We start from the raw sequence: 72,089 nt of genomic DNA on the forward strand, positions 1-72,089 counted from the left end.
CCCCACAGTTGACAAACTAGAGCAGGGGCATTATGTTTGAAATGAGTAGTAGATTATGCCCTTTACTTGTCTTCACAGATAACTGGCAGTTGGAGAGACCCAGCAACGAGTACATTCTTGGAGATAATATTAACTTTGAAGCTTCTGTCGTCCAGTTCTACCATGTGCCCCTCCGAGTCTTTGTGGACCGCTGTGTAGCCACAGTCATCCCAAACATCAACACTGTCCCAAGATATGCCTTCATCGAGAACCATGGGTGAGTGTCCTTTGTAAGGTACTTGATCTAGTTCAAGGACTAATCATTTGCTTTAATCTATTGCTAAGGAAGGCATTTCCCATTCCCTCCACCTGCCCACACTTCAGATCAACGTCCATTTTGAATGGCATCCCTCCAGAGGTTCAACAGTGTAGGTAGCCTAATTTTTGTTTTTTTGTGCCCTTCAGTTGTCTGGTCGACACCAAGCTGACAGGCTCCAGGTCCCAGTTCATACCTCGCACCATGGATGACAAGCTCCGGTTCCAGATAGAAGCCTTTAGGTTTCAGGTTGTGAACACTGGATCGGTGAGTAGTCAATCCTGAGGTCTTCTGCAAATTAGCTTGGCTATCCCAATTTATAGAACTGGCAGTTGATGAGCTTCAATCAAAAATTAAGAATAGTATTCCCAATATGGCTGTTGTACCCACCATGACGTAGCTTTGAGTGTCACATCTACTAATTACGTGGTACCAATTCCGAGGCTTCAACAAATGTAATTTCAACAGCTATACATTACCTGCCTCCTGAAAGCCACAACAGCTTCAGCGCGTATTGATCATGAGAACAAGGCCTGTTCCTTCTTGAATGGGTAAGTCTGGGTATATATGCAGGTTGTGCACTTTAAATAATGTCATTTAGCAGATGCTTTTATCCAAAGCGACTTAGTCATTTGCGCATACATTTTTACGTATGGGTGGTCCCGGGGATCGAACCCACTACCCTGGCGTTACAAGCGCCATGCTCTACCAATTGAGCTACAGAGGACCACACTTTACTTGCACCGACTGTGTACAACATGCAACACTCTGTTTTCCATAGATGGCATGAGGCCAATGGGAAAGACCAGGCATGTGGCTGTTGTGACACAGACTGTGGCATGAAAAGGGAACCAGATCCAGGTACATGTGCACTTCAGTCCAATGTTTCTCAATCATTCCTGGATGACTCTCTGGGGTGCACATTTTTGTCTTACTCCAATACCTACGTAGTTGATTCACCTAAGCCTTTGGCTAAATTGGCGGTCAGTGCTGGGGTGGAACAAAAAAGTGCACCCACTGAGTCACCCAGGAATTGACTGAGAAACAATGCTTTTGTCAAGTTTGTTTCTTAGTTCTCCCTATGTAGACATGGTCTTCTGCTCTTAGGTTTCCAGTGGGCGCAAGAAGCTTCTGTTGGTCCTCTCAACATAAAGGAAAAGCTTCTTCACTGATGGCCTACTCATCTGGACTGACTTTCCTGCTAAAAATGCATTCTGGATAAAATAAAATCTATCTAGATTACGTTTGTTGTGCATTTTGTTCATTGACTAGCATGAGCTTTTGTAATATGTATCCCAGGTCTAAAATGAAGTTCCTCAACTCCCTGATTCTGTAGTTTTTGTTATATCTTAACTTGATTGCTGACATGTATAATGTTTTGATACTATATCAACAATGTACTAATGAAACTAATACCCAACGTTTTTGGGTGGAGTTTTCCTTTTAACCGGTGAACTTCAGCAGGTAAAAATGTCAGGTCTTAAAACTGCCCTGTATCGTGACTTAAACCTTGCTAAAACAATTTAAATGCACAATTCTGGTGAGGCTATTACCGCTCACAGGAAACATTTTTTTACTACCAAAATGTGACTTGCACAATTTCCCATGAACCTTCTGGGGGAGGGCCTGGAAGTGGTATATTCCAGTGTACTGTATCTAGCCCATCAATGTGAATCTCTGAACTGCAACAATGCAAGTTCGATTTTCGATCGTTGTGCAACCAATAGTAAAAGTAGTAGTCTCTACCACACATTACATTAGTCTTGTTTAGTTACAGGGTGTATTCTGACTAATGGAGGGGGAACGGGTCCTCCATTAAAGGTGAATACAGGGCAATGAGAAGTAGTGTAACTCTTATAGTTCAGGAACAGTGGGTTTGATTTAGAAAGGACTTTATACTTTTAAGAGTGGGCATAGACAGAAGCTACATGACCCTTCGGTGTTGATTAGAGTATCTATACTGTAGAAGAAAAAAAACTCACTTCTATGTAATGGTATTGATTTACAAAACTCTGAAATGGGGCTTTGTAGCGGGGAATGCATTGTATTACAAACTCAAACAATTGCTGGTATTTTCAGAAAGTGCTTGAAAGGATATGGTTTGTTTGGACAATTTGTCAATAGTGCTGAAGCTATTGGATGTTGAGGATTTACATTCTGTCTGGGTTTTTAGTTTGTCAATGTTGCCAGTATGCCAATTCTGTTTCAAATCCTCTTCGCTCTATTTGATGCATGTCACGAAACAACTCTTATCCCTCCACACATTCATAAAAATCCATTCATATTATTTATCCACCATAATTGAAGTGGAAAGGGTCCAATGGATTTGCACACTTCCATTCTTCTGGAGTTCTCCAGCTTAAAAAAAACAAGGACAATTAAATAAATTATGAAAAATATTCAACATCAAGGAATGGTGTAAACTTGAAGAGAAAAGAAAATGCAATACTTTAACTTTTAGATGTTCAGTAAAAACTGTGAAGGACTTCGAAGAGGTTATAAAATAATTACATCCAACTTTTGTTTGGTATGTTTATTTCAATGCAAAAGCTTTAAAATGTATGAGATTCCTTTAACCTTTCATAACTGAGCAATGGGTGTAGGGAGTTAAACTAGTCAGTCTCTAGGCAACCCTAAACCCTTTATTATCCTTAAGGCTTTGCCTTTTGCAGTGCTAGACAAATATTACAACATTACAATAGAAGCTTTATCAAAATTATTCAATAGAAAATGTAATGAGGTAAACCAATAACTTGATAGTGTTAAGTGTATGCTAACAAAGATTCTCAGAAGTTTTTTGACGCTTTTGAGTAATATTTTGAACTTTTTGATGGCTCTAATTTGCACCTCTGGATTTTTACGTCTGTCATTGTGTTTATCGCTCTCTGACAAAGACACTCGCTCTCTGTGAAATTATTTGAATGGTGAAAGCTGACCTGAGAGCAGCGCTGCCTTTCAATCTGTATCAGTATCGACACATGCTCCAACGATGCACGTAGCGACCATTCTCTCTGCGTGGTGTTTTTGGGAAACGCTTGTTACAGCTTCCGGCCGTTGTAGGAAAGATGCATCGTCAAAACACTCGTAAGCCTCAGTTCCATTGCTATCGGGAAAGAGGGCCCAGGTCTACTGAAAGCTGAGTGTACCATCTCTAAACACTGTTTTCTCTCATTGTTTCAAACGTTCCTGGATTTGCATTTTCAGTTTGTTTATTCTTTTATTGTGCTATTATTCAGACTTATCTGATAATTAGTATGGAAACGGGGCCTCTTTGTGGGAAGAAAAGGCCACCCTGCAGAGAAATTATTCATGCAGTTTATTTTTCTCTATTGATGCACATAAAATAATGAAAAGCATTCATAAAATACTTTGGAGGCACATTACTTTATGGAGATTGCCAGGTTTTCGCCCATAATAACATGCTAATAATTTGAACTTTCTGGTTGCTATATATGGAAGTCTAATCAGTAACAATGGGTAAAAAGTTGTCAATATCCTGCCAAGCAGGTCAAATAACCGCTCTAACAATGGAAATACAACTCCTCAAAGATGGACGGCAGGCAGGAGCTGAGATCAGATGCGACCACTCTAGCCAATGAGAGGGCAGATACGTGGCTCTTCCTCTCTGTTACGGTTCAAAAACCCTAGTTGCCTCGCTGGCTGAAGAGACAATGAGATTTAGAAGTGAAGTAAATAGCCTAAACATTGATAAAACAAATAAAATACACAAACAGCCCCCAACTTCCCCTTTAACAGGTTAATTTGGATTATTTAGCATTTATGCATTCAATGTTTTATTTGAATAGGCCTACATGATGACTTGTGTTTAATAAAAAGCACTGTATAAATGTCTAGTAGATAGCTATTGCCTTACCTATGTGTCGTAAAAGCCAATCTAATGACTTGTTAGGCTATAGGGCAAGTATAGTGCAACTTTTGATTCCTAATGATGTCTCACATTTAATTATTTGCAAACAGGTACAGTTTCATTGCAAACAAGACACACTGATTTCGCATTGAAGAAATATGATAAGATGAACACATACACTATATATGCAGAAGTATGTGGACACCCCTTCAAATTAATGGCTTCGGCTATTTCAGCCACACCCGTTGCTGACAGGTGTATAAAATTGAGCACACAGCCATGCAATCTCCATAGACAAACATTGGCAGTAGAATGGCCTTACTGAAGAGCTCAGCGACTTTCAACGTTTCACCGTCATAGGATGCCACCTTTCCAACAAGTCAGTTCGTCAAACTTCTGCCCTGCTAGAGCTGCCCCGGTCAACTGTGAGTGCTGTTATTGTGAAGTGGAAACGTCTAGGAGCAACAACGGCTCAGCCGTGAAGTAGGTAGGCCACACAAGCTCACAGAACGGGACCGCTGAGTGCTGAAGTGCTTAAAAATCGTCTGTCCTCGGTTGCAACACTCACTACCGAGTTCCAAACTGCCTCTGGAAGCAAAGTCAGCACAATAACTATTCATCGGGAGTTTCATGAAATGGGTTTCCATGGCCGAGCAGCCACACACAAGCCTAAGATCACCATGCGCAATACCAAGTGTTGGCTGGAGGGGTGGAAAGCTCGCCGCCATTGGACTCTGGAGCAGCGGAAAAGCGTTCTATGGAGTGATGAATCACGCTTCACCATCTGGCAGTTCGACGGACTAATCTGAGTTTGGCGGATGTCAGGAGAACGCTACCTGCCCCAATGCATAGGGCCAACTGTAGAGTTTGGTGGAGGAGGAATAATGGCCTGGGGCTGTTTGTCATGGTTCGGGCTAGGTCCCTTAGTTCCAGTGAAGGAAAGTCTTAACGCTACAGCATACAATGACATTCTAGACGATTCTGTGCTCCCAACTTTGTGGCAACAGTTTGGGGAAGGCCCTTTCCTGTTTTAGCATGACAATGCCCCCATGCACAAAGCGAGGTCCATACAGAAATGGTTTGTCGAGATCGATGTGGAAGAACTTTATTGGCCTGCACAGAGCCCTGACCTCAACCCCATCGAACACCTTTGGGATGAATTGGAACGCCGACTGCGAGGCAGGCCTAACCGCCCAACATCAGTGCCGGACCTCACTAATGCTCTTGTGGTTGAATGAAAGCAAGTCCTTGCAGCAATGTTCCAACATCTAGTGGAAAGCCTTCCCAGAAGAGTGAAGGCTGTTATAGCAGCAAAGGGGGGACCAACTCCATATTAATGCCCATGATTTTGGAATGAGATGTTCGACGAGCAGGTGTCCACATACTTTTGGTCATGTTGTGTGTATATATTATTTTATTGTGGTCCTCTGTAGCTCAGCTGGTAGAGCACGGCGCTTGTAACGCCAAGGTAGTGGGTTCGATCCCCGGGACCACCCATACACAAAAATGTATGCACGCACGACTGTAAGTCGCTTTGGATAAAAGCGTCTGCTAAATGGCATATTATTATTTATATTTATATATTATATTATTTATTTATTATATTATATTATATTTATTTTTTTGACCCCTCCACCCAATAAAATATGGTCTGGTCCTTCTGGCATTTGCCAGAATTGCCAGAAGGCCAATCCGCCAATGTCTCCAACTCTGTTCATGGAGTGCGACAGTCCTGTAGGTTGTTGCTCCAGCCCTAATGTAGAGCACCTGATTCTAATAATTAGCTGGTTGATAAATTGAATCAGGTTAGTTACAACTGGGGTTGGATTGAAAACCTACAGGAGGGTAGGGTAGCGCTCCAGGAACAGGGTTGGAGATCCCTGGGCCCAGTTTCTCAAAAGCAACTTAAGGCAAAGTGTATTGTTAGAACCTTCGTAGGAGCATCCCAAAACCAAAATTATTAAGGTGCACTTAAACTCTCGTAAACTAACACCTACCTCAGAACATCTGTGTCCTTAGATGCTTTTTTGCCCTCCCGTGTCACTTTATACAAACAATATCTCCGCTAAACATAATCACATGGTTTATCTTATCTCTATGACTGCAGAAAACTTCAGAACAAAGTTGACTACAAAATAAATTTGCCTATGTCTTTGCAATTGATACAAACATGACGTATAAAAAATATGCTTCAAATGAAAACCGCATCCACAGAAACTAGTCCCGCTGCATTAAAATAAACAGTGGGCTATAGGACTATTTAAATACATTTCATGTTCTGTTTTGCTATTTGTAGACTAATTGTAGACTATTTTGTAATTTGCCTATATATATATTTCATGTTGTGTAGCCTAACGTGCGCAATGTGCCAAATCAGCGATTTAATGCATTTTTATTTGGTAAGCATTATAATAACCTGCCTTAACATTTGCAGCCATAAGGTGGTAATATCTCTCTAGGAACTAATCCATCATCAGTATTGTGAAATAATTCTAACGTTAAGGCAAATTTTGAATGGAGAAAGCTGTTCTCGCTTTCTTTCGATCCCATCAGTATCGACACATACTCCAACAACGCACTTAGCGACCGTTCTCTCTGCTTGGTGTTTTGGGAAAAGTGTGTTACATTTTCGGCCGTTGTGGGAAAGATGTATCATTAAAACACTCATAAGGCTAAATTCCATCACTATCAGGAAACCGGTCCCAGGACATTATAAATCAGGGATGGGCAACTCAGTGGCCAGAGTAATGTCACACTTCTTCCCCATCCCTAGCAAACACAGCTGATTAAACTAATTGCATTTTAAACTGAAGATTAGTTGATTATTGGAGTCAGGTGTGTTAGCTGGGGCTTGCGCAAAAGTGTGACATCAATCAGGCCCCAGAGGACTGGAGTTGACCATCCCTGTTATAAATGAAGATACTTTAAAGTATTGAGATACATCCAGTTCAGATTGTAGTCTGTGTGCAGCTGCATAACACTTCTGGAAGATCATTAGATAAATCAAACAAGGGGTGGAGTCAAACTAAGACAAAGGGATACAAAATGGCTGTTCAGAAACAGTGTTGCTATTGCAAATGTCAAAGAATTCCAATAAATATATAATATAGAGACTAGATAGAATAATGGCGTTTTGTATTAAAATCATCTTACTTCTTACCTTTGGCTGTTTAGCTACAGTTCAGCAGATTTATCAGGCAGAGGAATCCCGGCGCCAAGTGGCACATGCCCCTGGGAGATTTGTTCCACAGTATAGGCCTGCTCAAGAACCAGCTAGATTTCAACCAAGACCTGTGCAATGGCCCGCCAGGGTCCAGACACCGAAGCAAGTTCAAAACCCTTTCCTCCAGTCAAAGCAGACATTCAATGAGCCTTTGACCTGGAGATTTCCTGAAGATCCAATCAAAGAGGTGCAGTTGGCTATTGATGAGCAGAGCCCGCTGCCTGTGCCTGCCAATAGCGTTGCAGTTCAATGTGGGGAGACTGCTGCTCGTGTGGAAGTCAAGCGAGATCTGCTTGGTATAGGCCAACTTATTCACGCAGCGGATCTCACCTTGGGAGGCTGTGCGGTCACCGGGGAGGATGCTTCCGCTCAAGTGCTGATCTTTGACACAGAGCTGCACGGATGTGGCAGCACTCTGACGGTAACATTGCGCTTTAGCACCGTTATAATTTTGCAAGGTTGACAACCATTGATTTTCTTACAATGCCACTTGCTGCTATGATTCCAGATGACTGATGATTCACTGGTCTACGTCTTCACACTCCGTTATACACCAGCCACTCTGGGCAGCAGCCCCGTTGTTCGGACAAGAGAAGTGGAGCTCTGGGTTGAGTGTCACTATCAAAGGTGAGTTGATTACACCTGCATTGTGGTGTTTTTGTAAGTTCAATCGACTTTGGATGCACTTCCTTGGACTTTTGGTCTCACATTAAAGAGACTCTTTTACAGAAAGCATGATGTGAGCAGTGATTCTGTGAAGCCCACCTGGAATCCCTATGCCTCCACTAAGGTTGCAGAGGAGTTCCTGTACTTCTCCCTGAGGCTAATGACTGGTGAGTAAGGGCTTGTCCTTGCCATATTGTCATTGATCTTGACAGGTACTGACTTAAGTGATGTCTCTGCACTTGTTTGTAAACTGTGGGGGTGGGTCTTGCCAACTGGCAAATGTAACTGCCACTGAGTTATTGGAATGAGGTGGTGACCCCAGAAAACAAAATGACAGCAGTTATTTTTGCCAATATCCAACCCCACAGTTGACAAACTAGAGCAGGGGCATTATGTTTGAAATGAGTAGTAGATTATGCCCTTTACTTGTCTTCACAGATAACTGGCAGTTGGAGAGACCCAGCAACGAGTACATTCTTGGAGATAATATTAACTTTGAAGCTTCTGTCGTCCAGTTCTACCATGTGCCCCTCCGAGTCTTTGTGGACCGCTGTGTAGCCACAGTCATCCCAAACATCAACACTGTCCCAAGATATGCCTTCATCGAGAACCATGGGTGAGTGTCCTTTGTAAGGTACTTGATCTAGTTCAAGGACTAATCATTTGCTTTAATCTATTGCTAAGGAAGGCATTTCCCATTCCCTCCACCTGCCCACACTTCAGATCAACGTCCATTTTGAATGGCATCCTCCAGAGGTTCAACAGTGTAGGTAGCCTAATTTTTGTTTTTTTGTGCCCTTCAGTTGTCTGGTCGACACCAAGCTGACAGGCTCCAGGTCCCAGTTCATACCTCGCACCATGGATGACAAGCTCCGGTTCCAGATAGAAGCCTTTAGGTTTCAGGTTGTGAACACTGGATCGGTGAGTAGTCAATCCTGAGGTCTTCTGCAAATTAGCTTGGCTATCCCAATTTATAGAACTGGCAGTTGATGAGCTTCAATCAAAAATTAAGAATAGTATTCCCAATATGGCTGTTGTACCCACCATGACGTAGCTTTGAGTGTCACATCTACTAATTACGTGGTACCAATTCCGAGGCTTCAACAAATGTAATTTCAACAGCTATACATTACCTGCCTCCTGAAAGCCACAACAGCTTCAGCGCGTATTGATCATGAGAACAAGGCCTGTTCCTTCTTGAATGGGTAAGTCTGGGTATATATGCAGGTTGTGCACTTTAAATAATGTCATTTAGCAGATGCTTTTATCCAAAGCGACTTAGTCATTTGCGCATACATTTTTACGTATGGGTGGTCCCGGGATCGAACCCACTACCCTGGCGTTACAAGCGCCATGCTCTACCAATTGAGCTACAGAGGACCACACTTTACTTGCACCGACTGTGTACAACATGCAACACTCTGTTTTCCATAGATGGCATGAGGCCAATGGGAAAGACCAGGCATGTGGCTGTTGTGACACAGACTGTGGCATGAAAAGGGAACCAGATCCAGGTACATGTGCACTTCAGTCCAATGTTTCTCAATCATTCCTGGATGACTCTCTGGGGTGCACATTTTTGTCTTACTCCAATACCTACGTAGTTGATTCACCTAAGCCTTTGGCTAAATTGGCGGTCAGTGCTGGGGTGGAACAAAAAAGTGCACCCACTGAGTCACCCAGGAATTGACTGAGAAACAATGCTTTTGTCAAGTTTGTTTCTTAGTTCTCCCTATGTAGACATGGTCTTCTGCTCTTAGGTTTCCAGTGGGCGCAAGAAGCTTCTGTTGGTCCTCTCAACATAAAGGAAAAGCTTCTTCACTGATGGCCTACTCATCTGGACTGACTTTCCTGCTAAAAAATGCATTCTGGATAAAATAAAATCTATCTAGATTACGTTTGTTGTGCATTTTGTTCATTGACTAGCATGAGCTTTTGTAATATGTATCCCAGGTCTAAAATGAAGTTCCTCAACTCCCTGATTCTGTAGTTTTTGTTATATCTTAACTTGATTGCTGACATGTATAATGTTTTGATACTATATCAACAATGTACTAATGAAACTAATACCCAACGTTTTTGGGTGGAGTTTTCCTTTTAACCGGTGAACTTCAGCAGGTAAAAATGTCAGGTCTTAAAACTGCCCTGTATCGTGACTTAAACCTTGCTAAAACAATTTAAATGCACAATTCTGGTGAGGCTATTACCGCTCACAGGAAACATTTTTTTTACTACCAAAATGTGACTTGCACAATTTCCCATGAACCTTCTGGGGGGAGGGCCTGGAAGTGGTATATTCCAGTGTACTGTATCTAGCCCATCAATGTGAATCTCTGAACTGCAACAATGCAAGTTCGATTTTCGATCGTTGTGCAACCAATAGTAAAAGTAGTAGTCTCTACCACACATTACATTAGTCTTGTTTAGTTACAGGGTGTATTCCTGACTAATGGAGGGGGAACGGGTCCTCCATTAAAGGTGAATACAGGGCAATGAGAAGTAGTGTAACTCTTATAGTTCAGGAACAGTGGGTTTGATTTAGAAAGGACTTTATACTTTTAAGAGTGGGCATAGACAGAAGCTACATGACCCTTCGGTGTTGATTAGAGTATCTATACTGTAGAAGAAAAAAAACTCACTTCTATGTAATGGTATTGATTTACAAAACTCTGAAATGGGGCTTTGTAGCGGGGAATGCATTGTATTACAAACTCAAACAATTGCTGGTATTTTCAGAAAGTGCTTGAAAGGATATGGTTTGTTTGGACAATTTGTCAATAGTGCTGAAGCTATTGGATGTTGAGGATTTACATTCTGTCTAGGTTTTTAGTTTGTCAATGTTGCCAGTATGCCAATTCTGTTTCAAATCCTCTTCGCTCTATTTGATGCATGTCACGCAACTCCACGAAACAACTCTTATCCCTCCACACATTCATAAAAATCCATTCATATTATTTATCCACCATAATTGAAGTGGAAAGGGTCCAATGGATTTGCACACTTCCATTCTTCTGGAGTTCTCCAGCTGTAAAAAAAACAAGGACAATTAAATAAATTATGAAAAATATTCAACATCAAGGAATGGTGTAAACTTGTAGAGAAAAGAAAATGCAATACTTTAACTTTTAGATTTTCAGTAAATACTGTGAAGGACTTCGAAGAGGTTATAAAATAATTACATCCAACTTTTGTTTGGTATGTTTATTTCAATGCAAAAGCTTTAAAATGTATGAGATTCCTTTAACCTTTCATAACTGAGCAATGGGTGTAGGGAGTTAAACTAGTCAGTCTCTAGGCAACCCTAAACCCTTTATTATCCTTAAGGCTTTGCCTTTTGCAGTGCTAGACAAATATTACAACATTACAATAGAAGCTTTATCAAAATTATTCAATAGAAAATGTAATGAGGTAAACCAATAACTTGATTCTCAGAAGTTTTTTGACGCTTTTGAGTAATATTTTGAACTTTTTGATGGCTCTAATTTGCACCTCTGGATTGTTACGTCTGTCATTGTGTTTATCGCTCTCTGACAAAGACACTCAGCTCTCTGTGAAATTATTTGAATGGTGAAAGCTGACCTGAGAGCAGCGCTGCCTTTCAATCTGTATCAGTATCGACACATGCTCCAACGATGCACGTAGCGACCATTCTCTCTGCGTGGTGTTTTTGGGAAACGCTTGTTACAGCTTCCGGCCGTTGTAGGAAAGATGCATCGTCAAAACACTCGTAAGCCTCAGTTCCATTGCTATTTTTCTCTATTGATGCACATAAAATAATGAAAAGCATTCATAAAATACTTTGAAGGCACATTACTTTATGGAGATTGCCAGGTTTTCGCCCATAATAACATGCTAATAATTTGAACTTTCTGGTTGCTATATATGGAAGTCTAATCAGTAACAATGGGTAAAAAGTTGTGATGAAATATCAACCAAAATGTTGTTTGTAACACTTTGCTTGTGACCCTTTTCTTGTGTTTCTTGGCAGTCATCCACATCGTTTTTATTCACTAATTACCAGGAAAATCGGGTATGCAACGTATTCCCACTGTAGTTCGCATTAAATGAAAAGTAGGCTGTAAGTTGTTTTTAAGGGTGGCACTTTAATAAAAATTTTAATGTATTTATCAACGGCGGAGGGAAATGAATGTCAGATTAAATGCCCCAATACACACAGCTCTTGGTGATCCATTGCTAAGGGCCATGCAAATCTCTGTTTCTTTAAAGGCCTGGTGAGATGGCAAAATGTTTCATTTAATTTAATCTCCTACCTAATTGGGGCCTGTTAGACTTAGATTTTCTCAAATGGCATAGTAATACTGTAGATACCAACCACACGCAGGGACTCTGACAGACGGCTGCCTTCTGTCTGTATGTCTGTCTGTTTGTATGTAATTGCATGGTGCCCTAAACATCCATTACTGTCCTTTCTAAAATAGTGTCTCCCTCTGTGTTATGTCACTTAGCGTTGACTTAACAAGAACAGTGCTTACTGTATTCCCTTTCCATAGAGCACTAATTTGTCAAGACAGATGTTCTTTCCTGCCTTGAAATGTCATGTCCAAAGAAGTGGCAAACTTTCTGAAGCCAGAACATAGATATAACTGAAGGGCCCATCCTGTTTCAGTACATGTATGGTCAAACTGTATGATAGCTATTTTCTAAACAGAGACTTTCCCATCAGAACTAGATGTTCAAGTCCCAGACCAACTTCATTCATGCGACACATTTCTGTCATAGTCCCAAGTACAGCCAAGTGTAGAACACTGTGTGACCGAGTCGTTGTGAGACTGGAGGAGGAGAAGGGGACAGAATGGGAGCGTAATCATGGGATGGATGGCCGGGAGCAGAGGTGACTGGAGAAGTGTGTGGCTCAGCAGATTCTGCGGGACTGCTCGCTTGTCTTCCGCTGACCCCTGACCTTGTCTGTCCAAACCTCCTCTCCCATGGCCTCCAGAGTGTCCCCGAAAACTCTTACACCCAGTTTTCTGCGCCAACCCTGTGCTGTGGTTAACACTTTCCAAGGCTCTTGTTCCTCAACTTCTTAAGTTAATGGGCTTTTCTCCTACTAACTGTGTTGCAGGCAACATGAATTTAGTCTATTTTCTGTGGTAAAGCAGAATGTCTCAGCATCTGTCCTTGTGAGCAGGTGTGTTCCAGTCCTCACGTAATTATGTTAAATTGGTCAATTAATTGACTAATGGTGTGGATATCAGACCACTTGAAGACGGTTAACTAAGGGTTAGGAAAATACACAGGACTTCCAGGACAGACTTGGAAACCCATATTTTTAGACGGAGAGATGGATCAGGAAAGCTAAGCCTACAGGGATGACCGAGTAAGAGGGAGAGGGAGAAAGACAGATGTTCAGAATACAGTCATTTCTGACAGCCTCTCAAGGGTCCTCATATATGCAGGCTGTTAATTATTTAGATGCGGTTGTGTTTTTCCTCTCCTCTTCGATTAGTCCCGGCTGAGTGACTGTGCGTCTTTTAGGGTCCCCCAGGGAAGCCTATTCCAATGCAAGGTCGTAGGGTGACGAGTCTCAACATAACAGCGGACATTGTTTTATGTAGGTCTTAAAGACATAATTCCACATTTCCTGGGGCCAAACATACACACACAAAAACACTAAAGTGTTCGCACCAAGTTTGCTTGTGCTTTTTTTCCAGAGGAAATATAACGTTAAAAGCATCTGCTAAATGGCCATATTTTTTAAGAACTCTTGCCCAAAACTTAGACAAGGATTGGCTAATCACTGAAGAAGAGTAGGATGTGGAAGAGAGGGGGCGTGCTTGCTCTACACACCGCCACACCAGAAGAGGTCCGTTAGAAGGGGTCTGTTGTGTCCCAAAATCCAATCCAATCCCTCATCCACTTCCAGGAGCATGTTCGTGTTCCTCTGGTGGCCTCGTTTAAGCTGTCATAGCTATATCAATAACATGTACTAGTTGATTTAAAACCTACAGTACACTGCAAAATTGGAAAGTGTTAACAAGTGTTCATTTTCTTAGTGTTACATTTTTAGTGTTATGAGGTGTTGATTTAAGTTGTTTTTACACCCTCTGTGCTACTATAACTCCCAGGTGAGAGGTTTGGCGGTGGCACTGAGCAGTGTTGATTGAGATTCCGGTTTTAACTTGAAACGTCCATTTCATCTAATTGCCGACGGTGCAAGGACAGTTGGAATTGCGCAGCATCGAAAGGTAAGTAATTTGGTGTTAGCTGGTGGCCAAACGTGTTATATCGGCTGTGAATGGTCGAGATCTTTGTTTGTAGATATAGCTACATCTACGAAGTTTAGATTTAGAAGGTTGCTAGCTAGCTAACGTGGTTAGTTAACGTTAGTGCTAGATTAATTAGCTATCTAGATAAATGTTAGCGGGAACTTTGTCTCAACTTCATTAGTTCGCTAAAATTAGCAAACTATACTGTTTGAGAAAATGAATCGAAATCCAAAAGGATCAGAGTTAGGCTGGGCCGTTAGGTGATTTCAAACATGTGTTTGTTGAGTTCACGAGGCCAACTAAAATTAGTGGTGCAGCAGGTGGATGGTGTTAATTGGAGTGTGACCTAGTGTGATCAATTTGAGCCTCGTTTGGTGCAGCATGTAGCTAGCCAGGAAGTGAAGGTAACAACATGGCTAATATTCTTCAAAACGCATATAACTAAGAATGTTTGTCTGGCCAAAAATTGTTAGATAGCTAGCTCGCTACAACACCGACCTCAACATCTTGTAACTTAATGCTAACATTAGCTAGCTAGCACACATGGCCAGACGTGATAGGGTTGTGTCATTTAGATTAACATGTTTATGGTGTGTGCTTGTTGTTAATCACAGATCAGACATTGTGTTCAAGCCAATACGGCTTCAAATGTATTGGCCAGTTTCTTTCCTATAGATTTGAGTGGTGGTGGTAACTGTTTGTAGCTAGTTAGATAGCTAGCTAGTTTGGTTGGTTGATTTCACTGGAATATTGCCTTGTCAAGCCGCAGATCCGCAGGAAGGCACACACTAGTTACATAGTTAAAGTGGCATTTGGAACAAATGGTTGATCCACTGCAGGGAAGACAAAGGGGAGAGGGTATAAGGGGCATTTTGTGTGATTGTTTCTATATGTACATCTACACCATAAAATGTTTGCAACATAATGCAACTTAAATATGACATTGTGTGTAATTGCATTTTGTGGGAGTGCAGAGTGACATGTTGGTGAAGGTCCAATACCAAAAATGCAAGAAGTTCATGAAGTTGCATCCTGGGTTCTCTTATGGAGATTTCATCAATCAAGGTGAATATATGAACAGTCTGATGTATGTTCTTAGTTGAACCCTTGGGCTTGATTTGGGTCAGACCCATTCTGTTGCCCCCTAGGTGGCTTATCTCCCTTTACTCTGATTATTCTCTCATTTTTGTAGTCAAAAATAGGTTTGGACTGCCCTCTGCAGCACAAATACACATTTTTGATGATTCCCAAACTGAGGTGGAGGAGGATGTCCTGCTGGACCTGATTGAGGCCAATCCAGACCTGTGCCTCACAATCAAAGATCTAGAATCTAGATGAAGGTATCTTTCTACAGTCTCACATAATGATATCAAATAACATGGATGTATAGATTGATTGCTTTCATCCATTGTTTGTGCTCAGACTTTTCTTCTGCAGGCTGTTCGACACCTAGTTCATGCACAGACACATTATCCCTCTCGTCAAGTGATTTAGACCTGAGATCTCCAGAAAGACCATCTAAAAAGGCCAACGCAACCTTATGAAATGAGGCCATCGACTCCGCAGCAGTAAAATAGGTATAATGATAACTGATATTGGATGTTGATAATCCCATTTCTGTGTTTGCTCATCATGGAGATTCAGACAGCATAAACCAACCCTAAAAACGTTTCTCTTGTCTTAATAGATGGTCCGAGATGCCCTGACTAGTAGACCTGGTGGGCAAGACTTATTTAGAAGAGGACCAGACAACCAAAACATTGGACCACAGAACCAGGAGAGAGATGATTGCCATCTTAGTCAGCCACATGAAAGAGATGCATGGGTTAGCTTCTCATTAGCCAATATGGCCACAAACAATGGATCAAAACAATCAAACTACACATTAATGTTATTTGGCATCATTATGAGACTAGAAAGATACAGTACCTTCATCAACAAAACTTTGGTTAAACATATTTGGAGTGTGTATGCTTTACTGTTTTTGAGCAGGAGGCTTCCCACTTGTCAACAGAGAGAACGTTATGCTCTTGGAATTGTGACCCTCTTTCCTTCGTTGAGAGATCATTTTTCCGCCAAAGGCTATGTAAGTGCTGGTAGAGCATGCTTGCTTTAATATTTTGACACTTGTTCTGTGGACTGAAAGGGGCATCAAACCATCATAGAATCAAGTCTAAAAATGATAACTATTTGACTACCATGTTGGTCACCTTTCCCCACATCTAAGGAACACTTCTATGATCCTGACACAAATCAAATCAAATCAAATGTTATTGGTCACATGCGCCGAATACAACAGGTGCAGACATTACAGTGAAATGCTTACTTACAGCCCTTAACCAACAGTGCATTTATTTTTAACAAAAAAAATAAAAAAACAAAAAAAGTGTTGAGAAAAAAAAGAGCAGAAGTAAAGTAACAGTAGGGAGGCTATATATACAGGGGGGGTACCGTTGCAGAGTCAATGTGCGGGGGCACCGGCTAGTTGAGGTAATATGTACATGTGGGTAGAGTTAAAGTGACTATGCATAAATAATTAACAGAGTAGCAGCAGCGTAAAAAGGATGGGGTGGGGGGGCAGTGCAAATAGTCTGGGTAGCCATGATTAGCTGTTCAGGAGTCTTATGGCTTGGGGGTAGAAGCTGTTGAGAAGTCTTTTGGACCTAGACTTGGCACTCCGGTACCGCTTGCCATGCGGTAGCAGAGAGAACAGTCTATGACTAGGGTGGCTGGAGTCTTTGACAATTTTGAGGGCCTTCCTCTGACACCGCCTGGTATAGAGGTCCTGGATGGCAGGAAGCTTGGCCCCAGTGATGTACTGGGCCGTACGCACTACCCTCTGTTGTGCCTTGCGGTCGGAGGCCAAGCAGTTGCCATACCAGGCGGTGATGCAACCAGTCAGGATGCTCTCGATGGTGCAGCTGTAGAATTTTTTGAGGATCTGAGGACCCATGCCAAATCTTTTCAGTCTCCTGAGGGGGAATAGGCTTTGTCGTGCCCTCTTCACGACTGTCATGGTGTGTTTGGACCATGATAGTTCGTTGGTGATGTGGACACCAAGGAACTTGAAGCTCTCAACCTGTTCCACTACAGCCCCGTCGATGAGAATGGGGGCGTGCTCAGTCCTCTTTTTTTTCCTGTAGTCCACAATCATTTCCTTTGTCTTGGTCACGTTGAGGGAGAGGTTGTTGTCCTGGCACCACACGGCCAGGTCTCTGACCTCCTCCCTATAGGCTGTCTCATCGTTGTCGGTGATCAGGCCTACCACTGTTGTCATCGGCAAACTTAATGATGGTGTTGGAGTCGTGCCTGGCCATGCAGTCATGGGTGAACAGAGAGTACAGGAGGGGACTGAGCACGCACCCCTGAGGGGCCCCCGTGTTGAGGATCAGTGTGGCAGATGTGTTGTTACCTACCCTTACCACCTGGGGGCGGCCCGTCAGGAAGTCCAGGATCCAGTTGCAGAGGGAGGTGTTTAGTCCCAGGATCCTTAGCTTAGTGATGAGCTTAGAGGGCACTATGGTGTTGAATGCTGAGCTGTAGTCAATGAATAGCATTCTCACGTAGGTGTTCCTCTTGTCCAGGTGGGAAAGGACAGTGTGGAGTGCAATAGAGATTGCATCATCTGTGGATCTGTTGGGGCGGTATGCAAATTGGAGTGGGTCTAGGGTTTCTGGGATAATGCTGTTGATGTGAGCCATGACCAGCCTTTCAAAGCACTTCATGGCTACAGACGTCAGTGCTACGGGTCGGTAGTCATTTAGGCAGGTTTACTTAGAGTCCTTGGGCACGGGGACTATGGTGGTCTGCTTGAAACATGTTGGTATTACAGACTCAGTCAGGGACATGTTGAAAATGTCAGTGAAGACACTTGCCAGTTGGTCAGCACATGCTCGGAGTACACGTCCTGGTAATCCGTCTGGCCCTGCGGCCTTGTGAATGTTGACCAGGCAAAGGATATCTGAATTATCGCCTGAAGACGGTATCAAGGAAGACCTCACGTCGACCTATCAAGAAGAGTATTTAACTCCAGTCGGGAGGCCCAACCCATAGGAGGAAGACTGACCTGGACCACCAGCTTGTTGGTGATGCTTGCAAGAAGGCCATATTATTCCTTGTCCACTCGGCCAATGAAAAATAAATCTATCAGAAGATGAAAGAGGTGTTCCACTATCGCCAGGAGCTAGTTTGTAGTCCAGACAGAAGCACAGATGTCCTCACAGTCTTTCCCAGGTTTCTGGACATCAAAGCATTGGTGAGTGATGTAGTATGTCTTGGAATCAGAACTACAGGATATCTGTCTGATTGAGAACATGATTTTGTATTGGTCATGAAGTTGAGTTGATCCACTTTGTTTTATGTGAATCAGGACTTGCTGATTTTCGACGATGAAACATGCTCTAAGCTCTTCGAAAAGTGGGACACTATTGAAGCCTAAAGCCATCAAACTGGTAAGATCCCTGACTACGACCACTGATTTGTGTCGCCTCCTGAAGTGTGCAGAAGAACTGCCAGAGAATGACAGCGAAACCAGTAAGTGGATTCTCTCATGGGTAGTGCAATGTTTCAAACTCAGCGATAAAGTTTTATATGATTTGGTGTTTGCCATTTCTTGCCCTCAGACTTGGACAATATGTCCTCCCTGCTGCTGCTGCTTCTACTCCTCCCACCACCAGCAGGAGGGAAGAGGACCAAGATCAGTGCCAGTGATGCTGTGGGCAGACTAGTGCACTTTCATAAGGTAAGATGATACAGTAATTGTTGTGTAATTTCTTTTTTGGGTTGTCTCTTCATTGTCTTAACATGTGGAGAGTGACTTAAAAATACCCTTCATGTGTTGCTGTCATGCAGCATTGAAGACCATCTTGATGGGAGCCATGGTCGACAGCCATAACTCCTTGCCTTCGGAAGAAGACAGAGCAAGATTGACAACTACTACATCGTGGTGGACAAGAGGCTTGTTCCCTGCCAGGCAACTAGTGGTCTGTGTGCGTTTTATGGACTTTTCAAAACCCACTTTGTCTTTAACCTGACGTATGATGATACTCTAGTCAACTTCTACACATTTGTGCAGACAACCATCTACAACATTGATGGAAACAGCCAGTCATTGATATCTAATTTGAGAATTGAGCATAGCTTCTATCCCTCCACCAAGTTCAGATTGGTCTGTGCTCAAGATAGTTGTAGACGGCAGTTTTCAACATACTCAGGTTTCAGAAAACATTTGAATAGTATTCATGAGGATATTGGTCAAGTAGTTTATGCATTGAGCTTAGAAGGGCCCTCTGATGTTGTTGATTTTCCAGTCCAGTTAGAAGCTCCACAAATGGGTGGCGACATTGGTGTCCCACATGATAACGCTCAAAGAGATTGTTTTGAGAAGAATGGACAGTGTCTTGCTAAAGAGATATGTGTGCCTCCATCATTGCCAAGTTGCAAGCTAGTGGTGTTGCAAATAGTGTTTTGCAAACACCAATTTGCTATACACTCTGAAAATTAAGGGTTCAATTGGAGTTATTCTAAGATCGTCAAAGATCCTCGAAGAATCTTAGGGTTCTTGGCAATGAAAAACAGCCCCAAAAGGTTCTTCAAAGAACTTCTTAAGAGGTGGGGTTCATCGAGGAACTTTGCAATTGCAACTGAAAATGCTTGTGCTACATTTGAATGCGACAACAGTTAAAAAGGTAAGTTGGGTTGATGTTAGGCTCTGAATATGTATCGAAATAATTGATATAATAATATAAAATACTAATGAATAACGAAGACAATTATGTCTTCTGTGAATAGCTTCCATAACGTTAGCTGTCACGTTAGCTAGCTATAGTTCAGAAGAATTAACGTAAATATTAGAAAGCCGGGTTTGACCATTGTATGAGCTACAGTAGCTAGCTAGCTAACGTTAGCTAACGTTATGTCCTAACTAGGCAGAACTAGGTTTGTATTATTTCCTGAACTATATTCTGTCCCAGATATTGTTTCCATAAAGCCAACATGGCTTTACACTCATTAACATACGTTTCCAATCTAGAGCAGTTATCTCACTTTGTGAGAATGAACTAGCTAGCTTCGTTGACGCAAGGTAACTAACTAAGGATGGTGAACTGTCCAGACGAGACTGAATTTGTCAATGTTGCGTATAATCTTTCAAGTCAGCCTGATTAAAATATTGAACAATTTGTGTACAAAGATAGCTTGAAATTTGATATTAGGCCTGCATGGCAGTACTTTTACCGTATGGCAGTACTTGTACTGTATTGGCTAGTGCTTTCTCCAATATGTTCTTCTATTTTGCATTCAATTGTATGTCGATGCCATTTATCTTTCAATATTTATTTAATATATATATTTTTTATGCTTGCAAGACTATTCTTTGACACATTTTCTCTACCTTTGAAATTCTTATAGGACAGAACATGGACACAATGCAATTGGGATCAATAAGAAGGTAAGGATATGTTGTAGGACAGCTGTATTTGAAGTGCACATTTAACCTACATAGCAGTCAATACAAACTGAAATCTATTAGCATACAAATGGCATTCAAATGGCACACCAGTGTCTTTGGTGAGTTGGCTTTGGTCATTTCATGGGTTTTCCTGGTGGGGACAAAGGTAGTGCCTTTGCATAACCTAACTGGACTCTGGCATGAAACCTTATTCTGTTTCCTTTCAGAAATTCTGAAGTATATGGATGGTCAGTGGAGGATGTCTGCCAGTGGCTTCAGCAAAATCAGTTGGAGGACTACACCTCTCCTTTCCAAGGTTTATAATTTAAATATTTTTTTTATCGTCAATTGCCTGCAAGGTCCAACCAAAACTTGACTTCCGCTTTTAACCCAACTATCGGGTAGCTCTTGTTGTGGAGGTCTCATAACTGCCTTGCTCAAGGACAGAACAACAGATTTCTTCACCCCTTTGGCTGGACGATTTGAATGCTTTAACTGCTAGGCTACCCCTCCATTGTCACGATCGTTATACGGAGTAGACCAATGCGCAGCGTTAGTTGCGAACATACTTAACTTTATTATCTTTAGTGATAATATAACAACAAAACAAATAAACGAAACGTGCAGTCCTACGGTTTAACACAGAAACAAACCAAACGGAAACAAGATCCCACAAACACTAAGGGAAACAGACTGTTTAAATATGGCTCCCAATCAGAGACAACCAGCAACAGCTGACACTCGTTGCCTCTGATTGGGAGCCACTCTGGCCAACATAGAAAAGCAACAACTAGAACTCCCACACAGAACATAAACACATGGAATCTACACACCCTGGCTCAACATATAGAGTCCCCAGAGCCAGGGTGTGACAGTACCCCCCCCAAAGGCGCGGACTGCGACCGCGCCTCAACAAAACCCAAACAGGGGAGGGCTGGGTGGGCATTCCTCCTCGGAGGCGGTTCCGGCTCCGGGCTTGACCACCACCCTTCAATAATCCCCCCGTAGCGCCCCTGGTCCGGTCTGGTCCCGCAGGCTGGAGCTGGACTGGACATCGAAGGAGCGGATTGCTTAAGCTCCGTTGTGGAGCAGCTGACCGGTACCTGATCAGGCACCGGTGACCCAGGCACGGGTTGTGCCGACTGACGACGCGCACCCCGGCTGGGTGCGCGTGGGCAGGAACGGACCGGACCGGGCTGACGATGCGCACTCCCTGGCTTGGTGCGTGGAGCAGCAACGGGCCGGACCGGGCTGACGATACGCACCCTGGCTTGGTGCGTGGAGCAGGAATGAACCGGACCGGGCTGACGATGCGCACCCCTGGTTTGGTGCGTGGAGCAGCAACGGGCCGGACCGGGCTGACGATACGCACCCCTGGCTTGGTGCGTGGAGCAGGAACGGACCGTACCGGGCTGACGACTCGCACCCCTGGCTTGGTGCGAGTGGCAGGAACAGGCCGGGCCGGGCTGGCGACGCGCACCGTAGGCTTGGTGCGAGGAGCAGGAACAGGCCGGGCTGGGCTGGCGACGCGCACCGTAGGCTTGGTGCGAGGGGCAGGAACAGGCCGGGCCGGGCTGGCGAAGCGCACCGTAGGCTTGGTGCGAGTGGCAGGAACAGGCCGGGCCGGGCTGGCGACGCGCACCGTAGGCTTGGTGCGAGTGGCAGGAACAGGCCGGGCCGGGCTGGCGACGCGCACCGTAGGCTTGGTGCGAGTGGCAGGAACAGGCCGGGCCGGGCTGGCGACGCGCACCGTAGGCTTGGTGCGAGTGGCAGGAACAGGCCGGGCCGGGCTGGCGACGCGCACCGTAGGCTTGGTGCGAGTGGCAGGAACAGGCCGGGCCGGGCTGGCGACGCGCACCGTAGGCTTGGTGCGAGTGGCAGGAACAGGCCGGGCAGGGCTGGCGACGCGCACCGTAGGCTTGGTGCGGGGGGCAGGAACAGGCCGGGCCGGGCTGGCGACGCGCACTGTAGGCTTGGTGCGGGGGGCAGGAACAGGCCGGGCTGGCGACGCGCACCGTAGGCTTGGTGCGAGTGGCAGGAACAGGCCGGGCAGGGCTGGCGACGCGCACCGTAGGCTTGGTGCGGGGGGCAGGAACAGGCCGGGCCGGGCTGGTGACGCGCACCGTACACTTGGTGCGAGGGGCAGGAACAGGCCGGGCCGGGCTGGCGACGCGCACCGTACACTTGGTGCGAGGGGCAGGAACAGGCCGGGCTGGCAAGCACACCGTACACTTGGTGCGAGGAGCAGGAACAGGCCGGGCCGGGCTGGCGACGCGCACCGTACACTTGGTGCGAGGGGCAGGAACAGGCCGGACCGTACTGGGAACACACACCACTGGCCTTAAACGGGGATCAGGAACGGGCCGGACCGGACTGGCAATACACCTCAGTACCTCTCGCCGCGCCTCTACATCTTCCTTCCCTCTTCTCACCAATGGCTCCCGTAACCTGGTGGCCTTCTGAATTCGCCCCTTATCTGCCTCCAGCAGCCCCGTCGTCCATGTCATGTGCCCCACCCTAAAAATTTATTGGGGTTGCCTCTCGTCCGTCCGACGACGACACTGTTGACGCCGTTGCTCCTCTCTCCGTCGCGCCTCTACCGTCTCACTCCATGGACGGCGGTCCATCCCGGCCTGGATTTCCTCCCAGGTCCAGGACCCCTGCCCGTCCAATATTTGCTCCCACGTCCAGGCTGCCTGCTCCTGGACACGCTGCTTGGTCCTGGTATGGTGGGATCTTCTGTCACGATCGTTATACGGAGTAGACCAATGCGCAGCGTTAGTTGCGAACATACTTAACTTTATTATCTTTAGTGATAATATAACAACAAAACAAATAAACGTGCAGTCCTACGGTTTAACACAGAAACAAACCAAACGGAAACAAGATCCCACAAACACTAAAGGAAACAGACTGTTTAAATATGGCTCCCAATCAGAGACAACCAGCAACAGCTGACACTCGTTGCCTCTGATTGGGAGCCACTCTGGCCAACATAGAAAAGCAACAACTAGAACTCCCACACAGAACATAAACACATGGAATCTACACACCCTGGCTCAACATATAGAGTCCCCAGAGCCAGGGTGTGACATCCAGTCAACACCAGTCAAAATGCCTGCTTTGTATAACTGCCCAATATGCAACAGGCATTTTTTTTTGCTCATAAAACAGATTCACCACATTGGTCTGTATCACCAGAGTGAGCCAGGGTTCCTGTTAACATGTGGACTTGGAGGTTGCATGAAAACATGAAAATGCTTTGTGCCATATAGGACACATATATACAGAAAACACAAAGATTTGCTGACCGATACAGTGGGGGAAAAAAAAGTATTTAGTCAGCCACCAATTGTGCAAGTTCTCCCACTTAAAAAAGATGAGAGGCCTGTAATTTTCATCGTAGGTACACGTCAACTATGACAGACAAAATGAGAAAAAAAAATCCAGAAAATCACATTGTAGGATTTTTTATGAATTTATTTGCAAATGATGGTGGAAAATAAGTATTTGGTCAATAACAAATGTTTCGCAATACTTTGTTATATACCCTTTGTTGGCAATGACACAGGTCAAACGTTTTCTGTAAGTCTTCACAAAAAAATGTTTGTCCAGAAAATCACATTGTAGGATTTTTTATGAATTTATTTGCAAATTATGGTGGAAAATAAGTATTTGGTCACCTACAAACAAGCAAGATTTCTGGCTCACACAGACCTGTAACTTCTTCTTTAAGAGGCTCCTCTGTCCTCCACTCGTTACCTGTATTAATGGCACCTGTTTGAACTTGTTATCAGTATAAAAGACACCTGTCCACAACCTCAAACAGTCACACTCCAAACTCCACTATGGCCAAGACCAAAGAGCTGTCAAAGGACACCAGAAACAAAATTGTAGACCTGCACCAGGCTGGGAAGACTGAATCTGCAATAGGTAAGCAGCTTGGTTTGAAGAAATCAACTGTGGGAGCAATTATTAGGAAATGGAAGACATACAAGACCACTGATAATCTCCCTCGATCTGGGGGCTCCACGCAAGATCTCACCCCGTGGGGGTCAAAATGATCACAAGAACGGTGAGCAAAAATCCCAGAACCACACGGGGGGACCTAGTGAATGACCTGCAGAGAGCTGGGACCAAAGTAACAAAGCCTACCATCAGTAACACACTACGCCGCCAGGGACTCAAATCCTGCAGTGCCAGACGTGTCCCCCTGCTTAAGCCAGTACATGTCCAGGCCCGTCTGAAGTTTGCTAGAGTGCATTTGGATGATCCAGAAGAGGATTGGGAGAATGTCATATGGTCAGATGAAACCAAAATATAACTTTTTGGTAAAAACTCAACTCGTCGTGTTTGGAGGACAAAGAATGCTGAGTTGCATCCAAAGAACACCATACCTACTGTGAAGCATGGGGGTGGAAACATCATGCTTTGGGGCTGTTTTTCTGCAAAGGGACCTGGACGACTGATCCGTGTAAAGGAAAGAATGAATGGGGCCATGTATCGTGAGATTTTGAGTGAAAACCTCCTTCCATCAGCAAGGGCATTGAAGATGAAACGTGGCTGGGTCTTTCAGCATGACAATGATCCCAAACACACCGCCCGGGCAACGAAGGAGTGGCTTCGTAAGAAGCATTTCAAGGTCCTGGAGTGGCCTAGCCAGTCTCCAGATCTCAACCCCATAGAAAATCTTTGGAGGGAGTTGAAAGTCCGTGTTGCCCAGCGACAGCCCCAAAACTCACTGCTCTAGAGGAGATCTGCATGGAGGAATGGGCCAAAATACCAGCAACAGTGTGTGAAAACCTTGTGAAGACTTACAGAAAATGTTTGACCTGTGTCATTGCCAACAAAGGGTATATAACAAAGTATTGAGAAACTTTTGTTATTGACCAAATACTTATTTTCCACCATAATTAGCAAATAAATAAATTAAAAATCCTACAATGTGATTTTCTTTTCTCATTTTGTCTGTCATGGTTGACGTGTACCTATGATGAAAATTACAGGCCTCTCATCTTTTTAAGTGGGAGAACTTGCACAATTGGTGGCTGACTAAATACTTTTTTCCCCCACTGTATGCCTAATGCCTGACTACATTGAGGAAAATGTGAACGACGATGACTCTGATCTCGTGTGGGCGCCTGCAACTAATGTTATTGAGTCCTTGGACTTCAAAACTGAAGACCTGGTTAGAGGCCTTAAGAGAAACCTCTGCCTTTTTATGTTGAAGATCAGAGAGAAGCATTGTGTTCCTGCGACTGTGCAGAGCAGTATAGTGGAGGATCTTCATTCTATTTTTAATTAATTTATGTCCCATTACAGTGATGCTTTGAAATTCCGTCTTAGAAACATTCACATCAATGTTGATGAGGACAATGACTTGTGTGAGCTTTTTAAACCAGACAAACGTTTTTGAAGAGTGCATGAGAAGCATCAACACAGAGTGGATGCTGGAGCAATACTGCTGTGAAGAAATGGGAATGGTTAGACCAAGAGATACATCTGAGTGGTGAAGAACAGGACAGAGGCAGTTTTCAGTACATCCCACTACCCAACCTTTTGAAGAAGGTGGCACAAAATGAAGATGTTTGGGCGAGCTTAAATAGAGAAGACCAACCTGCCAACGATGAAATCTTGACTGATTTCACAGATGGGAATTTTTTCAAGAGCAATCCCTTGCTCACGCAAAAACAAACAATGCGGCTTTTTTATATAGATTAATTTGAGGTTGTCAATCCACTTGGATCAAAAAAAGGAAAACACAAGCTTTCAGCTGCGTATTTCAAAATTGGCAATCTTGACAAGAAACACACATCTCAGCTGCAAAACATTTACCTCTCCACCCAGATACAACACAAGCTAATTCAGAAAGGAGTAACAAGTTATGAAGTCTTCCAGCCTCTGCTTGATGATATCAGACTGCTGGAGACACAAGGTATTTCTTTGGAGTGCAACGGAGAAAGCAAGGTCTTTCGTGCCACCATTGCCACAATCTCCGCTGACAAGCTCTCTTCCCATGATGTTGCTAAATTACGAGATTGATAACTTCCCCTATAGCAACTACGACAGATCATCCAGACCACCACCACTATCTGAGCATGTCCTGAGGAATAATGGGCATCTGGCTGGGCGTGGATCTGAGAAATTCACCACCTTCCCCAAATGATTGGGTCCCAAATAGTTAGTTGTGATGCATGGGAAATGTACCTGTTACTGAGAGACATTGGGGACATAATCATGACACCTACCATCAAAAGGTCTTAGGGACCATACCTGGAAGAGAAAATTATGGAATTGCATGCTCTTTTTCAAGAAGTCTTCCCAAAAAAGCAAACACCCAAGATGCACTTTCTGATCCATCACCCCCGACTGCTGATGGCATATGGACCACTTATCCATCTGTCGTGTATGCGCTTTGAAGCCAAACATCAGTACTTCAAGAGAATTGCATGTCATCTGCAACTACAAAAACATTGCAAAGACAGTGGCCAAAAGACACCAGATGAGACCATGCTGGGAGCAGTCAAAGAACACTTGCTTAGGAAGCACAGTACCACTCTGGGCAGACACGAGACATCCCAATTCGTGCCCTCCCGGTCTCTGTCACTTGTGCTCTGCAGGCTAGAGGATCTGAATTGGGGAGGATCTGAATCCAGACCATGTCAGCAAAACGAACTGCATCACTGTAGACAGCGTGTCATACAAGATTGGTGATTGTCTGGTGATTGGGATGGCTCACACTGAGGAGATTCCAGTGTTCTTCAAAGTAAACCACATATACGGCATATTGGGCAGCTGGTATTTGTGTGGAAAGCTCATGACTCCCTCTAGTTTCAACAGCCATGCACATGCCCATGTGGTTGAGGACAGTCTCCAGTGGGCAGCCGTGGTGCCTGGGGAGGAACTGGCATTCCATGGTCTGGACAGCTACCTTGATCCCGAGGGGAGACTCACAATCCCTCTCCGGCATTGGATTTGCAGGTGATTTTTGTCTAAAATATGACTAAAATTGAGATGGAGTCTTGCGTCTTGTGTTTCAGCATTTAAACTGGTTGTGATCGCGTCATAGCTTTTGATATCCTGGTCCTTGGTTTTAAGAGGATGGGTCTTGGTCTGTAGACTTGGCTCCAGTCTTGACTCCAATGCAATATAAAATCCTGTAAAACAACTACTGCTATTCAATCAATCAATCAATCAATCAAACTTTATTTATAAAGTCCTTTTTACATCAGCAGATGTCACAAAGTGCTATATAGAAACCCAGCCTAAATCCCCAAACAGCAAGCAATGCAGATGTAGAAGCACGGTGGCTAGGAAAAACTCCCTAGAAAGGCAGAAACCTAGAGAGGAACCAGGCTCTGAAGGGTGGCCAGTCCCCTTCTGGCTGTGCCTGGTGGAGATTATAACAGTACATGGCCATTAAGGCCAGATTTTTCTCCAAGATGTTCAAACGTTCATAGATGACCAGCAGGGTCAAATAATAATCACAGTGGTTGTAGAGGTTGCAATAGGTCAGTACATCAGGAGTAAATGTCACTTGGCTTTTCATAGCTGGGCATTTAGAGGTTGAAATAGCAGGTGCAGTAGAGAGAGAGATTTGATTAATATCTCATATCTAATAAAACTTTCTCAACTTTACTCAACAGACAACCTCATCGATAGTGAGACACTCATGGGCTTGAACGACAGGATGATCGAACAGCTGTTTCCTGTCATAAAAACTCAAGTTCGATTTGCTAAAATAATTGGAAATTTAAAGAAGTATGTAACTGTGAGGCATTTATCAACTATTTTTTAATACACTGCTCAAAAAAATAAAGGGAACACTTAAACAACACAATGTAACTCCAAGTCAATCACACTTCTGTGAAATCAAACTGTCCACTTAGGAAGCAACACTGATTGACAACAAATGTCACATGCTGTTGTGCAAATGGAATAGACAACAGGTGGAAATTATAGGCAATTAGCAAGACACCCCCAATAAAGGACTGGTTTTGCAGGTGGTGACCACAGACCACTTCTCAGTTCCTATGCTTCCTGGCTGATGTTTTGGTCACTTTTGAATGCTGGTGGTGCTTTCACTCTAGTGGTAGCATGAGACTGAGTCTACAACCCACACAAGTGGCTCAGGTAGTGCAGCTCATCCAGGATGGCACATCAATGCGAGCTGTGGCAAGAAGGTTTGCTGTGTCTGTCAGCGTAGTGTCCAGAGCAAGGAGCCGCTACCAGGAGACAGGCCAGTACATCAGGAGACGTGGAGGAGGCCGTAGGAGGGCAACATCCCAGCAGCAGGACTGCTACCTCCGCCTTTGTGCAAGGAGGAGCAGGTGGAGCACTGCCAGAGCCCTGCAAAATGACCTCCAGCAGGCCACAAATGTGCATGTGTCTGCTCAAACGGTCAGAAACAGACTCCATGAGGGTGGTATGAGGTCCCAACGTCCACAGGTGGGGGTTGTGCTTACAGCCCAACACCGTGCAGGACGTTTGGCATTTGCCAGAGAACACCAATATTGGCAAATTCGCCACTGGCGCCCTGTGCTCTTCACAGATGAAAGCAGGTTCACACTGAGCACATGTGACAGACGTGACAGAGTCTGGAGACGCCGTGGAGAACGTTCTGCTGCCTGCAACATCCTCCAGCATGACCGGTTTGGCGGTGGGTCAGTCATGGTGTGGGGTGGCATTTCTTTGGGGGGCCGCACAGCCCTCCATGTGCTCGCCAGAGGTAGCCTGACTGCCATTAGGTACCGAGATGAGATCATCAGACCCTTTGCGAGACCATATGCTGGTGCGGTTGACCTCATGTGGCTGGAGTGTGTCAGCAGTTCCTGCAAGAGGAAAGCATTGATGCTATGGACTGGCCCGCCCGTTCCCCAGACCTGAATCCAATTGAGCACATCTGGGACATCATGTCTCGCTCCATTCCACCAACCCCACGTTGCACCACAGACTGTCCAGGAGTTGGCGGATGCTTTAGTCCAGGTCTGGGAGGAGATCCCTCAGGAGACCATCCGCCACCTCATCAGGAGCATGCCCAGGCGTTGTAGGGAGGTCATACAGGCACGTGGAGGCCACACACACTACTGAGCCTAATTTTGACTTGTTTTAAGGACATTACATCAAAGTTGGATCAGCCTGTAGTGTGGTTTTCCACTTTAATTTTGAGGGTTACTCCAAATCCAGACCTCCATGGGTTGATACGTTTGATTTCCATTGATAATTTTTGTGTGATTTTGTTGTCAGCACATTCAACTATGTAAAGAAAAAAGTATTTAAGATTATTTCATTCATTCAGATCTAGGATGTGTTATTTTAGTGTTCCCTTAATTTTTTTGAGCAGTGTATAATGAGCTCTATATAATTGTTCCTTGTACAACAAAGCTATTGAACTTGTAATACCATAACAAGAATTCATACCTTGTTTCTTGCTGTATAGATTTTACATTTAATTTTTTTTACATTTTAGTCATTTAGCAGACGCTCTTATCCAGAGCGACTTACAGTTAGTGAGTGCATACATTATTATTTATTTTTTTATACTGGCCCCCCGTGGGAATCGAACCCACAACCCTGGCGTTACAAACAACATGCTCTACCAACTGAGCTACATCCCTGCCGGCCATTCCCTCCCCTACCCTGGACGACGCTCAATCTGCTTTGTATTTGTGACGACAGAACTAAACATGTAAACGTATATGCTTCTATGTCTCAGCTCTCTCCAACAAGACCAACCCACCACAATTTGCTACCAGCCCCTACTACCAACCAACAACCACCATCCACCAACCAACACAAAACTGTGGCCCACAATATTCACCCTTCCTGAGTTCCCCAAAGTCCTGCAGTGTAAACAGAGTGAAGATGTCCACTCTCCCACTCATTAGTCCAAGTGGAGGAGCCAAATCATCCAAGTTTAATTTGATATGTAATGTAAAATGTAATACCATGTGCACATATAACTGGTCAGTTTTTATAAATTGGCACATCATGTGAGTTTGTTTGTGTGTGTGCGTAGTCATGGGATTTGTTATGCTGCTGGAACACTACATTGATTTACTATTTTCAAAGGTACCCTACAAGCAGACAATATACCGACGTCTGTACATCATTGGTGGCCAACTACCCATTTCTAAGGGACCGTACAGGACAAGGATATGTGAGTGATATTTGTACTCTTTTTTTTTTACACAATTCACAGTATTGTGTGGTCATTACTAATAACTAAATCTCCATTCTCCTTTACTAAGGAATCATGGCATGGGATGATAAAAAATACATTCAAAAAAGAAAGACAACCTCTTGTCTGCAAAACAGAGGTTGCAATCATCAGAGCTAAGTTCACACAGAAAAGGAGTTCTGATGGCAATGCAGGACCAGCATCAAATACAGCTAATGTTTGTGGCTAACGTTACCCCTACCCTTAAACCTAAACTTAGTTCCAGCAAGTGTTTGCTTGTCAACAAAGTTGCAGTTAATAGTTTGTGTATAATTTGAGTGTATATATGGACCATACAATATATGCGACTATCCAATGAAGTGGGAACATTATTTAAAAATCAAGAGCTTTACCTGTGCGTATGTGTGTTTCTGTCATAGGTGACTAATGACGTGCATGATATGGAGCTACTTGGGGGTGTGTCTGCTACACCACTTTTGAACCAAGTAAATAACAGTAATATAATTGTCAACATATGCTCATTGGATCATGAATTTGAAACAAACTCTCACTTTTCTTATTCTGACGAAATTTACTGGTATTGAACTAATCTTTACTAGGCATTGAAAGAATGAAGGAGGAATGCAAAATAAACCATCCTGACTGTAGCCTCCTGCAGGACTGATTTTCATTCTGATGCACTGATTTCATTCTGGTGCGCCTGTGATGTACTGATTTCATTCTGGTGCGCCTGTAATGTACTAATTTCATTCTGATGCACTGATTTCATTCTGATGTGCCTGTGATGTACTGATTTCATTCTGATGCACTGATTTCATTCTGATGCGCCTGTGATGCACTGTTTTCACTGATGCGCCTGTGATGGATCAGAGTAGCCTCAGTACATGTACTATATGTGATGCACTGTTTTAATTCTGATGCAACTGTGATGCACTGATTTCATTTTAATGTGCCTGTGATGCACAATTTTCACTGTGACGACCCTGTGATGCACTGTTTTCACTTTGGCCTAAATAAATGAAACAAAGCAGAGTCACTACTCTTGTAAGGAATCCTTTATTGCTAATGTTTAAGTCACCTACAACTTGCAGGCTTGATTTAAGTGGGTGAGAACCAGACAAATAATGGTTATTTACTAGTGTGAATATTTAGCACTTCCTGGTGTCAATTCATCTAAAGGATGCATTCTCTAGAGTTGATCCTCAACACTAAAAGGTTTTGCTGCTTAATACTGAGTGTTGAAAAAACACTCCCATGGGTCATTTGAACAACACCTGAAGTGTTATATCTTCACACTCGAGTGTTTTCAATATTAACACTACAAAAAGTGTTAAATTAACACTGATAGTGGACCTATAGAAACACTGGGTGCGTGTTTAAAATTAACACGCCTGGTGTTAAATGAACACTTTCCAATTTGCTGTGTATGTTTAACCCTTTATCATGGTTGGTGTCTTGAGGATTTGTCCAAAATCGTGACATAAAATATTACTTTTCTGTCCTTGTATTTATGGCAGTGTAAGTTGTCATTATATAATATATTAAGCATTAATCCGTTAAATTAGACATTGAACTTGAACCCTGTAAGAATCCCTGATCTAGCTGTCGGACTGTTTTTTTGTATAGAGATCTCAGAAATGCAGTGTAACTAGGTAACATTTCGTGTCTCCTTATGTTACGGGATGAAAACAGATTTCATGGGCACCCAAATCCCAAATAATGTATGCATTGCAAAATTGCATGCTTCTAACCGAAATAATCACCTTACCTTGATACTTACAAACTAAATTAATAATATAATTAATGTGGTGCTTCAATAATTATGCTTAATAATTGTTGGATGCACATTTGGTGTCCAGCTGATCAGTTAAGCATTGATATTTTCACACATCATCATCTGATCCAGGAAGGAATTTTCCAAATGACAGTCAAACAGCTGTTGTGATAGGGCATGTGATGCAACAGCTCAAGTGCTGGAAAAAAGGTGATCCTAAGGAATGTCCAGAATATTTCATTGTTATGCCAGTTAAGACAGTTGTGCATGGGTCCACGTTGGATCTAATATCCCTAGCGATTTGATGTTGATTATCTGTTGTCTGCTTGATTTATCGAAGGGTCTTGTTAGATTTAACAGAGAAAGCATCAAGGTAATGAGTTCATGTTTTCATATGTTTTTGTGCCTTGGATTGGACACAGAGTCCACTGTGCGCAATTGTGTAGAACAAACTGTTGTGCTACACCCAATGTTTTTCCTATTAATTGTTCTGGCTATAATGACAACAAATTACATTGCCTAGTGGGCTTATCCACAATATGATCTGGTAATGAAATATTCTCCATGTTAGACCTGCAATTTATTTTCTTCCCTTTTTCGTGATATCCAATTACGATCTTGTCTCATCGCTGCAACTCCCCAATGTGCTCGGGAGAGGTGAATGTCGAGTCATGCGTCCTCCGAAACATGACCCGCCAAACTGCACTTCTTAACACCCGCCCGCTTAACCCAGAAGCCAGCTGCACCAATGTGTCGGAGGAAACACCGTTCAACTGACGACGAAGTCCACCTGCAGGCGCCCGGCTCGCCACAAGGAGTCGCTAGAGCGCGATGAGCCAAGTAACACAGCCTGGGATCGAACCCGGGTCTCTAGTGCCGCCTCAAGCACTGCGATGCAGTGCCTTAGACCGCTGTGGCACTTGGGAGGCCCAGACTTGCAATTGTAAACAATTAAAGTAACTTGAATTTGGAGCTCAGAAATTCAAGTAGGCTACCGGAATAGGCCTACCATAAAAATCAGACATTTCCTCAATTTGGTGCTTGAAAAGTTATTGTAATTATTGTAGCCAATTTATATGTTCACCTGTTCCATTATAATTATCGGTGACTTTTTGATCTGTTTTTATGAGCGATGTGACCACGTTCATTTGAGTCCCGCCGCTTCATTTGAAGGGTGTTGCGCTACTCTGCTGCGATAAAACCACCTGCGGTTACTATGAGGACGACAACATCTAATGTTGGCTTCAACTTGACTTTCCATACAAATCCTTCCATTAAAAAGGAACTTGGTTTTTGGTCACTTTCTCATTATGAAAACAGCGATGGTGAGATTCAAATGGTGAGATTAATGCTACCCCTATTCATGGCTTTATTATGGGTGCCTGCGCCAGCCACATAGGCTACAGAAAAATTGCCATGCATACATCCTACCTATTTAGTCAGGCAATGTCCACATTATTCTCAAATATTTTTTTATGTAATAGTAATTTGAATATCAATGCATTGGCAAAGCCCCAAAAAAGTGGTTATATAAATTATACAATAGTATAACATTGAGGTCCTTGAAAATGACAATTAAGTGCTTTTGAAAGTCCTTGAATTTCACTTGCCAATGTCTGTATGAACCCTGCTTAAAGGATGAATAGTCCTAGGCCTATGTTGTTGTATAGGTGGAGTTATGGGGCAATTTGCATATATTCACTTATATTCCTCTACCTACACATGGGGAACTGCATGAAAATCACTTTTATTTTTGTTTCAAACTATTTTGAAATGTTGATCCTAACGTCACACATTGGCTCCGTTATTTATATAAAGACCCTTATACCCGAAGAGTGGAAGTTCTTTGGAAGTTCACTTTGATGTTACTTTTATATTGAAGGATTCTTATTTCTCTGAACAAAAATTAAGCATGCTTGGATTTTTTTGTACACACCATCTATAGACTTGAACCATTTTAATGGCACACAATTGATATTATGATGCTATATGACAACATTACAAGTATGACACATAACAACATGACAAGTATGACCCATAACATTATCTAATTAATAATTACTACAATAGCCATTAACACAAATAGGTTTTGGAATACTCCTATGTGAAATGTGGTATACAGTGGGGGAAAAAAAGTATTTAGTCAGCCACCAATTGTGCAAGTTCTCCCACTTAAAAAGATGAGAGAGGCCTGTAATTTTCATCATAGGTACATGTCAACTATGACAGACAAAATGAGATTTTTTTTCTCCAGAAAATCACATTGTAGGATTTTTAATGAATTTATTTGCAAATTATGGTGGAAAATAAGTATTTGGTCAATAAAAAAAGTTTCTCAATACTTTGTTATATACCCTTTGTTGGCAATGACACAGGTCAAACGTTTTCTGTAAGTCTTCACAAGGTTTTCACACACTGTTGCTGGTATTTTGGCCCATTCCTCCATACAGATCTCCTCTAGAGCAGTGATGTTTTGGGGCTGTCGCTGGGCAACACGGACTTCAACTCCCTCCAAAGATTTTCTATGGGGTTGAGATCTGGAGACTGGCTAGGCCACTCCAGGACCTTGAAATGCTTCTTACGAAGCCACTCCTTCGTTGCCCGGGCGGTGTGTTTGGGATCATTGTCATGCTGAAAGACCCAGCCACGTTTCATCTTCAATGCCCTTGCTGATGGAAGGAGGTTTTCACTCAAAATCTCACGATACATGGCCCCATTCATTCTTTCCTTTACACGGATCAGTCGTCCTGGTCCCTTTGCAGAAAAACAGCCCCAACACATGATGTTTCCACCCCCATGCTTCACAGTAGGTATGGTGTTATTTGGATGCAACTCAGCATTCTTTGTCCTCCAAACACGACGAGTTGAGTTTTTACCAAAAAGTTATATTTTGGTTTCATCTGACCATATGACATTCTCCCAATCCTCTTCTGGATCATCCAAATGCACTCTAGCAAACTTCAGACGGGCCTGGACATGTACTGGCTTAAGCAGGGGGACACGTCTGGCACTGCAGGATTTGAGTCCCTGGCGGCGTAGTGTGTTACTGATGGTAGGCTTTGTTACTTTGGTCCCAGCTCTCTGCAGGTCATTCACTAGGTCCCCCCGTGTGGTTCTGGGATTTTTGCTCACCGTTCTTGTGATCATTTTGACCCCACGGGGTGAGAACTTGCGTGGAGCCCCAGATCAAGGGAGATTATCAGTGGTCTTGTATGTCTTCCATTTCCTAATAATTGCTCCCACAGTTGATTTCTTCAAACCAAGCTGCTTATCTATTGCTGATTCAGTCTTCAGTCTTCCCAGCTTGGTGCAGGTCTACAATTTTGTTTCTGGTGTCCTTTGACAGCTCTTTGGTCTTGGCCATAGTGGAGTTTGGAGTGTGACTGTTTGAGGTTGTGGACAGGTGTCTTTTATACTGATAACAAGTTCAAACAGGTGCCATTAATACAGGTAACGAGTGGAGGACAGAGGAGCCTCTTAAAGAAGAAGTTACAGGTCTGTGAGAGCCAGAAATCTTGCTTGTTTGTAGGTGACCAAATACTTATTTTCCACCATAATTTGCAAATAAATTCATTAAAAATCCTACAATGTTAATTTCTGGAGAAAAAAATTCTCCATTTGTCTGTCATAGTTGACGTGTACCTATGATGAAAATTACAGGCCTCTCTCATCTTTTTAAGTGGGAGAACTTGCACAATTGGTGGCTGACTAAATACTTTTTTGTATTGTGAGCCAGCAGCCAGGATTTTGGTGTTAAAGGTGTGTGTGTGTGTTTGTGTGTGTGTGTGTGTGTGTGTGTGTGTGTGTTTGTAGTGTGTGTGGGTAAGGGATGTGATGATTTTGTACAATAAATACAGTATTCATCAAATATGGTCTCAGGGCTCTGCGCTGACCTCTTTTACAAGGAGCACGTGTGCGCCTAAGTTGAAAAATGTAGGCGCACACAAATAAATGTAGGAGCACAATGAAAAATATTTAAAGTAATAAAGCTAGAATCCTTAATTTCTGGTTGCACTGGTGCTCCTATATAAATGAAAATTCCATGTCACACAGCTAAATATTTAGGCGCATATGCAAGTAAAATGGTCGCGCTGCAGAGCCCTGCCTCTTGTTATATCCAGAGACAAATGAATGTCTCTGTACTGGAAGACAGCGTTAGATAAGGATTGCTTTGTTGTAGGACAGAATACATCTTTGTCAGTGAAGAGATATGAGAGCCTCCACATTCGTTCCCTGAATACATGTCTTCAATTTCAATGTGGATAAACTTGAACCTGTAACATAGTTTTACAGCTGTATGTCTGTCTTCTCAAACTGACAAATGGGTGGCTCTTGCTTAAGATGAATGGCCATTTTAATAATCAGCAACACATTTGTCTTGCTCCGAGAGATTTTTCTGTGTTGGCGTTGACAGACAGACTGCTGTGTATTATGTGAACAGGTACCGTCTGATGGTTGAATATGATTATCTTTTAGTGTTTGACTGGATGTGTCCGCCCATGTACGTCAACAATAACTCCAAGCATTTGTATGGTCACAGGTAGGGTTGCAAATTCTGGTAACTTTCCCCAAATTCTCAGGTTTTCCAGAAATCCCTGTTGAAGGATTCCTGGAATCAAAAGTGAATAAGCAAGAAATCCAGACTCTTCCAATCAGGATATCTGGGAATCCAGGGAATTTGGGGAAAGTTACCAGAATTTTGCAACCCTAGTCACATGGTAGAGAACTTGTGCTGTCTACTGTACCTCAAGGTGACTATGGTTGCCTAGATGAGTCATCCACTCGATGGTGACCCTCCCTGGGTGGGTCACGTGTGCCAATCTCTCATCAGGTTCCTTACTTTGATTGTAACATTCGAGCAGAGGTCAGGATGATCTGAATGTTACGTGTTCCTAGCCCATAGTGGGCCAGTGTTATTTCTGATAATTGGTGTATTAACCCTGTTGTCACAGTCAAACAAAAACAACACACACTGTACGTGCTGCACTAGGACACAGTGTTCCCTCATTCAATAATGATGTTTCTAATTAATACAGCACACATAGAACATTAATATGTTGCTTCTACAGTGAAACAAACGCTTGAGATATGAGCCATATGCTGAAGTATAATTCAGTAATATAAACAGCAAAAGGCTAAACTCAAGACGAAACGTCAACTCTAACCCTCAGTAGCAATAGTTCTTATTGTGTTCTTATTGCATCCATTTCAAACATGGAGTTGAATTCAAGTGCCTGTGCAGAAGGGAGAGGGTTTGCTTCGATGAACTCTCCTGAATTTGTTTAACTTTCCACATGGTAGTCATGACAACCCTTGCCACTGTGGGATGTGGAGATTTTCTTGCAGCTAGGACTCTCTTTTACCCACATTTACAGTGGCTTGTGAAAGTATTCACCCCCCTTGCCATTTTCCCTATTTTGTTGCCTTACAACCTGGAATTAAAATTGATTTTCTGGGGGGGTTGTATCATTTGATTTACACAATATGCCTACCACTTTGAAGATGCAAAATATTTTCTCTTGTGAAACAAACAAGGAAAAAGACAAAAAAACTGAAAACTTGACCCCCCAAAGTCAATATTTTGTAGAGCCACCCTTTGCAGCAATTACAGCTGCAAGTCTCTTGGGGTATGTCTCTATAAGCTTGGCACATCTAGCCACTGGGATCTTTGCCCATTCTTCAAGGCAAAACAACAAGTTGGATGGGTTCCGCTGGTGTACAGCAATCTTTAAGTCATACCACAGATTCTCAATTGGATTGAAGTCTGGGCTTTGACTAGTCCATTCCAAGACATTTAAATGTTTCCCCTTAAACCACTCAAGTGTTGCTTTAGCAGTATGCTTAGGGTCATTGTCCTGCTGGAAGGTGAACCTCCGTCCCAGTCTCAAATCTCTGGAAGACTGAAACAGGTTTCCCTCAAGAATTTCCCTGTATTTAGCGGCATCCATCATTCCTTCAATTCTGACCAGTTTCCCAGTCCCTGACGATGAAAAACATCCCCACAGCATGATGCTGCCACCACCATGCTTCACTGTGGGGATGGTGTTCTCGGGGTGATGAGAGGTGTTGGGTTGCGCCAGACATAGCGTTTTCCTTGATGGCCAAAAAGCTCAATTTTAGTCTCATCTGACCAGAGTACCTCCTTCAATATGTTTGGGGAGTCTCCCACATGCCTTTTGGCGAAGACCAAACGTGTTTGCTTATTTTTTTCTTTAAGCAATGGCTTTTTTCTAGCCACTCTTCCGTAAAGCCCAGTTCTGTGGAGTGTACTGCTTAAAGTGGTCCTATGGACAGATACTCCAATCTCTGCTGTGGAGCTTTGCAGCTCCTTCAGGGTTATCTTTGGTCTCTTTGTTGCCTCTCTGATTAATGCCCTCCTTGCCTGGTCAATGAGTTTTGGTGGGCGGCCCTCTCTCTAATTTGTTTTAATGGTGCTCCGTGGGATATTCAATGTTTCGGATATTTTTTTATAACCCAACCCTGATCTGTACTTTTCCACAACTTTTTCCCTGACCTGTTTGGAGAGCTCCTTGGTCTTCGTGGTGCCCCTCGCTTAGTGGTGTTGCAGACTCTGGGGCCTTTCAGAACAGGTGTATATATACTGAGATCATGTGAAAGATCATGTGATACTTAGATTGCACCCAGGTGGACTTTATTTAACTAATTATGTGACTTCTGAAGGTAATTGTTGAACCAGATCTTATTTAGGGGCTTCATAGCAAAGGGGGTGAATACATATGCACATACCAAATTTCCGTTATTTACTTTTTAGAATTTTTTGAAGCAAGTTATTTTTTACATTTCACTTCACCAATTTTGACTATTTTGTGTATGTCCATTACCCGAAATCAAATAAAAATCCATTTAAATTACAGGTTGTAATGCAACAAAATAGGAAAAACACCAAGGGGGATGAATATTTTTGCAAGGCACTGTATCTACCCTTCTCTCACTGTGGATCTTACCCACGTTTATCTACCCTTCTCTCACTGTGGATCTTATCCACGTCTCTTTCAAGTGGTGTGACGGATATGCCGGAGTCATTTTGGATTTGGACCCACATCCCTTACATCTGATGTACAGAAAATAGATCTAGGCTGTCTGCTCTCCATCTTTTCAACACTGCTAAGGCGAGGTGACCTTTCTGTGTTATTGCTTTTAGAGGCTCCTGGAGTTGTGATGAAAAAGCCCTGTGCATTCTAAGGTTACCTGTCTGCTGTATTAGTTCTAACCCTCTGCCTGGAAAACCATTCAATGCATCAATATCTAGTTGGTTGGTTATACAGCATCTATTTCTGTAAACATGTATAACCAAAAAGATATGGATGCACTGAATGATGGTATACTATAGTACAAAATAGTCACGCTAAAGCTTAATTAAGTTGTATAGTCACCTATGGAAACAAACAATTAAATGTGTGTGTGTTTGTGTCTGTGTGTATGAATACAATCTGTTTGCGTTTTCCTGTTTCCATCACACAGAGCTCAATCAGCAGTAACCCTGCCATTGATTGTGACGCCTGTTGACGTGTACTTTGTGGTATAAAGCCAATGCGATCACGCTCCGCTGTTAGTCAAAGCGCAAGTCAATAATCCAAGGATATTGCTTAATGCAGCGCATTGATCCTGTGCTCTGCAAAGTAGACAGGAGGGCTGGAGGAGCAAATACGGTGATTGATTACACATATTACTGTGACTTAAGGAATGCTCACACCCATATCCTCTCACCCAGTCTGATCATTGCGTCTCTGCAAACCACAGGGGATACAAATGCACGAGCTGACACACACACACACACACACACACACACACACACACATCTGTGTATGCTGAAGGACGCTGATCTCTTATTGATTCACACTGTGGGAATGAGAGAAAGGGAGAGAATCGAAAAAATAAGGATTATCTCTCTGGTTTTGCTGAACATGTGACGGTCGTGGAGTTTGGAAGTTTAGTCTCTCTGACCTTTCGGAAACATTGATACAGAAAGTACTTAATCACTCGTCAACAATCTCTGTGGAGTATAACGACAGACAGTTATTTGCAGCTTTCCATTGTCTTCAAAGACTAATGATCTTTATAATGTAATTAGATAGCTTTCTATGGGAACCTGAAACATTTCTGCAGATTCATTTAATGGGATACTTCGGGATTTTGGCAATGAACCCCTTTCTCTACTTCCCCAGAGTCAGATGAACTCATGGATACCATTTTTATGTCTCTGCATCCAGTATGAATGATATTGGAGGTAGTTTCGCGAGCCAATGATAACTAGCGTTAGTGCAATGACTGGAAGTCATGGTATCTATTAGCATGCTAGCAGTTACCATAGACTTCCAGTCATTGTGCTAACACTAGTTGGCAATTGCGCTAACACTAGTTAGCAACTTCCTTCAAACTGCATGCAGAGACATAAAAATGGTATCCACAAGTTCATCTGATTCTGGGGAAGAAGGTAAAGTGCCTGAAGTATCCCTTTAACACCCCAAGACATTTGTTAATCTAGATACTTTTCAATTCAGACATGCTGTATTTTAGATGTTAAAATGCAAGTGATCTTTGGATGTTGTTATTTGAGTGAGCAGTATGATGGAGCTCTTGGAGTGAAGTTTGCCATCTTTCAAGAGAAGAACACAGTCAAAGCAAAGTGACAGCAACTGTCACTCCCCAACGAGTGGGACGTGCTTTTCAGAGTAAAGCCCTTTCAGCCGGATGAAGTGCTTACCATACTGAAAACTTCAATAAACTGATATGACACTTGTCTCCTTCTATACAGAAACTCTAGGAATGTCTGAGATGGTAAGACCCACATGAAGATGACACAGCAGTGTTTTTTTAGGAGACACTGCTAGAAACCAGCAGTTGTTTTGGAACAGGTGGACTTAACATCAGTGTTCTCTTCAAAAGGAAAAGTTAGCATGTGGATATTGTGAAATTCCTTGTAGCATTGCATTTGATCTTAAACCAGGCAATAACTAAGTTAGAACTGCTGAGAGGGGCTCTTATGTAAGCTTTCTTCCATTAAAACCCAATTGTAAATATATTCTAAATAGATTGAGGGATACGTATTTTTATTTTATTATTATTATTATTATTATTTATTATTTATTTTTTTTTGGGGGGGGGGGGTAGATCAGCTTTAATATTGCAGATAGATTGTAACTTCCATCAATGTAATGGTCTGCATCACTTCCAGTCCCCCATGTTTTTTTCCCTCGCAAATATATATATACAGTGAGGGAAAAAAGTATTTGATCCCCTGCTGATTTTGTACGTTTGACCACTGAAGGAGACATTATTAGTCTATCATTTTAATGGTAGGTTTATTTGAACAGTGAGAGACAGAATAACAACAACAAAAATCCAGAAAAACGCATGTCAAAAATGTTATAAATTGATTTGCATTTTAATGAGGGAAATAAGTATTTGACCCCTCTGCAAAACATGATTTAGTACTTGGTGGCAAAACCCACAGAGGTCAGACGATTCTTGTAGTTGGCCACCAGGTTTGCACACATCTCAGGAAAGATTTTGTTCCACTCCTCTTTGCAGATCTTCTCCACGTCATTAAGGTTTCGAGGATGACGTTTGGCAACTCGAACCTTCAGCTCCCTCCACAGATTTTCTATGGGATTAAGGTCTGGAGACTGGCTAGGCCACTCCAGGACCTTAATGTGCTTCTTCTTGAGCCACTCCTTTGTTGCCTTGGCCGTGTGTTTTGGGTCATGGTCATGCTGGAATACCCATCCACGACCAATTTTCAATGCCCTGGCTGAGGGAAGGAGGTTCTCACCCAAGATTTGACGGTACATGGCCCCGTCCATCGTCCCTTTGATGCGGTGAAGTTGTCCTGTCCCCTTAGCAGAAAAACACCCCCAAAGCAGGCCAGTACATCAGGAGACGTGGAGGAGGCCGTAGGAGGGCAACAACCCAGCAGCAGGACTGCTACCTCCGCCTTTGTGCAAGGAGGAGCAGGACGAGCACTGCCAGAGCCCTGCAAAATGACCTCCAGCAGGCCACAAATGTGCATGTGTCTGCTCAAACGGTCAGAAACAGACTCCATGAGGGTGGTATGAGGGCCCGACGTCCACAGGTGGGGGTTGTGCTTACAGCCCAACACCGTGCAGGACGTTTGGCATTTGCCAGAGAACACCAAGATTGGCAAATTCGCCACTGGCGCCCTGTGCTCTTCACAGATGAAAGCAGGTTCACACTGAGCACATGTGACAGACGTGACAGAGTCTGGAGACGCCGTGGAGAACGTTCTGCTGCCTGCAACATCCTCCAGCATGACCGATTTGGCGGTGGGTCAGTCATGGTGTGGGGTGGCATTTCTTTGGGGGCCGCACAGCCCTCCATGTGCTCGCCAGAGGTAGCCTGACTGCCATTAGGTACCGAGATGAGATCCTCAGACCCCTTGTGAGACCATATGCTGGTGCGGTTGGCCCTGGGTTCCTCCTAATGCAAGACAATGCTAGACCTCGTGGCTGGAGTGTGTCAGCAGTTCCTGCAAGAGGAAGGCATTGATGCTATGGACTGGCCCGCCCGTTCCCCAAACCTGAATCCAATTGAGCACATCTGGGACATCATGTCTCGCTCCATCCACCAACGCCACGTTGCACCACAGACTGTCCAGGAGTTTAGTCCAGGTCTGGGTGGAGATCCCTCAGGAGACCATCCGCCACCTCATCAGGAGCATGCCCAGGCGTTGTAGGGAGGTCATACAGGCATGTGGAGGCCACACACACTACTGAGCCTCATTTTGACTTGTTTTAAGGACATTACATCAAAGTTGGATCAGCCTGTAGTGTGTTTTTTCACTTTAATTTTGAGGGTGACTCCAAATCCAGACCTCCATTGGTTGATAAATTTGATTTCCATTGATAATTTTTGTGTGATTTTGTTGTCAGCACATTCAACTATGTAAAGAAAAAAGTATTTAATAAGATTATTTCATTCATTCAGATCTAGGATGTGTTGTTTAAGTGTTCCCATTATTTTTTTGAGCAGTGTATATATATATATATATATATACATATACATACATACACATACATATACACATACATACATATAAATACATATACATACATGTACAATATATTTCCCTTTATTACTTTCCAAACCCACGACCCCTTCCCTAATTGGAGTAAACTAGTGAACAACAACGCTTAGGCCTCTACTTCCAGCTTATACATACTAAATACATTTTATGGACACAGTCAATTTTACAATAATTCTATTTTCCTTGTTTTTACTCCTGAGGCATACGTATTTAGAAGATCTTGTTAAACTTACAAGAGGAAATAATGTTCAAGCCCCCTTTATTTGCGGTGCAGTTGTGACCATAATGGACCAAACTGTCTCGCTCTCTAACAGCCACCAGAAATAGAATCTAATTAGACAAGTTTAAATATTTAATGCTTAACAAAGAACGTATAAGAATGGCTGCCTCTCACCTACCTTTCTCTGTGTCTGTGTCTCTATCTCTCTTTCTCTCTCTAACTCACACACATAATCAGTTTCAAGGTAACCTACCTGAAATATCACGCTGGCTTGAATTAGCCTACTTCTCTGCATTAATATTTCATCTTTGGAAAGTAAGGATGATTCTCTCTAAGGGAACGGTGTTCCTTCGCTGACAGACACCAGGCTTTCTGAAAATAAAGCGCTTTTTACCTAACTGTGCCCCTCTGGGTCTCTTGACTATGTAATGTCTACCACAGAAAGGTTCATGTCATAATCCTGACCTACTATGGGTCTCTGTGGGTTTGCTTTCTTTTCAAGTCTGACACGTCCAACAGGCATATCACTTAGAAGAAAGGGTATCTTTCAAGTCGCCTTATTTTTACTCTTCACTGTGACCTGGGAAAACCTTTGAACGATACTTGTCTTCACACACAAGAGCGAGCACTGCCCAGAAATATAGCATGGAATTAAAAGTAATGCAACCAAATGTTGATTAGGAAATTACATTGATTACTTCAATAGTAAAAAAAAAAATTGTCCCCTCTCATTTTAGCTTGTTGGGCAATGTTATAAAGAACCATAGAAGGCCTTTTCACCAGATATTATAAAGTTTAACTCATATTAGATGTACATTGGGACGTCAGCATCATTTCAGAGGCATGAGATGAAGAAGCTAGAGTCCCCCTAGAGTCGATTGATGCACCGGTGCGTCAATCTAAGTAACATAATAACAAAATCAGTCAATTTCAACTAGAGATATGTGTTTTTTTTGCATTGGATACATCTCAATCCACCGCATCAGCCTATGTCAAATCAAATCAAACTTTATTTGACACATGCACTGAATACAACAGGTGTAGACCTTACCGTGAGTTAAACAAATATTTACCAAATAAAGTAAAGTAAAAAATAATCAAAAGTAACACTATAAAATAACAATAACAAGGCTATATACAGGGGGTACCGGTACAGAGTCAATGTGTGGGGGTACAGGTTAGTCGAGGTAATTTGTACATGTAGGTAGGGGTAAAGTGACTATACATAGATAATAGACAGCGTGTAGCAGTAGTGTAAAAACAAATGGGGGGGGGGGGTGTAAATGTAAATAGTCCGGGTGGCCATTTTATTAATTGTTCAGTAGTCTTATGGCTTGGGGGTAGAAGCTGTTAAGGAGCTTTTTGTTCCTAGACTTGGCACTCCGGTAGCAGAGAGAACAGTCTATGACTTGGGTGACTGGAGCCTTTGACAATTTTTGGGGCCTTCCTCTGACACCGCCTAGTACAGTGAGGGAAAAAAGTATTTGATCCCCTGCTGATTTTGTACGTTTGCCTACTGACAAAGAAATGATCAGTCTATAATTTTAATGGTAGGTTTATTTGAACAGTGAGAGACAGAATAACAACAAAAAAATCCAGAAAAATGCATGTCAAAAATGTTATAAATTGATTTGCATTTTAATGAGGGAAATAAGTATTTGACCCCCTCTCAATCAGAAAGATTTTGTCACGATCGTCAGGAACAGATGAGGACCAAGGCGCAGCGTTGCAGGCAAACATACTCTTTATTTAGCGTCAAATGACCAAAACAACAAAACGATATCGTGACAGTTCACGGTCTAACACAAACCGACTGGAAACAAAATCCCACAAACACGAATGAAAAACAGACTGTTTAAATATGGCTCCCAATCAGAGACAACCAGCAACACCTGACACTCGTTGCCTCTGATTGGGAGCCACTCTGGCCAATAGCACCCATAGAAACAAAACACATTGATCTACACACCCTTCTACAGATTTCTGGCTCCCAGGTGTCTTTTATACAGGTAATGAGCTGAGATTAGGAGCACACTCTTAAAGGGAGTGCTCCTAATCTCAGTTTGTTACCTGTATAAAAGACACCTGTCCACAGAAGCAATCAATCAGATTCCAAACTCTCCACCATGGCCAAGACCAAAGAGCTTTCCAAGGATGTCAGGGACAAGATTGTGGACCTACACAAGGCTGTAATGGGCTACAAGGCCATCATCAAGCAGCTTGGTGAGAAGGTGACAACAGTTGGTGCGATTATTCGCAAATGGAAGAAACACAAAAGAACTGTCAATCTCCCTCGGCCTGGGGCTCCATGCAAGATCTCACCTCGTGGAGTTGCAATGATCATGAGAACGGTGAGGAATCAGCCCAGAACTACACGGGAGGATCTTGTAAATGATCTCAAGGCAGCTGGGACCATAGTCACCAAGAAAACAATTGGTAACACACTACGCCGTGAAGGACTGAAATCCTGCAACACCCGCAAGGTCCCCCTGCTCAAGAAAGCACATATACAGGGCCGTCTGAAGTTTGCCAATGAACATCTGAATGATTCAGAGGAGAACTGGGTGAAAGTGTTGTGGTCAGATGAGACCAAAATCGAGCTCTTTGGCATCAACTCAACTCGCCGTGAACACCATCCCCACCGTCAAACATGGAGGTGGAAACATTATGCTTTCGGGGTGTTTTTCTGCTTAGGGGACAGGACAACTTCACCGCATCAAAGGGACGATGGACGGGGCCATGTACCATCAAATCTTGGGTGAGAACCTCCTTCCCTCAGCCAGGGCATTGAAAATGGGTCGTGGATGGGTATTCCAGCATGACAATGACCCAAAACACACGGTCATGGCAACAAAGGAGTGGCTCAAGAAGAAGCACATTAAGGTCCTGGAGTGGCCTAGCCAATCTCCAGACCTTAATCCCATAGAAAATCTGTGGAGGGAGCTGAAGGTTTGAGTTGCCAAACGTCAGCCTCGAAACCTTAATGACGTGGAGAAGATCTGCAAAGAGGATCCTTCCCTTCCTGAGATGTGTGCAAACCTGGTGGCCAACTACAAGAAACGTCTGACCTCTGTGATTGCCAACAAGGGTTTTGCCACCATGTACTAAATCATGTTTTGCAGAGGGGTCAAATACTTATTTCCCTCACTGTATATAGGTCCTAGATGGCAGGAAGCTTGGCCCCAGTGATGTACTGGGCCGTACGCACTACCATATGTAGCGCCTTACGGTCAGATGCCGAGTAGTTGCCATACCAGGCGGTGATGCAGCTAGTCAGGATGCTCTCGATGGTGCAGCTGTAGAAATTGTTGAGGATCTGGGGACCCATGCCAAATCTTTTCAGTGTCTTGAGTGGAATAAGGTGTTGTCGTGCCCTCTTCACAACTGTCTTGATGTGTTTGGGCCATGATAGTTCGTTGGTGATGTGAACACCAATGAACTTGAAACTCTCGACCCGCTCCACTACAGCCCCGTTGATGTGAATGGGGGCGTGTTCGGCCCTTTTTTTCCTTTAGTCCATGAATAGCTCCTTTGTCTTACTCACATTGAGGGAGAGGTTGTTGTCCTGGCACCACACTGCCAGGTCTCTGACCTCCTCCCTATAGGCTGTCTCATCGTTGTCGGTGATCAGACCTACCACTGATGTGTCGTCAGCAAACTTATTGATGGTGTTGGAGTCGTGTTTGGCCATGCAGTCGTAGGTGAATAGGGAGTACAGGAGGGGCCTAAGCACGCACCCCTGAGAAGCCCCAGTGTTGAGGATCAGTGTGGCAGACGTGTTGTTGCCTACCCTTACCACCTGGGGGTGGCCCGTCAGGAAGTCCAGGATCCAGTTACAGAGGGACGTGTTTAGTCCCAGGATCCTTAGCTTAGTGATGAGCTTTGTTGGCACTATGGTGTTGAATGCTGAGCTGTCGTCTATGAACAGCATTCTCACATATGTGTTCCTTTTGTCCAGGTGGGAAAGGGCAGTGTGGAGTGCGATTGAGATTGCGTCATCTGTGGCTCTGTTGGGGTGGTATGTGAATTTGAGTGGGTCTAGGGTCTCCGGGATGATGCTGTTGATGTGAGCCATTACCAGCTTTTCATGGCTACCGACGTGAGTGCTATGGGGCGGTAATCATTTAGGCAGGTTACGTTCGCTTCCTTGGGCACAGGGACTACGGTGGTATGCTTGAAACTTGTAGGTATTACAGACTCGGTCAGGGAGTGGTTGAAAATGTCAGTGAAGACACTTGCCAGGTGGTCTGCGCATGCTTTGAGTACACGTCCTGTTAATACGTCTGGCCCTGCAGCCTTGTGAATGTTGACCTGTTTAAAGGTCTTGCTCACATCGGCTACCGAGAGCATTATCAAACAGTTGTCCGGAACAGCTGGTGCTCTCATGCATGCTTCAGTGTTGCTTGCCTCGAAGCGAGGATAAAAGGCATTTAGCTCATCTGGTAGGCTCGCGTCACTGGGCAGCTCGCGGCTGGGTTTCCCTTTGTAGTCCGTAATAATAATTTGATGGTTCGTCTGTGGGCGTAGCGGGATTTCTTATAAGCGTCCGATTAGTGTCCCGCTCCTTGAAAGCGGCAGCTCTAGCCTTTAGCTCGATGCTGATGTTGCCTGTAATCCATGGCTTCTGGTTGGGATATGTTGCACTTCCACATCTGCGGTGAAAGGTGGCAGAGCTAGAGCGGTGTTTGTCAGACCATGAGACATCCCCGAAACTCGTGTCCGAACGATTTGACCTACAACCTATTATGACCACTCTATAGAGCCCCACAGTGGAGGTGTCATAATACCCATAAAACCTAGAGGTCAAACAGGGAAATGGTTCCAGTCTTTTTTCCACCATAAATTTTCCCCATAGGGAATTTTAGAAACACTTAAAATAAGGGCTGTGTTTCGTGTAGTCTTACCCTGGGGTGATGTTTTGATAATCATATAAATCTCTTTCGGACAAGCTGATTTTATCAAAATATTCAGCTCTATTTACTCTCAGATTCGAAAATGCTAATTAGCATCAAAGACATCATGCAAGACTACAATTCCTGCAAGCTCCTGCATCTCTAGCTGACACCTTTGCTAACAGGTATTGTGTAAATTAAAAACTTGCAGAAGACTGTTCACAGAATTGTCCATTTAAAGAAATGTAGCAAATGTATTCATTACAAAATGTAGCTAACATTAGATAGTTAATCCAGATATTCTTACCTATACTTCGATCCGGCAGTCTCGTGCATATCATCAAGGCATTTATAGATATTTATGATAGCCACATTACCAGCTAATTAGCATTTCATTTTAAATACAGGTGAATATATTGATAAAAGTCACCTTGTCCTAGAGAGATTTACATGGTTATCAAAATGTCATGCCAGGGTAAGCCTACACGAATCACAGCGCTTATTTTAAGTGTTTCTAAAAACCCCTATGGGAAAATTGAATGGTGGAAAGATGATTGGAACCATTTCCTTGTTTGACCGCTAGGTGTTATGGGTATTATGACTCATACTGTGGTACTCTATGGAAAGGGGAGACTCTCACGAACAAGATGGTTTTCTCCATTTTGCTCTATGAACCCCACAAGTGTCACGGGACTCGTCTGAAGTTAACCGGTACCGGTTTAAAAAAAACAAATGGAAGTATGAAGGTAGTTTTGTGCCTACCCCAAAAAAGGGTTAAATATGTGTAAAAAAAATATATAGATATATTTCCTGAGTTTTCTTATATCTCCTATAAGAGATATAATATATAAGACCCCCCCTCTCACAGCTTAGACTTACTTTTAAGAATTAAAAGCACCTGACTAGTGGCATTAGAGAAATTATATTTTTTAGTTTATGATCATGTAAGAAAGTACTAAGCTATTTCAGGTATTTCTAACTCGTATTCATTGAACGGGAAGTGGGAATAACTGGGACACTCAGACACACGGAGCCTGACGTTTACCGGTCGTGTCTGGACAACGAAAGTGCTATTCAGATGCTGGGACACAAAGGTCCCTCGTCAGGGGATGAGTAGATCTGGTTCTGAATGATGGTGTTTGTGTTAACAGGTAGTCCATAGAGGATGGTGGTGAGACCATTAGAGAAGCTAGTAGGAATCTCACCTCCATGTTTTAGCATTGAGAAACTGTTCTCCTTACTTGGTGTTTTTTAACCCGTTTCCTTTGCTTGTAAGGCCTTGACGGTATGCAGGACTCAGGGCTAAACTAGAGGCAGCTGTTCAATCAGTCAATAACCATTCAAAACGGCATTCTGAATTAATGTGCATCTGAATTTTTTATCCTGCTATTCAGTGTGCACTATTGATTACACATCTAAAAATCCCTAAGGCATTCTAATCCAGTTGAATCAGTTTGCAGTCTAGCTGGTATGCTCCAGACTTTGGCTCACCCTCCAAAGCTTCTGTCATCTGGCATATCTAATTGGATACAACTTCCTGCCAGTGTTGGAGGTTATGACACCATGTGACCATTGTTGATGAAGAGAACGTGAGAGACAAACTTACGTTTTTCGAAGTCTGGACAATGAAGTAAAAACAATCGGACATAATTGGCTAAAACGTGATCACATACAGTGGGGAGAACAAGTATTTGATACACTGCCGATTTTGCAGGTTTTCCTACATACAAAGCATGTATAGGTACACTTCAACTGTAATTAATTTGCATTTTATTGCATGACATAAGTATTTGATCACCTACCAACCAGTAAGAATTCCGGCTCTCACAGCCCTGTTAGTTTTTCTTTAAGAAGCCCTCTGGCCAAGACCAGAGAGCTGTGTAAGGACATCAGGGATAAAATTCTAGACCTGCACAAGGCTGGGATGGGCTACAGGACAATAGGCAAGCAGCTTGGTGAGAAGGCAACAACTGTTGGCGCAATTATTAGAAAATGGAAGACGTTCAAGATGACGGTTAATCATCCTCGGTCTGGGGATTCATGCAAGATCTCACCTCGTGGGGCATCAATGATCATGAGGAAGGTGACGGATCAGCCCAGAACTACACGGCAGGACCTGGTTAATGACCTGAAGATAGCTGGGACCACAGTCTCAAAGAAAACCATTAGTAACACACTACGCCGTCATGGATTAAAATCCTGCAGCGCACGCAAGGTCCCCCTGCTCAAGCCAGCGCATGTCCAGGCCCATCTGAAGTTTGCCAATGACCATCTGGATGATCCAGAGGAGGAATGGGAGAAGGTCATGTGGTCTGATGAGACAAAAATAGAGCTTTTTGGTCTAAACTCCACTCGCCGTGTTTGGAGGAAGAAGAAGGATGAGGACAACCCCAAGAACACCATCCCAACCGTGAAGCATGGAGGTGGAAACATCATTCTTTGGGAATGCTTTTCTGCAAAGGGGACAGGACGACTGCACCGTATTGAGGGGAGGATGGATGGGGCCATGTATCGCGAGATCTTGGCCAGCAACCTCCTTCCCTCAGTAAGAGCATTGAAGATGGGTCGTGGCTGAGTCTTCCAGCATGACAATGACCCGAAACACACAGCCAGGGCAACTAAGGAGTGGCTCCGTAAGAAGCATCTCAAGGTCCTGGAGTGGCCTAGCCAGTCTCCAGACCTGAACCCAATAGAACATCTTTGGAGGGAGCTGAAAGTCAGTATTGCTCAGCGACAGCCCCGAAACCTGAAGGATCTGTATGGAGGAGTGGGCCAAAATCCCTGCTGCAGTGTGTGCAAACCTGGTCAAGACCTACAGGAAACGTATGATCTCTGTAATTGCAAACAAAGGTTTCTGTACCAAATATTAAGTTCTGCTTTTCTGATGTATCAAATAGTTATGTCATGCAATAAAATGCAAATTAATTACTTAAAAATCATACAATGTGATTTTCTGGATTTTAAAAAATTACAGACCTCTACATGCTTTGTAAGTAGGAAAACCTGCAGAATCGGCAGTGTATCAAATACTTGTTCTCCCCGCTGTACATGATAACATTAGGTAATTTAATTTCTCTCACAGGAAATAATAGACTAGTTTCAGTCAGAACAGATTTGTGAAAATCCCACAGAATTGTAACAAGAGCCCAAATACTCATGAGTGCTTGGGGAGGGACATTCAAATCAACCAAACTCTCACTAATTATGACTATGGGTTTTCTAGCTGGGTAGTATACTTGCTCTGAGGAGTCATTGATCTATTTGTGGGGAAGATGCACTCTCCCAAGGCCTACCACTTTTTTGGCATGTGAACTCAAGCGATGACGCCATCACAGAAAATCAAAGGGTTCTGAGGTCGATTGAAGTTAAGTAGCTGTAGCGAAGGGAAGGAAAGTCGAGGGGAAAGTGCAAATGGACTATGACAACTACTGTGATACCCATAATGCAGTCTGCCCTCTGATCAAAGCATGACCCATATATGGCCACCGTTCTCTGACCCATCACCACATCCTCTCAGCCTCTCTTGCCTCCCTCTGCACTCGAGGAAAGTAGGAATAATCCATATTAAGGAAGGCATAAGATGTGTTTCAGCTTTGATGTAATGCAGAGAAGGTTTAAAATGTGAATTCATAGCGCCATAGCTTTTAGATGGACCAAAAAAATGCACAAGGCTGTAAGTGCAGGATAATGTGGTTCGGTTCGAGTACTGGGAAGCATACTCTTAAGCATCCATCCACCGCAGTGCTAAAGCATGGACAAAGAAAACTTTTAAGTTGTAATAGGAAAAAATATCCTATTCCAATCCCTTGGAAAGTGAACATTTCTCTAATATGTGAGTCTTTCAGCCCTAAGGCAGTATGCATTAGTTTCCTCCCTACTATATTTGATTCTCAATACATTTGTAAGCTGACTTGCTTTAGCTACGATGATTCACCCTAAATTAATACTATAATGGACATCTGACTAATACAACCAGTATAAACGTATTGACCAAGTCCTTTACTATGTTCATATTTCAGTGTAGATTTGGGGTCAATTCAGGGCATAAATTCAAATGTATTCACAAAATAAAAAAATTGTCAGTGGAAATGATTGGCCAGAGTTGAAATAGATGTAGCAATTAACCCAATTAACACATCACGTTGTGTTCATCAGACTGAAAGGCTAGTTATGAGTACATTTTAAACATACCTGTATTTTTCCAGCTTTCTATGAATCAGACCCACTGAGCCATCCCTGGAGGACCCAGGTGCTGAAGGACCCCAGCTGGGAATTGAACCTGTGCCCAGTCATGACAGGGCTGCCCTAATGATGGCCTGATGTTTTCTGACACATAAAGGCTATACCCAGTAGGCCCGTGTCGGGAACAAAGCCTGGAACATCAATATTTAATCAACCTCACTCCTCTGCAGTGAAGAGCACGGACAATCCCATCCAGAACACTGCTGCTTACCCAACTCACATCTTTGCCATGGGGCTTGAAATAACAGAGCACCTCACTTGGCTTACATGTAAAGTTGCTTTACTTGTCCCACAGTCCCCTATGGGAGACCTCTGGACTGGACTTAACCATAGCACTGCACATTTTTCATCAGTGCTTCATGGAACCATATGTGACGTGAACGGTAAATGTTAATACTCTGTAAATGCTGTGATTCGCTCAGCATATTAAAGTTCCAGTGGGCCACTGAAGCAGAAAGACCAATGGTTAACTCTAGGGATCTGGTGACTATAGTGAATTCATATCTCAATGGGACAGTTGATAAAAACACAGCAACACACACGCACACACCAACACACACATACACTCCAACACACACGTACACACCAACACACACGTACACACCAACACACACGCAGGCATACAAAGAGTCTCTTTCATCTGTTCCCACTTTCAGATAAGTTAATAGACTAAAAAGAGACCAGTTGAGTCGGTAGGTGGTGTCACAGTATGATTTGGCCTCCCAGACAGAGGCTTTGATGAGGGCTGTGAGGTTGCACCGATAGGCAATCATCACCCAGGAAGAAACTCAGAGAGGAGTCCTCTTACCTGCTGCCAGAGCCCACTGTGCACGCTCTCTCTCTCTCTCTCTCTCTCTCTCTCTTTCTCTCTCTCTCTTTCTCTTTCTCTTTCTCTTTCTCTTTCTCTTTCTGTCATGAGCCCTCTCACTCCACCGGGTTACCACCTTAATTGGTTTCCACTATCTTCCTCTGCTCACCTCCCTCTCTCTACTCAGCCTAACTAGCTCCACCTGTCCCTGCTCTGCTCGGCTCTAATTACTCTGCCAGCTGCGCTGCATTACCCACTAACCTCTCCCAGTATTTAAGGCCCTGTCTTTCAGCTCTCCGGTGTCAGATCGTCTGCAAAGCTCACACCCGGAACCTGTTTGCTCGCGCTTCTGGCTCACCCTGGTTTTGTGACCCCGGACCTGCCTGGGTTTTTGGATACTCTTCTGCCTCTGGAGATCCAGACCTGCTTCTGCCATTACGACTCCTGACTACTCTTCAATCCCGGTAACTCTGACCAGCCTTCTGCCTTGCTACTATGTTTTTTGGATTCCCTTGAACTGTACTGCTGCCTGGTTTCATTCCGCCCCGTTGTGTCTGTGTTTCCTCCCCCCCCCAGGACTTCTGGACCACCAACCACCGGCGTCATCGGACGCATCGCTGCCACTGGGGGGAGGCACAGACCCAGCACATCGGACGGGATAACCCCTGGAGCCTTCACTCACTCCCTACATCCCTTTCCCCTTAAGTTTAAATAAACTTTCTGGTGTGACGCAATTGTGGTCCTCTTGTCGTCTGTCTGAACCGTGACACTTTCTCTCTCTCTCTTTCTCTCTTTCTCTCTTTCTCTTTCTCTCTCTCTCTCTCTCTCTCTCTCTCTCTCTCTCTCTCTCTCTCTCTCTCTCTCTCTCTCTCTCTCTCTCTCTCTCTCTCTCTCTCTCTCTCTCTCCACACGAAACACAATTAGACTAATTTATTTGGGAAGGACGGTCTGATGGAAGAGGCATCTTTTAACAAAAGGTAAAAATGTCTCTGCACACTGCTATCTTTGCTCCCATTTGCAAATGTTTTTTTCATAGATCTTCATTAGGTCGGGTTTTTTATAACTTTTGCCAAACCTATTTTGTAAAATCTCCAGCACCTGGATAAAAACACGGAATATACAGTGCATTCGGAAAGTATTCAGACCCCTTGACTTTTTACACATGATTTGCAAAGGCACACACCTGTCTATATAAGGTGCCACAGTTGACAGTGCATGTCATATAAAATAAAATAAAATTGTATTTGTCATATGCGCCGAATACAACAGGTGTTGACCTTACAGTGAAATGCTTACTTACAAGCCCTTAACCAACAATGCAGTTCAAGAAATAGAGTTAAGAAAATATTTACTAAATAAACTATAGTAAAAAATAAAAAGTAACCCAATAAAATAACAATAACGAGGCTATCTACAGGGGTACCGGTACCGAGTCAATGTGCGGGGGGTACAGGTTAGTCGTTTGTACATGTAGGTGGAGGTAAAGTGACTATGCATAGATAATAAACAGCCAGAGGGAGAGGGGGGTCAATGTAAATAGTCCGGGTGGCCAGTTGAATAATTGTTCAGCAGTCTTATGGCTTGGGGGTGGAAGCTGTTAAGGAGCCTTTTGGTCCTAGACTTGGTGATCCGGTACCGCTTGCCGTGCGATAGTAGAGAGAACAGTCTATGACTTGGGTGACTGGAGTCTTTGACAATTTTCTGGGCCTTCCTCTGACACCGCCTGGTATAGAGGTCCTGGATGGCAGGAAGCTCAGCCCCTGTTATGTACTGGGACGTACGCACTACCCTCTGTAGCGTCTTGTGGTCGGATGCCGAGCAGTTGCCATACCAGGCGGTGGTCAGGATGCTCTCGATGGTGCAGCTGTATAACCTTTTGAGGATTTAGGGACCCATGCCAAATCTTTTTAGTCTCCCGAGGGGGAAAAGGTGTTGTCGTGCCCTCTTCACGACTGTCTTGGTGTGTTTGGACCATGATAGTTTGTTGGTGATGTGGACACCAAGGAACTTGAAATTCTCGACTCGCTCCACTACAGCCCCGTCGATGTGAATGGGGGTGTGTTCGGCCCTCTTTTTCCTGTAGTCCACGATCAGCTCTTTTGTCTTGCTCAAGTTGAGGGAGAGGTGGTTGTCCTCGCACCACACTGCCAGGTCACTGACTTCCTCCCTTTAGGCTGTCTCATCGTTGTCGGTGATCAGGCCTATCACTGTTGTGTCGTCAGCAAACTTAATGATGGTGTTGGAGTCATGCTTGGCCACGCAGTCATGGGTGAACAGGGAGTACAGGAGGGGACTAATCAATCGCCCCTGAGGGGCCCCTGTGTTGAGGATCAGCATGGCATATGTGTTGTTGCCTACTCTTACCACCTGGGGGCGGCCCGTCAGGAAGTCCAGGATCTAGTTGAGGAGGGAAGTGTTTAGTCCCAGGGTCCTTAGCTTAGTGATGAGCTTTGTGGGCACTATGGTGCAAAAACCAAGCCATGAGGTCGAAGGAATTGTCTGTTGAGCTCCGAGACAGGATTGTGTCGAGGCACAGATCTGGGGAAGGGTACCAAAACATTTCTGCAGCATTGAAGCTCCCGAAGAACACAGTGGCCTCCATCATTCTGAAATGGAAGAAGTTTGGAACCACCAAGACTTTTCCTAGAGCTGGCAGCCCGGCCTTTGTCAGGGAGGTGACCAAGAACAGAGCTCCAGAGTTCCACTGTGGAGATGGGAGAACCTTCCAGAAGGACAACCATCTCTGCAGTTCTCCACCAATCAGGCCTTTATGGTAGAGGGGCCAGACGGAAGCCATTCCTCAGTAAAATGCACATGACAGCCCCCTTGGAGTTTGCCAAAAGGCACCTAAAGACTCTCAGACCATGAAAAACAAGATTATCTGGTCTGATGAAACCAAGATTGAACTCTTTGGCCTGAATGCCAAACGTCACATCTGGCACCATACCTACGGTGAAGCATGGTGATGGCAGCATCATGCTGTAGGAATGTTTTTCAGCGGCAGGGAATGGGAGACTAGTCAGGATCGAGGGAAAGATGAACGGAGCAAAGTACAGAGAGATCCTTTATGAAAACCTGCTCCAGAGTGCTCAGGACCTCAGACTGGGGCGAAGGTTCACCTTCCAACAGGACAACGACCCTAAGCACACAGCCAATACAACGAAGGAGCGGCTTTGGGACAAGTCTCTGAATATCCTTGAGTGGCCCAGCCAGAGCCTAGACTTCAACCCGATCTAACATCTCTGGAGAGACCTGAAAATATCTGTGCAGCAACGCTCCCCGTCCAACCTGTCAGAGCTTGAGAGGCTCTGCAGAGAAGAATGGGAGAAACTCCCCAAATACAGGTGTGCCTAGCTTGTAGCGTCATACCCAAGAAGACTCGAGGCTGTAATCACTGCCAAAGGTGAATACTAATGTGACATTTCTATTTTTTTATTTTTTTATTTTTTAAAGAAATGTTGTACGACCTGTTTTTGCTTTGTCATTATGGGGTATTGTGTATAGATTGATGAGGGGGAAAAACAGTTTTATCAATTTTATAATAAGGCTGTAACGTAACAAAATGTGGAAAATGTCAAGGGGTCTGAATATTTCCGAATGCACGTATGTAACATTTTCCAACTTTGAGGCTTTTAATCACAGAAGATGTCGGCTATATATAAACCAAAAGTATTTGTTAAATGTGAGCATGCTGTGTGTCCCTCACGACATCCTTTGATAATAGATGTAACATTGTTACATATGTTCTTATCTTATATTTATATGATTAAAACAACAGCTATGTTTAAAGAGACCCACCTGTAGAATTATCTATACACTCATGCTCTCCTTTCTTTTTATTGAAACGAAAGAAAAGTAAAGAGATGAGATTTAAAATAAAATTGCACCATTGTTTTGTTTCTCACTATCGTTCTCTTGTTTCTCTAAAGAGGTGACCCTGTCACCCTGAATTTGGTTAAATCCCTTTGCATCCAGCTGAAAGGGTTTATTTTAAGTGGGGCTCATCTCTGGAAGAGAGAGCTGCTGAAAGCATTGAAAGAAAACTGGTGTTGCCCCCCCCCCCACCTTTATTTCTCATTAATTAAGTTCCTATCACCAGCCTCATTCCCCAAGGAAGGGGAGAAATAATTAAAATGATACATGAGGTAGGCAGTTACCAGCTCTAAAGGTGATGCACAAAATCAGTTTACTGCATAATGAGATGCTTAGTTTCACTCCTCTGCATGCTTTATTGAGGACACTGAGGTGGCGAGTTAGACTGGTATCCACATTGTTTGCCATATTGTTAGAGTGCTAGATATCATATTAATAAACACCATGAAAACCATTATTTGAGCTTGTCGGCTCAGTTTGTCACTGACAGCGCAATTGCTGATTGGTTGAACCCTTATTCGAATTGATGATGTCCCTGTTTTTTCTCCCTCTATAGAGGCATGTTGTATACGTGCACCAAAGTGAAGGGGAGCGTAGCCGAGATCTAGCAATTATCTGATTTTCATCTGGGCATGCAGTGGGAGGTATTACCCCCTGGAATATACTGTAATGTATGTGTTTACAAATCAGTGTCCACTCAATTTCTGAGTATATTACAATCGACAATTGACAATCGGCATTCCACTCTGTGATGAGACACTCTTTGTTCTTAGAATAGATCTTTTATTACCCATTGGTTAGAATGTACATTTGTCTTTCGCCCTTCCCAACACCCCTAGATACACGTTTAGAGGCACAGGATCAGCCGTAGTGCAGCGCCTCTGGATGGAAAGCAATTGTGCTCCTTGGTCTACTCCAGAGACCAAGCATATTTTTAAAGCTATGTAGAACAAATCAAGCACCTGGGACAAACTCTAATCCCGCAACTCTGACAATTTTTTTTTTTACGGATGGTGCACATACCAGCCCTCAATATTCTTCTAGTTACCAAACTCTGAGCATGCAGTAAAGTCAGAGTAAAAAATAAGAAAACCTTTGAAATTAGCTTTGGAAATCACAGTCCTTACTAGAAAGTAAAAACTCTGTCGTGAGTGTTTACACTGACCAGAATAGTTGGGAATTAGCAGAGACCTTGTGAATGCCCTAGCAATTTACTCTGAGAGAAAAGCAAATGCTCAGTTGGTGTTTGGGCAAACAATGCATTTGTTAGTGTTCAAACTGGTGCTTGTCTTGGAACCAACACCCACGCTTTAGACATGTGTACAGTGCTGCTGTCATTGTTTTAGCCCAGGGTCTCTTTCTGTTATGAGATGCAATTATTCATGATCATTTCCCCAGATTAGCTTGACTCCAATATTCACAGGACCAGCCAGTTTGACTTCAGCTTTGTGTTAAAATAATATGTACATATGCAGATGAGAGGGGAGAGTAAATTGAGTTGAGGATCAGAGTTATCCGCTTACGTTTGCTAGAAAGATTACTGGAAACACTTCAATGTAGGTTCCGTGGTCCCCTTAGCTCAGTTGGTAGAGCATGGCGCTTGCAACGCCAGAATTGTGGGTTCAATTCCCGGGATCGCCCATATGTAAAAAATGTATGCACGCATGACTGTAAGTCGCTTTGAATAAAACTGTCTGCTAAATGGCATACAGTACAATATTTCCACATTATTCTTTTAAAAATTCTTCAAGTGCTGTCATTTTCAAGTCTTGCTATAGATTTTCAAGCTGATTTAAGTCAAAACTGTAACTAGGCCACTCAGGAACATTCAATGTCGTCTTGGTGAGCAACTCCAGTGTATATTTGGCCTTGGGTTATTGTCCTGCTGAAAGGTGAATTTGTCTCCTAGTGTCTGTTGGAAAGCAGACTGAACCAGGTTTTCCTCTAGGATTCTGCCTGTGCTTAGCTGTATTCCGCTTCTTTTTATCCTAAAAAACTCCCAATCCTTGCCGATGATAAGCATACCCATGACATGATGCAACCACCACCATGCTTGAAAACATGAAGAGTGGTACTTAGCGATGTGTTGTGTTGGATTTGCCCCATGCATAACGCTTTGTATTGGACATAAAGTTCATTTCTTTGCCACATTTTTTGGCAGTTATACTTTAGTGCCTAATTGCAAACAGGATGCATGTTTTTGAATATGTTTTATTCTGTACAGGCTTCCTTCTTTTCACTTTGTCATTTAGGTTAGTATTGTGGGTAACTACAATGTTGTTGATCCATCCTCAGTTTTCTCCTATCACAGCCATTAAACAGTGGTGTAAAGTACTTAAGTAAAAATATTTTGAAGTACTACTTAAGCAGTTTATTTGGGTATCTGTTCTTTACTATTTTTATTTTTGACAACTTTTACTGTTACTCCACTACATTCCTAAAGAAAATATGCACTTTTTACTCACATACATTTTCCCTGACACCCAAAAGTACTCATTACATTTCGAATGCTCAGGCAGGACAGCAAAATGGTTCAGTTCACTCACCTATCAATATAATGCGTTGTCATCCCTACTCCCTCTGATCTGGCGGACTCATTAAACACAAATACTGCGTTTGTAAATAATGTCTGAGTGTGGGAGTGTGCCCCTGTCTGTCCATAAAAAGAAAAAATAATTGGGGCATCTGGTTTGATTAATATAAGGAATTTGATGTATAGCATTTACTTTTACTTTTTACTTTTACTCAAGTATGACACTTGAGTACTTTTTCCACCACTGTACTTAAGTACATTTCAAACCAGATACTTTTAGACTTAAGTATTATTTTACTAGGTGACTTTCACTTTTAATTGAGTCATTTTCTATGAATTTATCTTTACTTTTACTCAAGTCCCTGAGCGGTTTCCTTCATCTCCGGCAACTGATTTAGGAAGGACGCCTGTATCTTTGTAGTGAATGGGTGTATTGATATACCATTCAAAGTGTAACTAATAATTTCACCATGCTCAAAAGGATATTCAATGCCTGCTTTTTTTTTTACCCATCTATCAATAAGTGTCCTTCTTTGCAAGGCATTGGAAAACCTCCCTGGTCTTTGTGGTTGAATCTGTGTTTGAAATTCACTGCATGACTGAGGGATCTCACAGATAAATTGTATGTGTGTGATACAGAGATGAGGTAGTCATTAAAAAAGTATGTTAAATACTATTATTGTACACAGAGTGAATCCATGCAACTTATTATGTGACTTGTTAAGCACATTTTTACTCCTACATGTATTTAGGCTTGCCATAACCAAGGGGTTGAATACTTGACTCAAAAAAATTCTAAAAACATAATTCCAATTTGACATTATGGGGTATTATGTGTAGGCCAGAGACACAAAATCTCAACTGAATCAATTTTAAATTCATGCTGTAATACAACAAAATGTGGAAAAAGTTAAAGGGTGTAAATACTTTCTGCACTGAATATTATAATATTATGTCATTTTATGTCACTGCTGTGTTAAAACCTCAATTTAAATCACCACGCAAAGTATGGTGTTCTTGAAGAGTATGCAGTTTTACATTTGATTGTCATGAGCTCTGTGACTGACCACACACATTGCTTTCAAGTGCCATTAAGTAGTGGTGTAAAGTACTTAAGTAAAAATACTTTAAAGTACTACTTAAGTCGTATTTGGGGTATTTGTACTCTACTATTTATATTTTTGACAACTTTTACTTTTACTTCACTACATTCCTAACGAAAATAATGTACTTTTTACTCCATACATTTTCCCTGACAACCAAAAGTTCTCATTACATTTTGAATGCTTAGCAGGACAGGAAAATGGTCCAATTCACACACTTATCAAGAGAACATCCCTGGTCATCTCCACTAACCTCTGATCTGGCGGACTCACTAAACACAAATGCTTCATTTGTAAATTATGTCTGAGTGTTGGAGTGTGCTGTCTGGTTTGCTTAATATAAGTAATTTGAAATGATTTATACTTTTACTTTTGATACTTAAGTATATTTTAACAATTACATTTACTTTAGATAATGAAGTATATTTAAAACCAAATTATTTTAGACTTTTACTCAAGTAGTATTTTACTGGGTGGCTTTTCACGTTTACTTGAGTAATTGTCTTTTAAGGTATCTTTACTTTTACTCAAGTATGACAATTGAGTACTTTTTCCACCACTGCCACTTCACAATAACAGCACTTACAGTTGACCGGGGCAGCTCTAACAGGGCAGAAATTTGACGAACTGAGTTGTTGGAAAGGTGGCATCCTATGACGGTGCCACGTTGAAAGTCACTGAGCTCTTCAGTACGGGCCATTCTACTGCCAATGTTTGTCTATAGAGATGGCATAGCTGTGTGCTCGATTTTATACACCTGTCAGCAATGGGTGTGGCTGAAATGGTCGAATCCACTAATTTGAATGGGTGTCCACATACCATTTAGTGTATCATTCATTGTGCTGGTATTGTCTCAGTCCACCACTGCCATTACGTACCATTTCCTGATACTGATTTATCATTATATCTCTCAAATGTAAATTTAAAAGATTTGTTCAAAATGCCTTAACATGACAATTGTTCCAACGCTTTTTTATCCTATTCCACATGTTTTTGAGTGCATAATTCAGTCACTTGTGTCCACTGTTTGTGGCCACTGTTAACCCTTTTTGTTTTTAGCAGTGACCTCCCTTCTTTAATTCTGCCCATACACCAATGGGCCCCCTCATATCTTAAGGAGTTTCTTAAGCCGTGTAGCTTGTGCACAAACTGAACTGAGGCGGCAGATTGAACTGAAATTGCTCAGCGCGGTTTGAATATGTAGAGAGGCAGTAAAGCGTTGCTTTTGCAAGCCTCCCACGCTGTTGATTTATGGTGTTTACAGTACGCACTGATTCAGTTTTATCCTCTGCACCACTGCAGCAGAAGTTGCTTGGCATGCATACCGCGGGTCTAGGTTGCCAGGGGCAGCCAAACATCTCTCTCTCTCTCTCTCTCTCTCTCTCTCTCTCTCTCTCTCTCTCTCTCTCTCTCTCTCTCTCTCTCTCTCTCTCTCTCTCTCTCTCTCTCTCTCTCTCTCTCTCTCTCTCTCTCTCTCTCTCTCTCTCTCTCTCTCTCTCTCTCTCTCTCTCTCTCTCTCTCTCTCTCTCTCCATTTTTCTGTCTTCCTTTCCTCTTTTTCTCTCTGTCTGTCTCTCAATTTCTCCGTCAGTCTCTTCCTCTCTCGCTCACTTCTGTGTTCCCCCGCTGTTGCCATTTGTCTCTGTTACTCACTGTCAGTAGGGGAGGGTCACATTCATACCAGTAATGTGAGGAGAGGGTCATTCTCACCGGTGTACTCACAAAGCATTCAATCTTTAGGGTTTATACTAAGCATATGATAAATTGTCTAACATGGCTGCTAAAAATATATGCTCCAGTGGAGATTCCTCAGAGGAGGAAGGGGAGGACCATCCTCCTCAGTGAATTTCATAAAAATTAAAATAGTAAAACATTTAAAAAGTAATCCTTTTTAGATAAAACTATACTAAATATAATCAAATTTTACCAAATAATTGATTAAAATACACTTTTGCAATGAAGTTCTACAGTAGCCTCAACAGCACTCTGTAGGGTAGCACCATGGTGTAGCCAGAGGAAAGCTAGCTTCCGTCCTCCTCTGGGTAAATTGACTTCAATACAAAACCTTGGAGGCTCATGGTTCTCACCCCATTCCATAAACTTAAACAGTAATAATTTTTTTGTCTTATTTCTTGTTTGTTTCACAACAAAAAGATTTTGCATCTTCAAAGTGGTAGGCATGTTGTGTAAATGAAATGATACAAACCCCCCCAAAAAATCTTTTTTAATTCCATAGGCCTATCACGACCCCCACCCCCCAAAAACCCTTATTGGCAAAGTGGTTAGCAACTGGTGGTGATACCAGGGTTTGAGACCCGCAAGGTGAATAACACTGTTGCCTTTGGCAAAAATCACTACAATATCACTGGTTGAAGATATAGTTCCGATTTTTTACATTTGCCAAGGAAACACTTTGTCCATAAATGAGAACTAGAGATGCTCAGAACCACTCAAAAACTGTTCGGAACTAGTTTATGATGAACAGGTTGGCCAAAAATGCAATCCATACTTGGCTAGCGGCAATATTACTGCTAAATGTATTCTGACAAAAGGTAGGATACAAGCTAGTTTACAAGCTAGATGGAGCATGACTAAGGATGCATAGTCATAAGTACTTTCAGTCACAGTGAAGAAGGCTACATCTAAATGAACTCTCCTCCTGAGAGATATAGACTTACAGTAGCTGGAATAATATCGAACAACTTGCTCCTTTAATCTCTGAGATGTAATCTTCCATTGGGTTGATAGACTCACTTGCTGTTAGGCTATTACCACAGGGTCTCTTGTGTCTGGCCCCACTAATGTGAGAGGCTGATGGCTGTCTTGGCTTCACCTTTTACTAACTGGGATCCAAGACTTTCTCATCTCCCATGGTGATGAGTGTGTGGGTGTGTGTAGACTGTTCTCTCTCTTAGGAATATTTTGTTGTGCCACACGTGGCATGGCTCCAGGCTGTGCCGCTGCTGAGGCCAACGCTGGGTCACAAACAGCCAAATGTCAAACCTGCCTGGCATTTAGTGTGGGCAATCAGCAGCAAATGAGCTCTCATTAGAGACCAGCTTATCGCATTATAACAAGTGGCATTGCAGAGATATGAAACTAGTGAAATTTGCCTCCTGATTATGAACGGAATTATTTAAATGCAAGGATATTTATCGGTATCCAAGGGTTTGCTTTTACCACAGCACACTAATATCGGTGAATTTATGCAACTGCTTGTAGGTTAATTTGGAATATCCAACAATATGAAAATTGTCTATGCATTCAATTTACAGTACCAGTCAAAGGTTTGGACACACCTACTCATTTTTATTATTTTCTACGTTGTAGAATAATAGTGAAGACATCAAAACTATGAAATGGAATTATGTAGCAACCACAAAAGTGTTATATATTTTATATTTGAGATTCTTCAAAGTAGCCACCCTTTGCCTTGATGACAGCTTTGCACACTCTTGGCATTCTCTCAACCAGCTTCACCTGGAATGCTTTTCCAACAGTCTTGAAGGAGTTCCCGCTTACGCTGAGCACATGTTGGCTGCTTTTCCTTCACTCTGCGGTCCAACTCATCCCAAACCATCTCAATTGGGTTGAGGTCAGGTGATTGTGGAGGCCAGGTCATCTGATGCAGCACTCTATCACTCTCATTCTTGGTCAAATAGCCCATACACAGCCTGGAGGTGTGTTGGGTCATTGTCCTGTTGAAAAACAAATAATAGTTCCACTAAGTGCAAACCAGATGGGATGGCGTATCGATGCAGAATGCTGTGGTAGCCATGCTGGTTAAGTGTGCCTTGAATTCTAAATAAATCACTGACAGTGTCACCAGCAAAGCACCCCCACAACATCACACCTCCTCCTCCATGCTTCAGAGTGGGAACCACACGTGGAGATAATCCGTTCAAGACACGGCGGTTGGAACCAAAAATCTCAAATTTAGACTCATCAGACCAAAGAACAAATTTCCACCGGTCTAATGTCCATTGCTCGTGTTTCTTGGCCCAAGCAGGTCTCTTCTTATTATTGTTGTCCTTTAGTAGTGGGTTCTTTGCAGCAATTCGACCATGAAGGCCTGATTCACGCAGTCTCCTCTGAACAGTTGATGTTGAGATGTGTCTGTTACTTGAACTCTGTGAAACATTTATTTGGGTTGCAATTTCTGAGGCTGGTAACTGTAATGAACTTATCCTCTGCAGCAGAGATAACTCTGGGTCTTCCTTTCCTGTGGTGGTCCTCATGAGAGCCAGTTTCATCATAGCGCTTGATGGTTTTAGCGACTGCTCTTGAAGAAACTTTCAAAGTTCTTGAAATGTTCCGGATTGACTGACCTCATGTCTTAAAGTAATGATGGACTGTCGTTTCTCTTTGCTTATTTGAGCTGTTCTTACCATAATATGGACTTGGTCTTTTACCAAATAGGGCTATCTTCTGTATACCCCCCCTACCTTGTCACAACACAACTGATTGGCTCAAACGCATTAATAAGGAAAGAAATTCCACAAATTAACTTTTAACAAGGCACACCTGTTAATTGAAATGCATTCCAGGTGACTACATCATGAAGCTGGTTGAGAGAATGCCAAGAGTGCGCAAAGCTGTCATCAAGGCAAAGGGTGGCTACTTTGAAGAATCTCAAATATATTTGGATTTGTTTAACACTTTTTTGGTTACTACATGATTCCATATGTGTTATTTCATAGTTTTGATGTCTTAACAATTATTCTACAATGTAGAAAATAGTAAAAATAAAGAAAAACCCTGGAATGAGTAGGTGTGTCCAAACTTTTAACTCGTACTGTACATATGTAAAGAGTAGTTAACCCAAATTACAAAATAAAATATTGAGTTCGTTACTCTGTAAGCAGTCTATGGACAAAGTATGACAGTAATCCATGCTTTGGTTTAGTTTCCTTGGCACTGTTTCCACATGCTAACTTTTATCATTTTTGGCACGAATACCATTCAAGACATGGGACCGATATTAGAATTTCTTGCACATCATGTTCAAAACATCTATAAGTGACTTTGTTGAGTTTCATAATCAATTTGAGATACTTTCGGATGATTTGGACATGATGCGTGAAAAATGCTAATATTGGTACCATGACTTGAATGGAATTTGTGCCACAAATTTTAAAACGTTAGCATATATGGCCAGGGAAACTAAACCAAAGCATGGATTGCTTTCATGCCTTGTCCATAGACTGCTTACAGGGTAAATAGACCAATATGTGATTTTGTTATTTGTCCATTTAATTTGTCCACTATCCATTTATGCTGTTTTATTCTTTATTTGATGATGACTAGTATTTTCTGTGAAGAGATCCAGCAAACCATAATTGGTCATGAGAATGCTTCCAGAAAATTAATTAGGTTGCCCCAAAATTTCTAATGACACAAAAAGTGTCCAGTTGTGCTAATGATAATACAATGTGTGTATAAAGCATTCACATGATGTTGCAAGAGAGTTCCCAGAACACATTTAGTCTGTTCTTTAAAAGGTTCCCAGAATCTTTCATTAGGTTGTGGGAACAGTATGGGGACATCACAAGAGATATGTTCCCAAAACACAAAGACTGAGTTGTGATGATGATTAAATAATGTTGGTATTAGGGTGGACATTTTTTTTCTCCAAGAATGTTAACAGAACATTTCATTATGTTGTAAGAACAGTGTTGGGACATTAGATAGGTTCCCAAAACACAACATATGTCCAGTTGTGCTGACAGTCATATAATATTTGTATTAGGGTGCAGAAATTATTCCCTAAGGTTGAACAAATGTTCACAGAACACACTTATTTTATGTTACATAAAAGTTCCCTAAACATGTCATTAGATTAAAGAACAGTGTGGGGACATTAGAAGAGACAGGTTCCCAAAACACAAAATATGTCCAGTTGTGATGACATTTCTGCAACGTTTGTATCAGGGTGCACAAAACATTCACTCAATGTTCTTATAACGTTATGTTCCCATGATAAAATTAAGCTTTGAACATTCCATGGAGGTTTCTTTCATGTGTTAGTCAGTAACAAGGTTTCCATCCAACCTTTTCATGCTCTTAAAGTACATGTCGGATAAAAAAGGCCTGATGGAAACAGGAAAATACGCTAGACAAGGTGGGATCTTTTTGTGTCAGTAAAATTACTTATGCGAGAAATGGCGGTGGAAACGCTTTTATGCGCAAATATTGATATGATAACCATCATATCGAAGTAAACTTGGAGTCACGTGATTACACGTTGTGTGATCATCCCACTACGACTCAGGAAGGCATGCAGTTTATTAGGCTACAGATTAAATAAATTATGATGAACTTCACAGGGTGGTGAAAGTGCACGGTGATGAGCTTGATGTTCCTTTCCAATAAATATCGAGGGTCTTATTCTGGTGACATGATAATCGATTATTGGCTGTCTTTTGACAAATAAAAAATTATCTTGCTCTTTTGTCAATATAATCTCATCATGTAGTTGATTGCATGTGCCAATACCAGATTGGGCACACTCGCTATATAACGCAACGTTATTTGTGAGATGGAAAGCCATTTAACTTGTATGTTTCATTCGGTATATGGGAATTTAACCGCAAAATTTATTTTTATGTGCACTACGTCATCACGCACAGCATTTTATGTGCAACAAGCCAATTTGATGGGAACCAATCTCGGGTGGGATCATTTTAGAATATTCTCATGAAAATCTGTCGCCAATTGGATGGAAACCTAGCTACAGTTATCTTACTGTTGAGAAATTCTGTTGATTAACAATCCATGTAGAAACACATTCTGACAAATATTTGTAATTACATGACAATTTATTACACATTTATTGTACAAACATAGTTTTACCATACTTTGTTTATAGTCGCAAGCAGGGATCAAACCTGGGAGCATTATCTTTGGAGTTAATCCACTGCACCACTGGGATGGGACTAGCAGAAATATAAAGCTGTTCACATCTTTTCCCTGATTTCCAGCTTATGTATTTGTCTTTGCAAAGAGATGATAACTACATTAAAAAAAATAAGAATACTCTATTATTTTTTACTCTACCAATCATCTTTATATACTGTAAAGGTGGGATGTTTTAACTTTTATTTTCCCTACAAACTTTATTTCAGAAATCATGTGCCTGGCAGATTGCGGTGAGGTGTACGTGTGCATGCTGTATGTACTAAGACATATAGCCATAGTTTCAATCATAATTTAAGGATTTCAGAGTAAAGGGAAATCCACTAGAAATATTAGCATCCTGGTGGCACTGCAGAGTAGTAGCTTACAGGGCTTGAAGATGGTAGATCGCAGGTTCAATTCCACTTGATGACCTTTCTTTAAAAAAGCTATAAGTATGTTTATACAATACTTTAATAAAATATCATGACGTAAGAACATTGAAATGCCATTTGTTTAAAGGTTTGGCAACTTTGGTAACCTGCTTTTTGAATTTTTGAATAACATATTCATCAATATTAGCAGAACGTTTCTGTAATGTTTGCTCAGAACCACTTCTAATGCTCACACTTTTATTTTTTGACAGAATGTTTAAAAAAGGTATAATCTTCGTAAATGATATCATCGGTAGGACTGGTGGAGTTATGTCGCACATGCAGCTAACAAAAACATATGGAAATGTCTGCTCTACCCAAAATTACAACCAAATAATTGCAGCCTTACCGCAAAAGTGGAAGAGGAAAGTTGAAGGGGGAGAAAGTAAGGAACTTGTCTGTCGGCCTTGCATTAAAGAACATAATTGGTTAAGGAAAACTGTGATAAATAAAAAAGTATATCAGTTTCACTTAAGGACCAAAGGATTGACAGCCGTCCCATATAGATTGCAAAATAGTTGGGAAGAGATCTTTGACGTACCGATCCCATGGCATAGTGTTTATGAACTGACACGCAAAACGACACCGGATTCAAAAATTAGAATCTTTCAATTTAAATTATTATATAAAATTCTTGCTACCAATAGAATGTTATTTATATGGGGGATACAATCTTCCCAGCTCTGCAGATTTTGCTGTGAAGAGATAGAATCATTAGATCATTTGTTTTGGTTCTGTCCATTTGTAGCTTGTTTTTGGACACAGGTCCAGGAATGGCTAAAGGATTGCAATATTTACCTGGAACTAACCTTGCAGATAGCATTACTGGGTGATCTGAAAAGTCATAGTCAATCAATCAATAATATAATAATACTTTTTAGCAGAAATGTTTATTTTTAATTCACAATCTGTAGAAGCAATGAGAATAGAAAGGTTCAGAACTTTTGTAAAACATCACAGTACGGTTGAAATATATATGGCAAATAGAAATCCTATATGGATGGTGTTAAGAGATAGATGGGAGGTATTGAATAGAGTTGAAGGATGGGACTAATAACAAATAACAACAAATAATAACAAAGATAGCTAATAATGTAAGCATACTGTGTCCATAATAAGTATATAGGTTGTATGTTGGGAGCTTTTGGGAAAGAGCACAGTTAGAAAGATATGGCATTTAGAAGCAAACCGGATGGACATCATGAAAATGATCGGAGAGGTTGAGAGTAGAAGAGGTTCAGGAGCAAAAAAAATAAATAAATATATATATATATATATATATATATATATATATATATATATATATATATATATATATATATAGAATTATTGTAAAATTAACTCTGTCCATAAGGTGTAGATAGTAAGTATAGACCGGAAGTAGAGGCCTGGGCATTGTTGTTCACTAATTTACTCCAAGTAGGGAAAGGATGGTGGGGTTGAAAAGTAATAAAGGGGAATATATATATAAAAAATAAAAATAAACATGGGGGATTGGAAGTGATGCAGACAATTACATTGATAGAAGATACAATCTATCTGCAATATTAAGCTGATCCATCCCCCCCAAAAAAAATAAATAAAAAAAAATAATAATTTTTAAACTTTAGAAAATATTTAAAAAATATTTATAAAAAAAACTTTGGTAACCTGCTTTTTGAATTTTTGAATAACATATTCATCAATATTAGCAGAACGTTTCTGTAATGTTTGCTCAGAACCACTTCTAATGCTCACACTTTTTGTTGTGGCAGTATATTCTAAGGACATTACTGGAACATTGTGTTATTACCAGTGGTGTGTATTCATGGGTGCCAAGGGAAACCAGGCTTCCCCAAATATTTGACAAAAAAACAAAAAACAAAGTGTAAAACTAATTATCTTCTGTCTCTCTCTGTGTTTTCATAATTTTCCGTCAATTCACAAGTGCCTGAATATCACTGGAGAAATTATTTGAGTGAGGGAAACAGGGCCCCTCTGTCTCAGTATGTGTAGCCCATGTATCTGATGCTGTCTGGACCAAAAGAGTATAACATGTTGCCACCGTAGCATTTGATTATTGATGCCAGCAAGCATTTGGCCTCCTTTGATAAAAACATTCTGAAAAAAATTGCCTATCAGCATTGAGCTGAGCTCAATTGTGGATTGTCCTTGTGCAGCAAAACGCCCCCCAAAGGAGGCCAGTTGGATTTGGCTTCAGACCAATGAAATCCCTTACTAAGCAAAACATCATTTTCAGAAAAACGCGTCTGTTTCTAATCTGCTTGTGTTGATGTCCGGAAGTAGCTAGTGTGCTAAATCAGCCCTTTCTTAAGCCATGGATGGAGATGGGGATTTGGATTTGTGGTTTTGACTTAATTCTCTGTACAGGTCAATGATTATGATGGCGATTCTGATCTAACCATACATATATACAGTACCAGTCAAAAGTTTGGACACACCTACTCATTCAAGAGTTTTTCTTTATTTTTACTATTTTCTACATTGTAGATTAGTAGTGAAGACATCAAAACTATGAAATAACACATATGGAATCATGTAGTAACCTAAAAAGCGTTAAACAAATCAAAATATATGTTATATTCTTTAAAGTAGCCACCCTTTGCATTGATGACAGCTTTGCACACTCTTGGCATTCTCTCAACCAGCTTCATGAGGTAGTCACCTGGAATGCATTTCAATTAACAGGTGTGCCTGGTTAAAAGTTAATTTGTGGAATTTCTTTCCTTCTTAATGCGTTTGAGCCAATCAGTTGTGTTGTGACAAGGTAGGGGTGGTCTACAGAAGATAGCACTATTTGGTAAAATACTATATTATAGCAAGAACAGCTCAAATAAGCAAAGAGAAATAACAGTCCATCATTACTTTAAGACATGAATGTCAGTCAATCCGGAAAATTTCAAGAGCTTTGAAAGTTTCTTCAAGTGCAGTCGCAAAAATCATCAAGCGCTATGATGAAACTGGCTCTCATGAGGACTGCCACAGGAAAGGAAGACCCAGAGTTACCTCTGCTGCAGAGGATCAATTCATTAGACTTACCAGCCTCAGAAACTGCAGCCCAAATAAATGCTTCACAGAGTTCAAGTAACAGACACATCTCAACATCAACTGTTCAGAGGAGACTGCGTGAATCAGGCCTTCATGGTCGAATTGCTGTAAAGACACCACTACTAAAGGACACCAATAAGAATAAGAGACTTGCTCAGGCCAAGAAACATGAGCAATGGACATTAGACCGGTGGAAATCTGTTCTTTGGTCTGATGAGTCCAAATTTGAGATTTTTGGTTCCAACCGCTGTGTCTTTGTGAGATGCAGAGTAGGTGAACGGATGATCTCTGCATCTG

General features: G+C 42.4%; 2 protein-coding genes and 2 long non-coding RNA genes across 4 annotated transcripts in view; all 4 read left to right on the forward strand.

The window, feature by feature from the left end:
* Positions 1–1,497, forward strand: part of LOC121540048 (zona pellucida sperm-binding protein 3-like) — a 2,687-nt gene extending 1,190 nt beyond the window's left edge. The window contains exons 4-8 of the mRNA XM_045207681.1: positions 79–256; positions 445–562; positions 764–846; positions 1,077–1,156; positions 1,403–1,497. Of these exons, the coding sequence (XP_045063616.1) occupies positions 79–256; positions 445–562; positions 764–846; positions 1,077–1,156; positions 1,403–1,467 (524 nt within the window). The 3' untranslated portion in view covers positions 1,468–1,497. The remainder of the gene's footprint in view (positions 1–78; positions 257–444; positions 563–763; positions 847–1,076; positions 1,157–1,402) is intronic.
* A 5,733-nt stretch (positions 1,498–7,230) lies between these two features.
* Positions 7,231–9,948, forward strand: LOC121539953 (zona pellucida sperm-binding protein 3). The gene is made up of 8 exons (XM_041848605.1): positions 7,231–7,807; positions 7,895–8,013; positions 8,116–8,219; positions 8,491–8,668; positions 8,856–8,973; positions 9,175–9,257; positions 9,487–9,566; positions 9,813–9,948. Exons 1-8 carry the CDS (start codon positions 7,289–7,291, stop codon positions 9,875–9,877), a joined length of 1,266 nt encoding a protein of 421 aa, XP_041704539.1. The 5' UTR covers positions 7,231–7,288; the 3' UTR covers positions 9,878–9,948.
* Positions 9,949–13,882: 3,934 nt separating this feature from the next.
* On the forward strand, positions 13,883–16,546 carry LOC121539954. The gene is made up of 6 exons (XR_005995432.1): positions 13,883–13,996; positions 14,139–14,258; positions 15,254–15,344; positions 15,472–15,619; positions 15,702–15,856; positions 15,967–16,546. It is a non-coding gene; the product is annotated as an uncharacterized LOC121539954 (long non-coding RNA).
* Positions 16,547–20,690: 4,144 nt separating this feature from the next.
* On the forward strand, positions 20,691–31,910 carry LOC121539955. The gene is made up of 4 exons (XR_005995433.1): positions 20,691–20,727; positions 20,955–21,043; positions 30,799–30,886; positions 30,978–31,910. It is a non-coding gene; the product is annotated as an uncharacterized LOC121539955 (long non-coding RNA).
* Positions 31,911–72,089: the final 40,179 nt, after the last annotated feature.

The sequence above is a fragment of the Coregonus clupeaformis genome, chromosome 26 (genome assembly GCF_020615455.1).
Source record: "Coregonus clupeaformis isolate EN_2021a chromosome 26, ASM2061545v1, whole genome shotgun sequence".
In the NCBI taxonomy this organism is placed as follows: domain Eukaryota; kingdom Metazoa; phylum Chordata; class Actinopteri; order Salmoniformes; family Salmonidae; genus Coregonus; species Coregonus clupeaformis.

Excerpts from the sequence above, each read along its gene's own strand:
- LOC121539953 (XM_041848605.1), top strand. The coding sequence starts at position 7,289 with ATGGCGTTTTGTATTAAAATCATCTTACTTCTTACCTTTGGCTGTTTA. Across the intron at positions 8,014-8,115 it reads GTTGAGTGTCACTATCAAAG|AAAGCATGATGTGAGCAGTG; the intron begins GTGAGTTGATTA and ends ACTCTTTTACAG. Across the intron at positions 9,258-9,486 it reads GCCTGTTCCTTCTTGAATGG|ATGGCATGAGGCCAATGGGA; the intron begins GTAAGTCTGGGT and ends TGTTTTCCATAG.